The sequence below is a fragment of the Mytilus trossulus genome, chromosome 4, assembly GCF_036588685.1.
Source record: "Mytilus trossulus isolate FHL-02 chromosome 4, PNRI_Mtr1.1.1.hap1, whole genome shotgun sequence".
In the NCBI taxonomy this organism is placed as follows: Eukaryota; Metazoa; Mollusca; class Bivalvia; order Mytilida; family Mytilidae; genus Mytilus; species Mytilus trossulus.
The window spans coordinates 36,685,216-36,737,112 of record NC_086376.1 but is presented as its reverse complement, the minus strand read 5'-3'; the positions used below and the strand labels follow the sequence as shown (position 1 = coordinate 36,737,112).

The window sequence follows — 51,897 nt, the reverse complement described above, 5'->3', positions numbered from 1 at the left end:
GTTTGACAGAAAAGGCAATATGACTGTCCTTTATGGTTTTCACACTTAAATTTCGTTACAGTAACACGTTTTCCTATATCTTTTATATCGGTTACCTGATGATCCTTAGCAATCCTGAAATGAACTCGATCCTTACACTCACTACACATTAAGAGGTTACAGTCTAAACATTTGAATTTTATCTTTTGGCTGTTGCAAAGTTCACATCCGACTGGAATTTGTCCACTTTGTACAGACATAGCAGATGCCATGTTAGCAAAGTAAAGATGTTTGTTGTCTCTACTCCCTTGCACCTTGTATATGTCTCTGCATGCACCCATAGAATCAATCCTTTATTTTCTGTACTATCTCACCGGTAAAATTAATGTCTTCCTTAAAAGTCTTTAATCACATATTGATAAAATAATTTTTCAAGAATATTAATCTGTAAAATCATCCGTTTCAATATCAACAGGCGGCAAAACCAATCGTTCAAAGAAATTTGTCCGTCTTACATGTTTCAAAATCTCAAAGTAAGATTTTACAAGGAAATGTCCAAACTGATAGAGAAGTAATCTGTTCCCAAATATTCTATCGCACGAATTGTATTTATATTTCTTTGTTTTAATTGACCGAATTTGCAATTTTAAATGTAAAAACCAGGCTTCTATACAAATGCAAACATGTATGAATCGCTTATGTTTCCTTGATATTAGTATTTGGTCTATTAGTTAGAAGATACAGATTTTGATCTTCCAAGTTGTGTTTAAGTCCTTTTTATAATGTCCCATACGGCAGTATTTAAAACACTTTTGAAAAATTGGCAGACTATTTTTCATATTTCCTACGTATTAAAAAAAAACTCGTCAACATGTACATACAACCGTTCGACATGAAGAACTCAATAGTATAATATCGCCGTTTTCATTTTAAATCAAATCAGCTGCGGTGCAAAAGTTAAACGTCAAAAGTAGTGATATGAAATTTTCTATCATAGCCCATAAAGCTGGTAAGCTTGATAGATTAAACCATAATTATTTGGAAACGGCAGTATTTTAATCACCTTTATTTCTTGCGCCGTATGTTTCATCTTACTACAACTGCTGAATAAAGGGACTATACTAATTCAGATAAAGTCAATACTCGGCTAATATATTGAAGATCTATCAAATTTTCCAAGAATAACAAACGATTAGACCAAGACTACACTAGGTCAAAGGTACAGTCAATACTTGATATTGTCAAATGTTCTTTTAGGTCAAGACCTGTTTAAATCTTGATTAACCTACTATCACTAGTTCAAACAGTATCAACAATCAGATAATTTGAAGTAAGATTAGAAAAATTCCGTATAATAAAACTCGAAAATATATGACTACAGCAAGGCAACTGTTACATACGACCTATAATTATAAGTCTGTTTTTTTTCATATTTTAGGCCTCCTGTGAATACATAAAGTCAAACTCCTAAGGATCTGTGAGCACGAAAAGAGAACAGAATAGACATTAATACACCGGAACATATAATGTCAATTTATTCATACAAAACATTTTTTTAGAATTACATTTTTCAGTTTTGGATTCTGTTGAAGAAAATGTTTACATCGATAGTAAACATGATTAATTTTTCAAGTTTTTTTTTTCGCCACCTTCAGCTTTATTGGTTATTTTGCGGTGGCCATTTTTATTGGAAGCCTGGAGTGGGTTTCAGAAGAAGAAAAAACTTACGACTAAGATTGATCAATTCAGTATATTTACGACCAATCTTAATCCTAAGTTTTTTCGTGAAACTGACTCCAGAATTCTCAAAAAGAATCACCAATATTCGGCAGAAAAACTGGCTATTGTAACCATTTCTGTAAATGGTCAATCTATTGGTATACGAATGTAGCATAACGGATATAAAATACTAGGACTGTATGATTTCATAAGCAATTACGTACTGGTCGTAATTTTAAAATAGTGTTTGAAACGGGATCGTTTCTTAATTATTGTAAAACAGTCATTAGACATTTTTTAATATGGATCATGCACTTAAGTTGAAATACGATGCACACAGATGAGAGACTTCAGAGATAGATATTTGGTATAAGACTATTTTTTGTTTTGATTTTTTTAAAACGTGTTAGTTGATTCTATTTTTATTATTTTTTATCTGCTAAGGGGGATGCTTGGATCTGGTTGTGTGTTTCAGCTTGAAATGAAACCCTTCATTTAAAGATTTGAACTGTGCATTCTAGCGTCAAGCTTGTAATATGAAAATAGCAAAATCACAAAAATACTGAACTCGAAGGAAAATTCAAAACTGAAAGTTACTAATCAAATGTCAAAATCAAATGATAAAACACATCAAACGAATGGACAACAAATATCATTTTTCCTGACTTGGTATCTTACTTTCATAATTTAGGTATACTAAGCGATTCATAATCTATTTGTTATATATTTGCATACAACTATACTATTATACCACACAGCAAAAACAAATATACATTTTCACATTCATGACTCCCCCCTTTTCAAATGATTAATCAAAGTATAATTGCTGTCTAAATCTCTATATATATTGTTTAAACTTTTAGGGTCAAAACGATGAATGAATTTACGAAGCAATCGAGAAACCTTTGCGTACTTCAGATGATATCACCTTAATAGAATCAGTTTTACAAGTACATTGACTAGACATCAAAAATACTTTTTTTCTCACACGTTCTGTCAATACTATGCTTGTCTGAATGTATGTACAAGTAGTGTAAATTGTGTAACACAGCATTTTTTTAGTCTTGTTCTTTGTCTAGTTGACACATAAAAGGAAAAGCCTGCAACATAATTTTGACACAAAAATATAAATAAAAAATTGTTATTGTATTTGTTTATCACTTAATTTAATGGTTATTTTAAGTAATATAGTTAATTTTGATGGGAAACATGAGTTAATTATTACCACGCTTCCTGAGACTAAAAGTATAAAATGAAAGAGAGTCCATCTTAGAATCACACATCTACAGACATTTACAGAACTGTTGGGTAAGTAATCTTTTTAAAATACAAATTGTCGTGATACCAAACATGCGCATTTCGAATCTATCGGACAACACAAGTTATCTTTAATCTTTCAGTTAAATTAACGTTTAATTATAGATTATCGTCTTAGTTATAAAGTAACTTTCTTCTGAACGGGGCTCGGTTATTGGTTATTCTTTTACAACATTGATTATATACATTTACGCTAATTTTATGCTTTATTTTGTGATTGTCTTAAAACTCGACAAGGCTTACAACATATTTAAAAAAAAGATGAAAAACGAAAACCCGATGTAAAACTTAGTTAAATAGTTAACTGCTTTTAATTTTATTGCATGATAATTCAACTCTCTGTATTATAAATTCTTATTATGTTCTGTGCAAAAATTCACTCGTTTCACCCATACATGATATTGGTTATACTTGTAGGATGAAATACCTCTTTGTCCTCGTGTGTGTGTTCTGTGCAGCTGCTGCCAAAAATTATGGAGGAGGCGGTGGAGGTATGTTTTTTAACTGCCGAAAGAGTTCAGTTTATCTTTTCTATACACTTTTAGGAGTATCATTACATGGTGGGGGCGCGAGATTCCCTCGCTGCCACCTCGTATGGAATCTACTGAACCCAATATATATATATCGTATGGTGTTATTAGTACACTGGGTAATTAATAATATTCCAGGCAAACAATACGACTATTCTTAAACGTTAAATATCATCATTTCCTGGTTTAGACTGATTTTTAAAACAATATATTTGAGTTAATTCTGACTAATTTAACTTTAACATGTGGATATGGCTGTATTATTTTTTAATTTGAAGAGAGTATTTCCAGTGAGAGGTTAAGCTAGGGTTAAAACCAGGTTTCAATCCACCATATTTTACATGAGAAAATGCCGGTACCAGGTCAATAATATGACAGTTGTTAACCGTGCGTTTGATGTGTTTCAGCTTTTGATTTTGCCATTTGAGTAGGTACCAGGATTATAATCAAGTACGCCAGACCCGCGTTTCGTCTACATGAGACTCATTAGTGACGCTCATATCAAAATATTTATAAAGTCAAACAAATAGAAAGTAGATGACATTGAGGATCCAAAATTCCAAAACGTTGTTCCATATACGCCTTATTTTGTTAATAATATACACGTATTGAATTTTGAAAGCGTCTTTTCAGTTGAAAACTTTTAAAGAATATTTCAAATCCCTGAATAGAAGACGGTTTATATCTATGTATATATATATATATATACAACTCGTCTAAACATCAACCCAACAATGTTAGATCTGTAAATTTGCTTTCGCAAATTTTTGGTTCTTCCCTCGCCGGGATTCGAACCCATGCTACTGTGATATCGTGACACCAAATCGCCTGCACTGCAGCCGTCCCGCTAGACCACACGACCACCTGGGCTCTCTAAAAAAGAGCTTTCGGTGGCCATATGTTACCTTTCCACGTCAGTTTTAATCTAGCGGCGTACTACAGTACATGATATATTAGGCATGAAGATGTTATTGTTACAGATCAGCTAAATTATCTATAGTAAAGGATCCTACAAATTAATGTAAGATACAGTCACAGAAAATATATATATATGATGTTTGTTTGTTCCTTTTGATTTCCGAGAAGAAAAAAAAACATACCAAGGGAAAACATATTTAACCAACAAACCTGTTAGCGCTGTCAAAACAAAATAGGAAATCGGTAAATTAAAAAACACGTTTTTGTTTGTCACTGAATCTATTTTTTTTATAAATAGTACTGTCATTTCAATTTGATTAGGTAGTTATCTTTTTATTAAGTAATTTGTTTGCTTAGGTATAGTATGGGGAGGAAGATCCATTGGAGGAATAGCAGGACTTGGTGGCGGACCTGGTGGAGTGGGAGGCGGATGGATCGGAGGTGGCCGACGAGGTGGAGGAGCAATAATAGGCGGAGGTGGTGGTTGGCCGGGTAGTGGAGGCAACGGTGGTATAGGTGGTATAGGTGGTTGGCCAAGTGGGGGCAACGGTGGTATAGGTGGTGGGCCAATCGGAGGTGGTGGCGGATGGCCAAGCGGAGGAGGTGGATCACTCGGTCCTAGTGTAGGAGGAGGAGGTTGGCCAAGTGGGGGTGGTGGTATTGGTGGTGGTCCAATCGGAGGTGGTGGTATTGGTGGTGGTCCAATCGGCGGTGGAGGTGGATGGCCAAGTGGTGGAGGTGGATTACTCGGACCTAGTGTTGGAGGAGGTGGATGGCCAAGTGGTGGCGGTGGTATCATTGGAGGAGGAGTCATCGGTGGAGGTGCAATCGGCGGTGGTGGATGGCCAAGTGGTGGCGGCGGCGGTATTATTGGAGGTGGAGGCATCATCGGCGGAGGTGGCATAATTGGAGGAGGAGGCGGAAGAAAACGTGAGTTTTGAGTATTGCTCTCATAGAATACAATGTTTCCTTATTTTAGCTAATGGGCACAGTAGGGAAAACACAATATTGTCAATAAAATAATAAACCCAGTAAAACCGAAAGCAGAGAGTAAGACTTGCCTATTTTAAATGCCAAAAAAACACCATTTAAATTGATAATTATCAAATTAAATAAACATGTGTAAAAATTGTATAATAATAAATATATGTTGCATGACTGTCCAACAGAAACCAAATGAAGCAGAATTCAGCAACTATATGTACCGGATAATTTACGACCAACAACAATGAGAAAAAAACAATACGGCACACTTAGAAATACAAGGCTCAGGTGTAACAAAATTTTAAATCCTGACCTTGTAATTCATCCAAAGAATTATGTCAGATAATGTTTCATAATTCTACGTTATGCATATAAACTGTTCAGTAAAATTATTGGTTTTTTTTTCCATCTTCAGGTGGCGGCTACTAATTGTGACGAACAGCTGACTCAGTGAGGAATCCCAAACGATCTGTACAACTTTTAATTTTATGAAATCTCATTATGTTTTTATCAGTGAAATATACTCTTTTGCATTCATTGTGTGTTGCATTTTTATTTAGCTACAAGGTCAATTTGAGTACTAGTACTCACAAGCACATTCCAGTGATAATACTATTTCCACACTTTTCGTATACAAAAGACGAATCAATGACACTCGAAAAAAAACCGTTTAAAAGGCTTAAAAAAAGTCGAAGATCATTGAGGACCAGAAGTTCATACAGGTTTTTCCAAATACAGCGTAGGTAATCTATCTCTGAGGTAGAAACATGAGAAAAGCTTTATTATCGCTATTTTGTGCATTTTTCCTTTGATCTTTTTTTGTGACAATTTTCATATCATGCTTCTCGCTTGAGATGGAAAAATTGTCACTAGAAACTACGGAGGCCACGTGGCGTTGCTAACGAAATTGACATGAAATTCGAAATTGACAACGTCGTCATAGGTAAAATAGCGATATATAGATTATCATTGGTCATCTCAACTCGATTGCTTTTCTCACTTTCGCTGTACCAGCTCAAGCGAGAAAATCAATCTCGTTGAGATGATCAACGATAATCTATAAGTATCTTAAAATTTCAAAGTTTTGTAAAAAAATAATTTATTATTATGAACTTATCAATAATAATTCATGTCAACACATAAGTGCTGACTATACTGAGCTGGTGCTATCATCGGAGACTACAAACTCCACCAGCAGTGGCATCAACCCAGTGGTTGTAAACAAACTCGTCATAGATACCAGGACTAAAATATTGTATTTGTATCCAGTGTGCAACAACTACCTGTTTGATGATAGTTTAAGAGCATAAGTTGTACAAGGGCAGTTTTCTTTTATTCATTCTTGCATGGCTCCTACTGTAGAGAATAATTTTGATATTGCTTAATAACAGCTTGATAATGTTCAGTTGAAGCGAGCACGCAATGGTTGCACCCGGAGTGCAGACATTTCATATTTACCGATAGTATTAAATTTCATGGTAATTATCGTACAAAGAAAACTTTCGTCAAACTTTTCTAGACTCCTATAGAAGGGAATTTTTATGTATTTGGTATGCAAATTCAACATGTCGAGTTGAAGAAATAAAGCGAATTTTACATCCTCTGTATAGTAGTCTTCTTGTTTATCGATGTTTGAAATGTTACAACACTCATTGTGCAAGGGAATTTTACGTCACATTGTTCTTGGCTTTTAATTAAGGCAAAGTATGTATGCAGTTTTTACATGCGCTATGCAGTCCCGTCTTGTTTGACGATTGCTCGAGGTTTAACAACATTAACTTTCAAGGATATTTTTTATCAAAGTTTTCTTGGCTTACAAGAAAAAGGAATGATTACTTTTGGTTCATTATACATCTTATCTCAACTGATTGCATGAAGAGGTCAAAACCTGATATTAGTCTTTCTATTATTCAATTTAACTACAAATATATGATTTCATTTTGTGTCACACTAGGTGTTGTTTATCTATAGTGGTTCCTACAGATACGCATCGTTTTAACAACAATATTCGTTATGTTCTTGTTGCTGTCTTAATCAGGCTGCATATACGTGTTTCTCGTTTCTCGTTTTTTTTTTATATAGATAAGACCGTTGGTTTTCCCGTTTGAATGGTTTTACACTAGTAATTTTGGGGCCCTTTGTAGCTTGCTGTTCAGTGTGAGCCACGGCTCCGTGTTGAAGGCCGTACATTGACCTCTAATGGTTTACTATTTTTTTAAATTGTTATTTGGATGGAGAGTTGTCTCATTGGCACTCACACCTCATCTTCCTATATTCATGCACTGTGTTCCTTGATATAATATACCGGTTTTCTGAGGATTATATTTTATATTAGATATCATATCATCTATCCGAATTGATATTACATCATTACATAACTGTTGCGAAATATTTGTACAAATAGTTTGACGTGCATGCTATTACAATACCGACAAAGCGGTATGAATAAGCGAGGTTTCATTATCGTAGAGCGGTAATAACTATTTTTAATGGTCCTCTCATGATTTGGTTTTTGGAATATGGCCTTTTTTAAGATTACGAATTAGAATCTTGAAATTATTTTTCATTTGCTAAAGTGAATTTAAGATGAGGATACCATCTCCAACAAATTAAGACAACATGGTTGTCACGGGATGACATTAATTTTGTAATACTGATAAAACGAATCATTTTTCAGACTTAATTTGCTCTGAAACCGTTATCCATTCGTTTGAGGTCTTTGAGCTTTAGATTTTACCATTTGATTACGGGCTTTCCGTTCTGAATTTTCCACGGAGTTCGGTATTTTTGTTAATTTTTTTTTAACAATACAAGAAGAAAACATATTAAAGTCAATATTAATATCTAAAAATGAATGCCTACATAAATCCAAACTATTAGAAAATCCGAATTATTACAGAAGAGTTTTTACCATGCACTTGCACTGCACTATTATTAGAATAGTAGAATAGAATGCTATAGCATTTGGATCAAAATTATTTATACATGTAACTGTAATATACAAATAATGATTTAATATATAACAACAAACCAGAGTATACTGATTTGTATCACTACAATATAAATGTGATTACGGTGAGGTTGAATTCCCTGTCATTTATTCATCATCCACACACGAACTTGTCCCAGAAAAAAATATATCTCTGTAAGTTAACCTCACTTTCAGGTATTGAGATGTGATTTTCTTTTAGACAAGTGTGTGTGACCATCCACGAGAACTTGCGGTCATCCGATGTTCAGCTGGTACTTCAGTCTTCTTCTTCTTCTTCCAGTAAGCGGCCACCGTCAACTGGTTGACTATTCTGCCACATTTATGGAGTGCGCGCATGTATAAATTTTTAAAATTTAACAAAAACAAAAACTAGGTGAATTTTATATACCAGTGCAAATAAAAACATGTCAATTTAACTACTGACGGAGCTGAGCCTTGAAAGAATCAGGACTCGGGGCAGAGACCTTACAGTTGGGCAAGGTGTTCCACTTTCTTATTGTTCTAGGATAGAACGACTCCTTTCGAACTGTAGTTTTGCATGATGGAATTCTGAATGCTTTTTCGTTGTTATTCCTGGAAGGACGTTCATTTGGTATCAATTTATTTGATGTATCAATCTTTACATAGTTGTTATTAAGCTTATACATCATTATCAGTCTGCTCTGTTTTCTTCGTTCTTGAAGTGTTGTCCTTTCTAGATGTTCAAGCATGTCACTAACATATGAAGTGTTGGGGTATCTGTTAGTAACATACTTTGCTGCCCTCCTTTGGACCATTTCCAATCTATGAATATCATTTTGTTGGTACGGGTCCCATACTGAACTAGCATATTCAAATGTTGGTCTGACGATTGATATATATGCTTTTTCTTTTATAGACTTGTTGGAGATGTTTAAGTTCCTTTTAAGAAAACTGATGGTATTGTTTGCTTTGGAGCAGATGTTGCTAATGTGTTTACCCCATTTGAGATCTGATGCAATGGTACATCCCAGGTAATTTGCTGCTGTGACATGTTCGAGGATATGGCCATGTAGTGTGTAACTGTATTTAGCTGGTGTTCGCTTTTTGGAGATGGTGAGTACGTTACATTTATTAGGATGAAACTTCATGAGCCATTTCGTTTCCCATTCAGCTAGTTTGTCAAGGTCCTTTTGAAGGTTTGCTGAATCTGCATCTGATGAAATTGTGACATACGCAATTGTGTCATCAGCAAACAGTCGTACAGTTGATTGGATCCCCTGGTATCTACAACAATATATTTTGCATATGTATACCATGAATAAGTACCTATCAAATCTAGAGACTGTGCTAGAGAAAAGGCTTCCTTCAAAAATGGATTAATGTTATTATTATAGTATTATATATAGTCTAGAATAAAACATTCTGTAGGCAATCTCCCTAATTCAACTCTTGCTCCTAAATTGGATGCATTTTTTCTTATTCCTAGAGTAGATTTACAAAATTTAAGATGCATATTTTCAATAGGGGTTGTGTCTGTCAAATCAAGCTGATTAATTTGTTTTCCTGAAGGTAAGACTCTGTTTTTGGCTCTATGAAATAAAATATATGTATCCAAAAATGTTACTTCTGAATTATAGGTCATAATATTGGTTTTACTAAAGAATCAAAAAGATTATTTGCTACTTTTATAGGTAGATAATTGATTTAGTATAGGATTTTATTGCAAAACATATTTTCTTTGCCTTTTTTTGTGAGTTCTATAGTACTTTGTGATAAATTTCGATTACATTTTATTAACATTCCCAAAAATGAATAATCGCATACGGCTCTCTGGTTTTATTCTCATAGTAAATATGTGATGTTTTGACCGACTCCGACTAAAAATCATGCATTTTGATTTGTTTGTATTCAAAGAGAGTTAAATTGCCAATATAATTTAACATTATTCAAAACTGGTTTGAAGACACTCTTTCGATTCTGACAGGATATAAAGGTCATCCGCAAAAAGGAGACATCCCACCTTACTATTTATAAGCTTAAGCTTGAATCATTTCCCGCAATTTTTTTTTACAATATCATTTATAAAGACATTAAATAAAGGTGGGCTCAGTGTGTCTCTTTGTTTTACCCCGCTAGCAATATCAAACTATTCTGATACATAATCTTTATATTTTAAAGATGATTTAGTATTTGAGTATTGTTGTTTTATAACTCTGTAAAAAGACCTGCCAACTACCATTTTGCATCATTTATAAAGTAAAGCAGTTCTCCATACATGTAAATACTTATTAATCAGGAACTTAAAAAAAAAGATGCTATGAGTTGTGCTGTGATTTATCAGAATCTTTTGGTAATATTTGCAATCTACAGGTTTCTTTACGTAAATCTCTGAAACGTTGTTGCTGTGTTCCCTTAACATCTTCACCCTTGGCGGATTGAGATAATATTTCGGAGACACAAGGTAAGGATTTGTATTGGTTGCAGTAGTAACTCGCTGCATCCAATCAAAAAGCGCCTATAACATGACCACGTGTAAATGTAGAAAGTGTTTGTAAACAATTGCCACGTGTTTATTGTGCAACAAGTCTTTACATCACTAAACATACGACTATATTTAGTGACAACTTGAATGTTTTTAATCAACTTATAGAAATTTCTGCGTATGTTTCATGCACAAATGCATGAATGTTGACGTATATTTTCGTTTCCGGCTTTACCAAGTGGATAGAATCTAGACGCTACCGTGTTTTTACCTCCAAATTAAAGAGTTCAAGTGCTACCATTGGTCAAGAATAATGTATTCGGAATGGGCGTGAATCTAATCTTCCGATAGATGGCGCAACATTGATATCACAAATGTTGGCTCAATCTGCCAAGGGTGAAGAGAGCGGGAGTGGATCGTAACCCTTGGCTAGCGAAGATGTCCCTTAAAGGATCATCGTTAAAAATTTATTAATATATTTAAATAAAAGTTAACTTATTCCAAATGTTGAAAGGACTTGAAATTCCGGAATGGAAAGTTTGGCATGCACAAAATTTAATAACAGGAATGTACATATTATATTACACGAAGCAGTCATAGTATGTTGGCCAATATGTAGATTTGATATCCAGTCATAGTATGTTGGCCAATGTGTAGATTTGATATCAATAGCATTGTTATTGACATAAAATCTATGACCAGTTGGTACTGCATTAATTAAATGAGGGTGGTAAAGGGGGGTACTGAACACGGAAACACGTGAAATAAAAATCGCAAAAACGTAGCACGAAAAATCAAAATCGGGAAAAACGAAGCACGAGAAATAAAATCGTAAATATTAAGATAAAAAGTACCAGCAGTTATTACTCAGACATTCTTGGAGATCATGTAGACATTGTTAATGGACATAAAGACCTTGTGGTCACCTTTTAGCGTATGCTACTTACATATGATTTGATTGTTTTTTTTTTTATTATGATGGACTTTATTACATGTATAGCATACATAGAATTATACAATAAAAAGTAGAATGGTAACAATATACATCAATTTCTATTATATTACACAAGTTTCAAAAGGTACTATAACTCACTGACTTTGAGTTAGTTCCAATTTACTTTTTAATCAAATGCGAAACAATACAAGAACGAGAAATTAAAAGCACCGACACGGAACACGGAAAATGAATAAAGGGAAATACGAAGCACGCACATCGAACCAAACACGAGAAAACGAGAAATAAAACACCAAAACACGAAAACACGTGAAATAAAAAGGCCGAAAACGTTGCACGAAAATAACCCTTTACCACCCTCTTAAATTAGTGTCTCATAAAATATAACAGTCCTGAACAATACATATAAACTAAATATTAGTTAAAGATATAGCTATTTTTAGTGTTTGGTACAGGTTGGTGGTAACTATGCACCACAGTTTAAAATATTTACCTCTTTATCAGAAAACTCTGTTAAACATCCAACTATACTACCCTCCCCCTTTTTTTATACTATCCACACTGATATGTATCCACACTGATATGTGTCCACACTTGTTGGCCTGTAGGTCAACGTCAAATAACGTCACAATACACGAACTTTATATTATATAATATTCTTACGCCATACTTTTGTTGATCACTTTATTTCACAAAGCATTTTAAATTTAAATAAAATCGAAACAGGTAGATAATAGGAAAGAAGAAACAGTTCTTTATCTTATGTGTTAATAAATCATAATTAAGTTTCTCCCATGCATTATTTTATTCCTGCGCGAAGAGTAAACGTCTTGTTACGTCATTGAAGGTAACCCTCATTCTGCCACCGGATCTACGAGAACGTGGAAGAACCATAAGAATCGAATCTGATTTCTTAACTTATTGTCGAAAATTGCCGCAGAGGATCTTAGAAAGCTTCACTGTTTTCCATGTAAGTAACACATTTCATTTACGTGTGTTCCTATACGTCATCAGGATTGATATTCAGTCTGTTTACACATGTATAATGTTATTTGTTTGTGTTGCTGACAACAGCCTGAACAGGAGGACCTTTAAAAATTGCTAAACTCAAGGAAACTAATTTAAATATCTTTTATCAGCATCATACAAGTAAAGTAGTTGTAAGGAATCATGGATGAAACGCTTCCCTACGGTACCGACCAGTCACCAACCTTCTCTGCAGTCCAAATATATTATTATTATTTATCATGCTGTCTCCTAGCTGCGGAACCGTATCTCTTATATCTATGGTCCGCAAATAGTCAAAACATAACATAAGGACCTAAGATCTACGGTTCCTTAGCTAGCTGTCTCCATGCTGAGAGTAGTTTTCACTTTTGATTTTAATTTATCCATCATTGAAGGCAGGAAGGCGTCAAAGAAACAAAAGCCAAATTAATATGGACGTCATGGACATGATTATTTGGGCTACTTTCCAGATCAAAATTTTTCACAAAAAGCATTTTAATCTTATTTTGTTTCAGAATGTTTCCTTCTCCAGCCCCAGTGCGCAAATCTTGGAATTCATCACCTGAAAGTGTAGATGACATGACCCTTGCTCAGAAAAAGAGTGAGTAAATTGTCAGTCTAAAGCCTTATCAAATGGTTTGTATTAATCAAACCTTAAATAACAATGTAGTAGGTCAAACAGAAACTGTTAACTTTTTTTGTAACTACACTAGTTACAGTTAGAGTCTATGATGTGACTCGAGGCATAGTTACTTTTTAGATGGATTTTAAATATGCTGAAATGTTATATACAGTGGTTATATATATATCTTATAATACCAATTACATAACTTAAGTACTAGTATATAATGGTAATAAAAACACCCATGTTCTTATAAGCTGTGTAGGTTTCTGTAAAAAATACCTATTGAACATATTTTTCATGTTTCTCAACTTTCATATTTGATGTAGTCAACCAATCACAAGTGTGAGCATCAATTTAAAGAATTTAACAAAACAAAAAAAATAAAGTATAAAAGGAAAGGAGTTTGGATTATATTTGTGTGTTGCAATGAACTGAATAATGGCTTTTGAATTAAATAATGCAAAATGATTTGCAGAAATTTCAGATCAGGGGAGATAATTCTGTACTATTTATGTACAAGACTTTTAATATGTGTTTTTTTTTTATATAATTAGGCTTTGAAATAGCATTTAAAAACAAAACTTTTATTGAAAAGTTTAAAAGATACCAGTAATATAATATATACAATAACATTTTCTGTTTATGATCAGTTTTTTCAATTTGTACAATTCCAGCAAAGGGGAGATAATTCAGTGTTCAATGTAAGGTATTTTAGATGTTTTCTTTTTGATGTTGCATGTTTGTCTTTATTCTCTTACATTTCAATTAACCTTATTCACTTTGTTCTATATTTATGCTACATCTACCTTAATTTTCTTGATGCACTGCACATTTTTCAATGGGTAGTGATAATGTTTCTGTGTCATTTATATAATTTGCTATTATACACCCTTTTTTATATATATAAATAAGTTTTTTTATAAAGTTTAAATGCTATGAAAGAGAAAATATTTCACTAATCTTGCCTAATCTGTTATTTCACATTTTTCTAACATATTGTTACTAACTATATTATATAAATAAGTAAGAAATTAAACTACAGATTTAAAAGAAAACATTCCATCTTTTTTCAATTCTTTGTGTTTGAAATTTGCACTATTTGCTTATTATAATTTTCAATACCTATATATAAAAAATTAAAAGTGTTCACCTTTATAACAGGACTGTATGTTTTTATGATGATACTTTTAAAGTTGTTTATTTCAAAATGCATAATTTTATCATATTTTTAAAGTTTTGTTTGTGAATGAATTAAGTGTACACAGCACTTGTAGAAGCAAAATGAAAATCTGAAGAAAAAAAAAATTTACCTTACAATTTCTTTCATTCTTACAGACACTGCACTTTTAGAAGAAGAAACCCCAAGACAACATGCATAATTTCATCATCTTTTCAAAGTTTTATTGTGAAAAAATTTAAAGATCAAATCTGAAAATAAATGCTTTCATACCTTGCAGTTTTCATTCATTCTTAAATGGGTTTTTTAACAGAGATTATTTTTTCAGGAACTGCATTTTCTACTCCTGGAGCTCTTGATACAACTTCACATGCCCATGAACTCAAGAAGAAGGAAAAAGAGTAAGTGAGGTTTGCGAAAAAAAACTCATAAATATTTCTTGTGTAATGGTACAATGTATAATTTTAAAATTAAAAGGTATCAAACTTTACTTACCAATTAAAATCAATAAGATGTTCCCAAAATTTTGTCTCTTTTTCATTCTGACAGTACATGTATAGGCTGACATTAACCACACTCCAAGCATCAAACTTAAGTCACTGGAAGCTTAAGATTTTTGAGTATGCCTCAGAATAAAATAAAATTTCACACAAACACATGAGTTTCAGGTGTGAAATGAAATGATTTTGTTAATTTATTGAAGATATCTCAAAAATTGAAAATATTAGCTCGCGGGTACAAAATTTAAGCAAAAATTTAAACATTTGTTTTTTTCATAACAATTTTTTTTTATTACACTATTAGTTATAACTTTATGATATGATACAAAAATTAACCAAAATATCGATTCGGTTTGACCCCAGATGACTTTAAAAAAGTTAATATCATTAAAAAGCTCCAAATTATCTCCCCCTTTGGTGCAAAAATTTCTTTTTAGCATTAAAATTGAAATATCTTTTTTTACACATCCGTGACCTATATTTTTTAATAGTGTTTGCAAATAAGCTATACATAATACAGTAATACAGTGGTTGTCGTTTGCTTATGTGTTAAATATTAGTTTTCTTGTTTGAATTGTTTTACATTGTTTTATCGGGGCCTTTTATAGCTGACTATGCGGTATGGGCTTTGCTCATTGTTGAAGGTTGTAGGGTGACCTATAGGTGTTAATGTCTGTGTCATTTTGGTCTTTTGTGTATAGTTGTCTCATTGGCAATCATACCACATCTCATTGTTTATGTAAATTAAATAATTGTAAAATTTAAGCGATTTCTGTAATAAGGTTCTTATTTTATTTAGATATTACCTCTTTTTCTCCTATTAGTTCAACAGAAAAAAAGTACCTTTACAAAAATATATGCTTCTTTCGAAGGCAGATAGTGAGTGTAAATGATCAGTGACCCCTCAATTTTATTTTACTTTTCTATTAGGGGTAAGATACAGTCCATTTATAGAAAAATTAGCGAAACTATATTAAATAAAAAAATTGATTTAGACGCGCGAGCCCCCTTAAAATAAAAAAAAATTGGGGAAATTTCCAAGGTATAATTAGTATGTTGACAGTTGTTGATTAAAAATACTGTTTTATTTTCATTTTATAACTGATTATAATTTCTTTAATTTAATAGATTACTGAATATTTTGAAGAAGCATAAACATGAAGATGCAGATATTGATAAAATCAAAATCGATAAGGAACTAGATGACGCTATAAACGGCCTCCAGGATAACATTGAGAATGATATTGAGAGTTTGAAAGCACACAAAGAAATGAACCTATGTCTGATAAATAAAATCAGAAATGAACACACAGTTCTCAGAGATGAGATGCACTACGTCGAGAAACAGCTGGAATTGGCTAGTTGCAGTGGGCAGAACAAACCCAAGAGCAAAGAGGTCGACCTACTGAACATGGCATATAATAAATTGAATCAGAAGGAGAAAAGCTCAAGAAGGCGCATTGCTATTTTGCAAGCTGAGATTTCCCTCATAATATTAAAGCTAGATGTGTCAAATTCTGAGAAGGAAAAGCCTGATGTTCCTCCTCTTGATCTGTCAAAACTTGGCGAGTGCAAAGTTTTGCCACCATTCAAGAATGCACCAAAAGCACCAAGAAAAGGTATCAACATAAATTCTTTAGCTAAGGAAAACTGTACTGATATCAACATTGGTAACAAGAGGAGAATGAAGGCTCCAGAACCGAAGATGTCCAACACTACACCTATCCTGCAGAATTATGAGTTTGTGAGACCAGCTTCTTCTGTAAGAGATAACAGAAAAATACATCCAAATAAAACTGGTACACTAAATGGTCAAAGGAACCAGTCTGATAAGAGGACTGTCAGACAGGTAAGATAAAATATATTATTTAATTGTTTATACATATCTATAACTTATCAATATTTAATTGTTTGCGACTATCCCAAGTGTCATTGAAAAAATCTTCATATTCCCTTCTAAATGTCATATTAAGGAAATAAAAAAAAATACCAATGGGAGTAAGTGGCATCTAAGCAAACATCTTATTTTATTAAATTACATTAATCTATTTACCATTTTTTCTAGGTTATATACAAGAATAAGCCAGTGATTACAAGGAAAGATGTGGGCACACAATCAGAGGTTCTCAAGCTCCCTGATATTGTTAAAGGATCTCAAAAGATGGATAAATCCAAAATTGTACCAAAGCAATCTTGTGAGTCCAGAAGAACTGCACCAAGGCGTGCAGCTAGGAAACCTACTATCCAGCAGAGACCAACATTTTGTTTTTAAATCCAGTCTACTCCATTTTCTCACACTCAGATCACTAATTTAGAATTATTGAACAATTTTCAGTATAAATGCTGATATTAGTTTGGCCTATATAGAGTGATTTATGTATATAATATATATTTTGGTGACTTTTATGTTTTAATATTTTCAGTATATATTTATATCTCAGGGAATCAAATTCAAAAAATTTATCTATATCCTGCTCTTTTATACATAGCAGTATTTTTATGCTAAGTTGTACTATCTTAGCTTTTGATTTTTTCTTTAAATTAAAATATTTAAAAAAAATAATATTCTGAACACTAATTCTATAAGTCAGATTGGTTAATCTTTTCCTTGATGCCAAACCATTTATTCAACCTTCCATATTGAACTCTAGATTATTGCAAATCAGAAATTTAAAAAAAAATCAAATTTCTCGTTTCAAAATCTCATTACCAGAACTTTTTTTTTTGGTTCAATCTTTTTAGTTTATAGTCATACTAGATCAAGTGTTAATGCTTTGCTTACAAGGATATGACAACACTTGTTCTTTTCTATGTTTTGGTATTATATCATTTATAGCCAATGATTTCTGCCTCCAAATTTTTGAAGGTGTTCAGCATCATAATGACAAACAAAAGGATCATGAAAGGTCTTTAAAACAGAAATTAGAGCAGAGCATTTTCAGATCATTGTATAAAGCAAAGCATGAACATCTGTATTTTAACTATCCTATACACAATCATCTGACAATCTTCTTTTTTTTAGTCTACATTTTGTTAAGTTAAAAATTTTGACATTTTTTGCATGTTACTAGTATAGTTTAAAATGATAAAATCCAACTATGTTTATAGTAGAGTTAGATCTGACACTGTGTATTAAATTATATTTGAATTTGGTCAAGTTGAAAGACTACTGTATTACATCAGTTTATTGAGTCTGATATGTAGGGGCTGCCCTTCTGGCAAAAGTAGGTCACTGAGATCTAACTTTTATTCATGTTTAAATCAGATTAAATTCAATTTAAATCCAAAAATAAGTCTATATCTTTCATATTTTGTTTAGTGGGGGAGAAAAAGGGCTTTCATATTTTTCTCATTTTTTTTAAGATACTGGTGAAAAACTGCATTGCTCTAAAAACTATTCATCAAAAATTAAATTTTACCAAAACAGCACAGAATTAAATTGTGCATCAGTACTACATGATTTGGAGACAGGGTGCGACCTCTTGTTTGCATGATAAAGTCGTAAGTCACTGGCGTGTATGGAATAAGACCGTAAACTTGACCTGCTACAAATCAGATAGTTAACATTTGTTTTTGGCTTCAAAATTTTCTTTGAAATGGTAGGGGTTAGATCTGGTATTTTGGTCTGGGATTCTTAATTTTCTTTTTAAGAGTGAGGGTGTGATCCGGTATTTTGGTCTGGGATTCAAAAAATTTCTATTTGAGATCATTTCAGCAAGAGCAATGTGGTTTATGCATCATTTTGGATTTGTAAATTCAGATTCAAAAATGTTTAAAAACTTTTTTTTTTTAAATTGGACTTTTTAAAAAACAGATCTGTATTTTGTTTTGTCAGATAGAAATTTTGCAAATGAACACTATTTTATGTAATTTTTTTTTCATATTTGATTGAATATTTTTCCTGTTATTAAAACTGTTTAAACTTTTTACTCAGATCTTGAACTTCATTCCATGTTATTTTTTTTCTTTGTTCTGGAGGGAAGTGCAATTATATTCTTTGGTTAATTCATTTTTTTTTCTTACTTTTTTTCAAGGGAATAAACTAATTGTTTATTATATTAAAGGTGTCTTTGATATTGATTAAGCTGAATTTTTAGCAATACAAATCATAATCTGAAATGGATTCTCTCATAATTTTTTCTCATCTTAAACTATTTTTTGTATGTGATAATAATTCTGTATTTCAAAAAAAAAAATATTGACAGCTTACCCATTTTTCTATGTACTTTTCTAGTTTTTTTATACCTCATTTGCTGAATACTCTGTGCCAAAGCACAATTACATTGTAGATATATATGTAAATAATATTGTTGAATAAAATTATGGAAAGAAATATAGTCTTATTTTTATCCAATATAGATATATATATATGTGAGGATATAAAAAAGAAGATGTGGTATGATTGCCAATGAGACAACTATCCACAAAAGGCCAAAATGACACAAACATTAACAACTATAGGTCACCGTACGGCCTTCAACAATGAACAAAGCCCATATCTCATAGTCAGCTATAAAAGGCCCTGATAAGACAATGTAAAACAATTCAAAGGAGAAAACAGCAATTAAATCCAACAGATATGTATAACAGGAATAAATGTCAATGAGACAGACACCATAATACAAATATTATCAAAAGAGATATCAAGCAGAACCTGTCCTGAAGTCTTTAATGATAGGGTTTATGCGAGACATACAAAAACAAACCTAACCACTAAAACTTAACATTGACCAATGAACCATGAAAATAAGGTCATTTATATGATAGATATGATCTTGACAGACATGTACAACTTACAATCATAACATACACACCATGTACATCAAATATAGTTGGCCTATTGCTTAAAGTATCTGAGAAACAGACGACCAGGAAACCTATACTTTGCTTAATGAACGATGAAAATGAAGTCATGGTCAGACAAATTTCCAAATATAGTATACGAGGCTAAGGCTAAACTACGGTAAAATAGAGGCGTAAGATACATAAGGGATAATCCCTCAAAGTCGAAAACGAACTGACAAATAGATGGCGAAAAAAGACAAACAACAGTGAGACGTTACGCACGGTATTGGTGCCACTCAGCGTTACACGACGTTCCTAATAAAAAGGACTAGAGGGTCCAGAGCGCTTTTCTGTGTTTATTTTCATCTGGTCATTACCATAAGAACAACTTTTCTAAAAAATGATTCCACATATATTCATTGTATTTTCAATGAATAATAAATATTGAAGTGTATCTCAGGCATGTGAGAATAGACTATTGAATTGAATCGGTACATCTATACATTTTTGTTCAGAGTCAATCGACATCAATTTGTTGGCCTCTCTAATAGAAGTCCGGTTTATGGCCATATAAAAAGATCCAAACGCCGAGATATTTGACCTGACATGCTGCATTATATGGAAACGTCCAAAACAAATGAACAACACTGCAAATTGAGACCGGAAGATTTATACATGTTATACCAACTGAAACTTCGATTGTCTGATAGAGATGTAAAGACAGTTCTTAGGTCAATATTTTCACAACAACAAAAAAACAAAACTGTACGTTATTATGTATTATTTTTCTAAATTTATTACCGATGTGTACATGTTGCCACATCAATGTTTAAGTAGTTTAAGAGATTAACTATTACTAGTATAAAAAAAAACCAATGAGATGGGGTGTGATTTCAATGGGACGACTGTGCAGTGATGTCAACAATCAATTGGAACTTAAAAATAACCGTCTTGCTTATAACAAAACAATTTCAAAAACAGATATGACAGACATAAACCGACGACAACCACTGGACTACAGACACATAAGATATTTGGCATGTTTTGGCGTGTAACCCTTTAGAACAGTTGTGTAACAGCACAACATAAAAACATAATGCCAATTTATTTTGTATGTTTCACTGCATGTGTAATGTAAAACTATAAATTTGTTGAAAAATATCTAACGAAGTCCAAATTATAATACTCTCAAAACAGTCTTTATATTTTGTCCATTGTTGAAGACTGCTTGTTGCCCTCTTTATGTCCTATATTGGATCCTCATTGACGTAGGGTGCTTATTCACGTATACTGAGTACTCGCATGTAATTTATGTGAATATGAATGAAATTCGTCAACGTAGAACGACCTTACCCCCCTTTCCCTGTCCTTTTCTAGATAAAAATAAGGATGGGGTGGGGATGTACCAATATGAATGAAATTCGTCAACGTAGAACAACCGTACCACCTCCCTGTCCTTTTCTAGCCAACAGTAGTTGGGGTGGGGATCAGTGATATTGTTGACTTTTTCAAAACTACCTCTACCTTTTTTTATTGGGAAAATATGCGTCATTTTTATCAAATTGGGAAATTTGGAATAAACCATGAAGACGTTAGGCTTTAAATAACCTTAATGGACTTCAGTTGATCTCACCCTTAATGTTTGAAACAGTTTTATTAGTGCATTATCTAGATATAAAAACCCATCCTCACACGAACTGTCAATGATATATGCTTGTACAGATGTATGTAGGTGTATTGTAGATTGTGTAATAGATCACTTTTGGTCTTGTTCTCTTTTGTTCTTCGTCTTGTTGACATACAGAAGTAAAAGACTGCAACATGACATTAATACAAAACTATTAGTTTTTGTTTATTACTTAATTTGGAATGGTTATGTTGAGTAATGTGTTAATTTTTATGTAACATGACTTTTTTACGACCACGCTTCCTCAGACTAAAAGTATAAAATGAAGGAGGATCTTCTTGCAATCACTAGTATACACACGTTTACAGAACTGTAAGGTAAGCAATTCTTTCATTAAAATATACAATTTGATGATGAATATTTTAAAATTATTTCGATCATCCAATAATTAATGTTGATGGGAACTAACAGAAAAAAAATCACCTAATACTATTGTTTGAAGATGAAAATTCAACAACTGCATGTAAATAAATTCATGTACTTTAAATCTAGATATGTTATATTTTTGTTTGAAAATATTTTTTTCATGGAAATTAGAATAATATTAAACATTTTAAAGGTTACATTACCTTCAGATAACTAATATACATAAATAATGATTATAATAAGGTGCACTGAAAGCACACTAATGAGATGTGCCCCTCTAGTGTGGGCTACAGATCTAAGACACTACATCCCAGCCGTTATTCTATGTCTTACGGGACGCTTGCGATTTTTTTCTTACAAGATTTATCCATTTTAAAATGAATACTTATTTTGAGACGCATGCTTTTAAAATATAAATTTATTTGTTTGAAATTAGAAGAAAGCAAAATGTTTTTTTTTGGCCCAAGAGCTGATTATTCGATACATTCAAAGAAAAAGAAAAAACAAATATTCATAAAATATCTGTTTACTATACATAGCTACTTACTTGGTCGTTAGTTTTAAAGTTTCTTTCATCAGAACGATGTTAAGATTATGGTTATATTGCGAAACATTCGTAACATGGAAAACATTTCACAACACATACATTTAAATGCGCTGATTTTGTATCTTCTTGTCAATGATTGCTTATTTATGTTTCTGAATCATATGATAAGTACAAGATTCACTCCATTCTTCCAATGCGTGGTTTTTTATTATAATTGTAGGATGAAGTATATTTTTGTCCTCGTGTGTGTGTTCTGTGTTGCTGCTGCTAAAAATTATGGAGGAGGCGGCGGAAGTATGTATTGTATACATTATTAATCATATTCAAAGCAAACAAACTTACTAAATAAAATATCAACCCTTTCCCGTATCTATAGGCCAAATGAACGTCGATTTTACGAGCTGAAAACCAATAGTTGGCATTATATCTGGTTAAAAAGTATTACTAAAGTATTGAACAAAAAGGGAAATCCATAAAAAGTAAAAACGTTATCACAATCAGCGAAATGATTGAAAAACAACTGTCATATCACTAACTTAGTTCAGGCATATTTTTTTCAAAAGAAAATGGTGGATTAAACATATTTTTACAGCTATGTAATCCTCTCACTTGTATTGCAATTTGATGTCAAATGAATCATATCAACACATTTTTTTTTATTTGTCATTACATCTATACATGTTTTCAAAGATTCACCTGTTAATCTAGATTGTTGCCCAGGTGATTCTTTCTGACTAATTATTTGCTTATGTATAGTCTGGGGAGGAAGACCAAATAATGGAGGCAACGGTGGATGGGCTGGTAGCGGAGGCAATGGTGGTTGGCCTAGTGGAGGGGGAGGTATAGGAGGTGGTCCAATTGGAGGTGGTGGTGGATGGCCAAGTGGAGGAGGTGGTATTGGTGGTGGTGGATGGCCAAGTGGAGGAGGTGGTATTGGTGGTGGTCCTATCGGAGGTGGTGGTGGATGGCCAAGTGGAGGAGGTGGCATTGGTGGTGGTCCAATCGGAGGGGGTGGCGGATGGCCAAGCGGTGGAGGTGGATGGCCAAGTGGTGGCGGTATTATTGGAGGTGGAGGTGCCATTGGTGGAGGTGCAATCGGCGGTGGTGGATGGCCAAGTGGTGGTGGCGGCGGTATTATTGGAGGTGGAGGAATTATCGGCGGAGGTGGCATAATTGGAGGAGGAGGGGGGAGAAAAAGTGAGTTTCGTGTATTTTTCTCATATCAAAGGGAATATAATAAAATTATTCCAAGTTACTGGGTTCTAAAAGGACAAGCTAAAAATACCAATGATACATTAAACGAAAAGAGCAAACCATAGGGAAAATTGCACAATCTATATGTACGACATAATACACATGTTTGAATTTATAATTATAAATTACATTTAAAATGTAAATGTTGTATAATTGTCAATGAAACGACTGTCCAGCAGATCAAAATAAAGTCATTAACAATTGGTTACTACACGACCTTTAACAATGATCAAAACGAATACCGGAACTAAACAGTAAGCTATAAAACGTATAGACAATACAAATTTAATATAAAATCGAAGGCCTGATCTGATATCAATTATATGAGTAAAACTAATGCTTCTTTTCTTTCTTTCAGATGGCCGATACTAATTGTGATGAACTTGTGACGACCCAGTGAGGATTCCTAACGATCTGTACAACTTTATCTTTTTTGAAATCTCGTTATGTTTTTTATCAGTGATATATATATATATATTCTTTTGCATTTAATTTATTTTGAATATTCATTTGCATTTACAAACCTCTTCCCCGTCTGACGATAGAGACACTGCTTTAATCTTTACTTTCAAGTCGATGGTCCCTATATATATGCACCAGGAGTACATCTATAAGACTGACGCTTAAACAACTTGTCGGTGGATTATCTTTTTTCATCTTTGTATCTTCACTGATTTTCTACCTCAAGAGTAGATTGCATTAGCTTTATTCCGCCATTCCTATCGAAATTTCGGGTTCTCTAACTCTTAAACGTCTTACTTTATTTGACCGTTTTATTATTTTTATTCGATCGTCAGTGGTTAGTCTTTTGTAGACATGACGCGTTTTGGCATACAGCATTTAAATCCTGGTATCATTGATAAGTTATTGAGATAAATTCATTGTTTGTGTTGTATCAAAACAAAAATGGTTATCGGAAAATTTACCCAAGGTTTAGAAGAAAAAAAACCACAAAACACTTCCACCATTACAAAATGAAAAATGGAAATTGTCCCATTTATATATTTTTTGGCATATTTTCTTTGAATGTGAAAATGAAATAGAATAAAAAGGATGAAGGGCTGTTCAAAGTCCTGTAAAATAAATAAATGCATATTCAGGTCGCGAACATTGTTATTTGATATGAATATGAAACCTGCCGGTACAACACTGGATCATCATGCTTTTTCGTATACTTGTTTCACAGATAGATTTGTTACCCTAGATTGACACAATATTCTGACTTCGAGCCGTCCAGTCTTTGGTCTTACTTATGAATATCGCGTACTTGTCAGATAAACAGCAAGTACTAACTGTCAATTTTTATATTTGACCTGGTCGAAGATAGAATCCACGACTGCTTTTCGGGGGTGAGCATACTACCACTACAGCACGGAGGTGGTGTTATAAAACCCCTGAATTTTATTTTGGCAGTACGGAAAGTGACAGCTTGGACAATTTTTCCATGCTTTTGTCAGACTCGTTTACTTTTCTCAAAATGCCTTTTTGAGATTTTGACTCAAGGAAAAACTCTATGACAGATCCATCCGTTGGAACACCACTGAAGGTGATACACGGCTGAAAACATATATCATATTCAAAATTACACTAACAATCAGCACAACAATTTTAATTACAAAATATGTTGAAGCACATTTTTTATGTTACCTTGCCGGAATTCAAACACATGTTATTGGAATATCACGACTAGACAACCTGCATTGTGTCTTTCCTCGTCATAAGAATCTAGAGTTGTAACACAGTCCATTATATGTTAGACATAGAGATGGAATTGATTACAGATCATTACAGATTAGGTAAAATATCTATAAATAACCGGCATCAATTGTTGGACACCAAACGCGCATTATATCTGTTTAAGACTCATCATTCAAGCTAGAATCAAAACAACAAAAAACAAAATGAAGTACGAAGTTTTAGAGCATGGAAGACTTAAATTTCAAAAAGACTCATCATAGATATTAGGATTAAATTTTGTTTTAAGGGCGTACGATACAGTTACAGGGGAGGTAATGATGTTGCTAACGCAAATTGTTATTTTCGGGACGTCAAACTATAGCTAACCGGGAAAAGAATCAGTTTTCGACTGATTTTTAGCATTAAAACTTATTTAACTTGAAAACGAGTTATGGACCCCTTTTTTTTTAAAAATGCCATTTGGTTTGATTACGAGAGAAGATTATTTGTGCCAACTTTCATGAAAACGTAAATAGTGCAATTTTTTTAATTTTTTTAAATATAGGGCAAAAAATGAACATTTGATTAATATGAGTTATTCTGAATAAAAATGTATAAATTTTTAGGATACTTATAATATACAGAAATTACAAATTATTTAACAAAATTTATTGCTCTCATATCTAAGAAAATAGAATATAGTACAATTTTTCCTAAGCTAATTGGCTAAGCAGAGACAACATAACATTATCAATAAAATATTAAACAAACCAGAAGAACAAAAACAGAGTGAGAGATAACTGCCTATTTGATATGACAAAAATACACATTTAAAATAATAACTATCACATACGATAGAGATACTTAATAAAGTGATATAAAAATTTGAATTTAATTTTTAATTTTCCCATCCTGAATCGTGTAAATGATTCAAAAAATTAATGTCAGATGATGTCTTATAATTCCACCTCTTACATTTTAATTGTTGAGTTCAATTATAGTTTTCTTTCTTCTTTCTTCAGGTGGCGGTTATTTATTGCGACGAAAAGCTGACCCAGTGAGGAATCCTTAACTTTGAATTTTATGAATTCTCATTATGTTTTTATCAGTGAAATATATTATTTTGCATTCATTGTGTATTGCATTTTTATTTTGCTGCAAGTTCAATTTGAGTTCTAGTACTAGAAATCTCATCCAAACAAGTAACTTGGGAGGATATTACAGCCCACAGAAATATTAAAAAGATACATCAAAGTCCAAAGAGTTTAATGTAGAGTTTGTGCCAAATGGAATTAAACAGATATGTAAATTACAGGTACCTGAACTCCTGACAGTCTGCATATGTTGACATTATGATACAACACTTTTCAAAGTAGATTAAAGGATGTTGGCATTGAAATAATAAACCCAGTGAGGATACTATTTCCACCTGTGTCGTAAACGGCAAAAGATTGTGTGTAGTAACCGTTCTATTCTATTCGTTGGTCTAATGAATAAATTGAACATAGATACCAGGATTGACATTCTTTAATTGCATCAGCGACGCTCGAATTAAACAAAGATAAAAACGCCAAATAAAAATCGAAGTTGAAAAGCATTGAGGACCATAACTTCCTCAAAGTTGAACCAAATACAGCTTAAACACTTAAACTCGTAGATTTGAAAACAGTTATTTTACAATTAGACCTCATCAATGATAATTCATGTCAAAGCAGAAGACTTAGTGCTTACTCCTGGGAAGGTGATACCCTCAAGGAAATACAAACTCCACCAGGAGTGGCATCGACCCAGTGGTTGTAAGCTAATTATATATACAAATGTACCAGGATTGACATTTTGTATTTGCGCAGAAAGTCGATAGGTAAACAATTTGTCAAAAGACTTATATTGGAGGGGATATACTTCTTATATCAGTTGTAGCATATAGCAAGTGCTTATATCAAGTTTGCATTTTGCATCTTCCGCGTAGCAGTCTTCTTATTAATCGATAGTTGGAAATTTTTCAACACTCATGTTCAAGGACATTTTTCGTCAGATTGTTCAAGGCTTTTAATCAAAGTTAAGGCTTGATGCAGTTTTTACATGTACCACGCAGTCATGTCTTGTCTTGGCTTACAAAGAAAATAAATGATCAGTTTTGGTCCATTGTACATCTTACCACAATTACTTGTATGTAAAATAGTTCCAGACCTGATATTGGTCTTTTTATTAGTCAATTCAAATACAAATATATGACTTCATTTTTGTGACCTTTTTTTCGTAATCTATATTTTCAATTTAGTGATTCCTACACGTATGCATCGTTTTAACAACAATAATAATTTATGATCTTGTTACTTTCTTAAACAGCGTGCACCGTGTTCCTTCATATATATACCTGGTTTGTTTTTGGACTATCCTATATTAACTATCCTTTATCCGCATTGATGTAACATCATTACATAACTGTGGCGAAATATATATCTGCATATGTACGAAACGATTGACGTGCATGCTACAACAAAACCAAGAAAGCGGTATGAATAAGCGAGGCTTTATTATCGTAGAACGGAAATAATAGCTTGAACAACTATTTTTAATGGTCCTTTAATAATACTATATTTTGAATATGGCCCTTTTAATGATAACGAATAAGAATCTTGAAAATATTTTTCATTGCTAAAGCGAATTTTAGATGAAGATGCAATTTTCCTTTGATAATAAATTAAGACAAGCTCGTCATTCATTTTGTAACACTGATCAAACAAACTTTTCACACGAACATACGACTACATTTACTCCGAACACGAATGGATATTCGTTTGAGGTCTTTGAGCTTTAGATTTTGACATTTGATTTTTTTTACTTTTTTGAAACAAAACTCTAGACAAAGGATCTTTTTATACACAGAAGAATCTTTCGAGGTACAATAAACATTGTGAACGAATAAGAAGCATGCAATTTATATTAGTCATTGTTTTCTTGATTTGTAAACATTTTAGCCTTGAGCATCACTGAAGAGACTTTTATTGCCCGAAACGTGTATAAGGTTCATGAGACAAAATGGTACCGTTAATGGTTTTGCAACCGTAAGATCTTTCGAAATGCAGTTATATTGATTACTATTGTTTCTAAATCAAATACAAATATATTTGCACATGATTTCCATTTACCTAGCCATATCTAAGGGACATTTAATTAATCCCTCGATTTTAGTCTGTAACCCGGATTTTTTTCTTCTCTAAATCGATTTATGACTTTCAAACAGCGGTTTACTACTGTCGCCTTTATTGACTTACCCCTTATAGTTCCCGTTCAAAATACTAATACATGAAAATTAAGCAAAAGTTTCAAAAAAGTTTGGGAGGAGGGATATATGGAATTCAGATTAGCCAAAGTAGATACAACAACTGCATCCCAAATATCATTGACCTAACACTAGGGGTTCTCCATGAACTTGACTCAAACAAAACATATACATTGTTGGCGTCGCCATCGTAAAAAAAACACGCCTAAGCTTTTTCGACTTCGTCTTCTTGAGACATAGATTATTTCAAAAAAATGTAACAGTATTATACCGGTGTTCAAAAGTCATAAATCGAGTGAGAGAAAACAAATGCGGTTTACAAACTAAACCCAAAGGAAACACATCATCTATTAGAGTAAAACAAAGAAACAATATGAACACTGAAGTGCAACAAATACACATGCCAATGGTAATGGAAACGATGTATTTGATAACAAATGCCATATTCACGACTTGGTACTGGACATTTCACGAAAACATGAAACGGTGAACCAGGTTTGATGACAAGCTAAAACCCACGCTATATGAAAATGTTAAACAATACCGCTAAAAAGTCAATACAACGTGACAGAAATACAACACAAACACACGCAAGACCATTCATCACAGAGAAACTTGATTATATAATACTAGTAGATCACACAATATACAGACCGCAGAACAATAACTGATGATATATTGACAGACAGGCCATGTTAGAGACGAGATAAGAAGATCAATGTAGGATAAAAAAAAACTTAAATCAAATATTTTGGGGGTGGGGGTCAAAATTGCTGCGACTTTGTCCAGAATCAATTTTAAATATATCCATATTGGTCAATCAATTTTTTTCAAATAAAGTTAAGGGGTTGTGATTGGGGGGGCGGTGAAAAAACTATGTGAATGATATAAAGTTTGTTATCCTACATTGTAATGTCGTCCCTTATTGTCAAGACAGTAAAAAAAAGAATGTTTACTTAACATCTTAGAAAATGTCAGAAATTTTCTAATCGATCATCTATATGGTCTTACTCATGTTTTTAAGGTTTATGTAGACGAAAATATCAAATGAAATGGATATTCGACCTGGAAGTCGAAAACAAACACCATGGCAAAAAAATAAGTGACGAAAAGACAAAAAACAGTAGACAAAAACATCATAAAAAACTGTTAAACTATCAATGTAAACCTAACGGGTGATCCTGCTATACTAGGAACACCTGGTGTGTTGCTTTAAGTTGTTGAATCTTCAAAACCTTATCCTACGCTATTACAATTACATTTGTCATCCAGTATTTACATTTTTCTTTCGTTATGACTTCTGAAACCATTTTCGGCCTTGACTATGGTAAGGGGGGAATGTATTTCACCTGGTACCATGTATTAGAAGTCACAAATGATCGGAAACCACGTTATATGACTAAGTCTCTTGACACACTTCAGTTTTTATTCTAAACAGTGAGTCAAAACCCGAAAAAAGAAGTCTGCAACAAAAAGATATCTATTTATCTACTAGTAACTTAAAGATCTTGAGATGAATTTAAGAAACTTTAAGAGTAAGTGGTAAATATCTATCATCCAATATCATACAATTGAGAATGAAAATTGGGAATATGTCAAAGGTATAATAACCTGACCGAAGATCAGAAAATAGCCGAAGGTCACCAATTGGTTTTCAACAAAGCGAGAAAATCCCGCACCAGAGGCGTGCTTCAGATGGCCCCTAAACAAAAATGTGTACTGATTCAGTGATATTAAACGTCGCACTAAACTCCGATATATATACATGAACTTAAATTAAAAATCATACAAGATTAACATGGACAAGATGGTCCGGACATGGGCCATGCTACAACAAATCATCGTGGTTAAAACAAGTCTTGACAGATTTCAACCTTCTACCTATATATCTTTAGCCAATGTAGAAAAAAACAGAAATACGAACAACAAAACTCAGTTGAAAAGAAATCCGAGTTCATCATGCATATTAACCAGCAATCATTTTAGTAAATAGCTTTTACAGTTACATTTACGCTGTATAAGGAATCCTTAAAAAATAAACAAATATATATATGCAAACTTTTCCAGTTGTTTGTTAAGAATAAACTGCCGTTCGTTCATGTTTATCTGTACGTACGTTGGGTCCATTAAAAGAAAAAAAAAATTCTAAAAACAGATCAGAATGGGAAAACTTTGTTTCAGAAAAAAAGGGTAAACAAAATAATTGCTGGTTAACATTTAAGATAAGGGACGAGAAAGAAGAAGGAAAAAAACATAAAAGAATATTTAACATGAATACGTTTCTGCTGCCAAGTTTTTGTCACAAGTATTGTAGTAGCAGAAACAGTTCCAGTTCCAGTCTTTATAACTGCAACTTTTTTTTTTTATCAATAACAAAAATATATTCTTTTTTCTTCAGCTTGCCTGGTAATTTTCACTTCATTGTTCGAGCAACAATAAAACGTTACTTTTGAATGCTTTCTGAATTTCTTTCTTAGAAACTTCCCAGAATATAATCAAAAACAAAACATAATCTATTACATTTTTTCTCTATATTTCTATCTGTACATCAATCTATTTGATTCTATAGATAGTATATCTTGAGAACTGTTCTGTTCTCATTTATAAACCTTTAAAGTTAACAATTGCTCGGAAACACAGTAGGACTTATAAGAACAAAAAACCTAAGGCATTGTTAGCTTCCTATGTTGTCAAACTTCAAAACTTTTGAAATACAGATATTATTTTTTCTCTTCAATTCAAATTGAGCATACCCTCAAAACATTAATAACAATATAATCCGTAAACCTGCAAGTTTTGTGTGGTCTAATTTAGATTATTTATACTTCACAGAATCAAGTCACGATGTTTTAATTCTGATTCTCACAAATTATGTTTAAGACGTATCGATTTGTAATCCTGAAACTATGAAAAGTTTCTGAAAACTGGCAAAAGTCTCTAAAAATTATATTCGCTTCCATCAAGTTTACCTTATCCGTATTTAGCACAACTCTTTGGTATTTTGGGTACTCAATGGTCTACAACTTTGTACTTGTTCTTAGTATATAACTATTTTGATTTGAGTGTCACTGATGAGTCTTATGTAGACGAAACGCGCGTCTGACGTATAAAATTATAACCCTGGTACCTTTAATTACTATTAAGAAACATGTCATATTCTAACTTATTAATGAGTGCATCATTCCGATTTATATTCATTCGTCTTAATTTTGGATTTCATTTCATCTGTATAGCAAGTAGTTACACCCCTTAACGACAGTCTTTAAAATGTTAAATATCATAATTAATTACATAAATCTAAGCATCTATTTGAAAAGCTTAAATACAATCTATTTTAAAACGGAACAAATATAAAAAAAAAGAAGATGTGATATAATTGCAAATGAGACAACTATTCACAAAAGACCAAAATGACACAGACATTAACAACTATAGGTCACCGTACGGCCTTCAACAATAAGCAAAACCCATACCGCATAGCCAGCCAAAAAAATGCCCCAATAAGACAATGTAAAGCAATTCAAACGAGAAAATAACGGCCTTGTTTATGTAAAAAATGAACGAAAAACAAATATGTAACACATAAACAAACGACAACCACTGAATTACAGGCTCCTGCCTTGGGACAGACACACACATAAATAATGTTGCGGGGTTAAAAATATTAGCGAGATCCCAACCCTTCCCTTAAACCCTGTTTGAAATGTCCCTTTTATATAATCGAAGAATTCCTCAAAATCTACTTGCAATAAAACCCTTCTTTATTATGTTTCCTCTTGATAGTGCATTAAATCGTATAGATGTCTAGTATTACATGCTATGAACCTCCCTTCCGTTAAGCGCGGATCACTATTAAGAGCAAACAGTAATTTTTAGCTCTACTAGCAAGAACTGCATATGCTATTTCCAAATGTTTATTGATTAAGCTGATTGGTCGCTAACTACCCATCTAGAGCCTTTCTTTCCCTTCCTAGGGAATACATATAATAAAACTTTGGTACATAAAATTCTTAGAAATGACCAAACTCATACCAATATTGCAGAGCTGAAAACAAAAGGACCAAAATCATTCGAGAAAAGATTTTAAAAAATCCACTGTTGATCCGTTAGATCCGTGAGACATTCCATATTGCAGTGTGTAAGAGCGTACACACGTTTCATAAAAGGAAAGTTCACCTCACAAAGTATTTCTTGTTTTTCACTGAGTTGTATGTCCTGATTGAAAAACTTATTGTCATTTACATTAAATGACTCTCTGTATACAGTGACCTATACAAATATTTCTGTTAATACAATGTTATATTAAAATTATGTTTCCTTGGTCATCAATGAGTTCAGTCATGGTTTTCCTTAGGATGGCTTAACTTTCTTTCTCATAAAAGTAGTTGGTGGATCTTTCTCAATTATCACGCCAATTTGAACGAGATATCACGGATAATATGATTTCCCAGGGTCACCCTTAGGTCTAGCTACTATTCTCAAAGGTCACGCTTCCTTTTCATTGAGTGACGTAACATTAACTTTGCAAAGTTATCCAAAGACATGATTCCTAACTCACGTCTTCTGAAAATCTCATTTCCTTCCCTTGAGGTGGAAAGACTTAGAATCTTAATTTTTAGAACCTCTGAAAATAGCTGATTACTACTTGATATCAAAAATGAGAAAATATTTAAAATTACACCTGAGAAAAACCCGGAATCAGTATCTCTGATGCAAATTTTAACTAATTCTTGTGATCTTTCTTGTAAACAAGAATAATTATAAGTGATTCTTCCAACGTAAAAAGGTCCTCAAAATAAATATGATAATTTAGACGGCTTTGTTCAATTGGAGATGCTTGACTCCTTGTAACCATTAAGAAGTACTTAGTCTTTAAGTCAGCATCATCTAAATTAATAGTACTGTTGCAGACTCATAGATTAATGCAGAATTGTTGCTGATGTAGAAAATAGATTTTAAAGTCGGATGATTTTTAAAATTCAACCAAAAAAAAAATGAAAATGTGTTTTAAAATTTAATAGCAAAAATGATGACTTACAGGGGTCACAACGTTCAATGAATTCCATGTACGATGCAACCAAGACGTTACGCTTTCAATAATCTTTACGCTCTTCAGATGATCTCATTTTTAATCTTGAAACAATTTATTAGTGCATTCTCTAGATATAAAAAAAACATCATCACACGAACTGTCAATGATATATGATTGTAAAAGATGAATGTAGGTGTATTGTACATTGTGTAATAGGGCACTTTTGGTCTTGTTATCTTTTGTTCTTCGTCTTGTTGACACATAAAAGGAAAAGACTGCAACATGACATTGATACAAAACTATTAGTTTTTGTTTATTACTTAATTTGGAATGGTTATGTTGAGTAATGCGTTAATTTTTATGTAACATGATTTTTTTACGACCACGCTTCCTCAGACTAAAAGTATAAAATGAAGGAGGATCTTCTTGCAATCACTAGTATACATACGTCTACAGAACTGTAAGGTAAGCAATTCTTTCATTAAAATATACAATTTGATGATGGATATTTCAAAATTGTTTCGATCTTCCAATAATTAATGTTGATGGGAACTAACCGGAAAAAATCACCTAATAATATTGTTTAAAGATGAAAAATTAAACAACTGCATATTAATAAATTCATGTACTCTAATATCTAGATATGTTAAATTTTGGTTGTAAAATATTTTTCAAAAGGAAATTAGAATAATATTAAACATTTGAAAGGTTATTTTACCTTAGATAACTAGTTTACATAAACAATGATTACAATAAGGTGCACTGAAAGCACAATTATGAAATGTGCCCCTCTAGTTTGGACTACAGATCTAAGACACTACATCACAGCCGTTATTCTTAGTCTTTTTTTATTGCGATTTTTTTCTTACAAGATTTATCTATTTTAAAACCAAAACGTATTTCGAGATGCATGCTTTTAAAATATAAATTTATTTGTTTCAAATTAGAAGAAGACAAAAGGTTTTTTTTCCCCCATGAGCTAATTATACGATACATTCAAAGAAAAAGGAAAACAAATATTCATAAAATATCTGTTTACTATATATAGCTACTTACTTGGTCGTTAGTTTTAAAGTTTCTTTCCTCAGAACGAGGATAAGATTATGGTTATATTAAATATTGCGACACATTCGTAACATGGACATATATCACAACACGTACATTTAAATGAGCTGATTTTTTTTTATCTTCTTGTCAATGATTGCTTATTTAAATACAAGTTTCTGTATCATATGATAAGTACAGGATTCACTCAATTCTTCCAATGCATGAATTTTTTTTAATAATTGTAGGATGAAGTATCTTTTTGTCCTCGTGTGTGTGTTCTGTGTTGCTGCTGCTAACAATTATGGAGGAGGCGGCGGCGGAAGTATGTATTGTAGACATTATAAATCATATTCAAAGCAAACAAATTGACTAAATAAATCTCAATCCTTTCCCGTTGCTATAGGCCAATTGAACGTCGATTTGACGAGCTAAAACCAATAGTTGGCGTAAGATCTGGTTAAAAAGTATATATAAAGTATTAAACTCCAGGTAGATTTAAATAGTGAAATCCATCAAAACTAAATCACAATCAGCGAAATGATTTAAAACAATTGTCATAGTTCAGACAGTTTTTTAAAAAGAAAATGATGAATTAAACATATTTTTACAGCTATGTAATCCTCTCATTTGTATTGCAATTTAATGTCAAATGAATCATATCAACACAATTTTTGTTATTCTGGATGGATAAATACGTTGCCTCTGTCATTACCACTTAATTTTAGTCGACTCTGTAATTAAAGTAATTTACCAGCTCAAATTGAACAGCGCTATTTGCCAAGGGTGTATGTCTTAAGTAGCAGTCTCAGTTTTTATAACTTGACTTTAATCTTATGTGAAATTTTAGAGCTATACCATATCAATTAGTTATTCTTTTGGGATGAATTAATAAACAGCGTCTGTTTTAATAACATCACCTGTGTCAACTTTGAAATTTTAGAGTGTTCTGTTTTTAATTTGTATAACAAAATTTAACCAACAAACAAATTAGAGAAAATCGAACAAAAAGTACACGTTTGTTTTTATTTGTTATTACATCAATACGTGTTTTCAAAGATTCACCTGTTAATCTAGATTGTTGACCAGGTAATTATTTCTGACTAATTCTTTGCTTATGTAAAGTCTGGGGAGGAAGACCAAATATTGGAGGCAACGGTGGATGGGCGGGTAGCGGAGGCAATGGTGGTTGGCCAAGTGGAGGGGGAGGTATAGGAGGTGGTCCCATCGGAGGTGGTGGTGGATGGCCAAGTGGAGGAGGTGGCATTGGTGGTGGTCCAATCGGAGGTGGTGGCGGATGGCCAAGCGGTGGAGGTGGATGGCCAAGTGGTGGCGGCGGTATAATTGGAGGTGGAGGTGCCATTGGTGGGGGTGCAATCGGCGGTGGTGGATGGCCAAGTGGTGGTGGCGGCGGTATTATTGGAGGTGGAGGAATCATCGGCGGAGGTGGCATAATTGGAGGAGGAGGTGGAAGAAAAAGTGAGTTTCGTGTATTTTTCTCATATCAATGGGTCCAAAGGGGACAAGCTAAAAATACCAATGAAACATTAAACGGAAAGAGCAAACCATAGGGAAAATTGCATAATCTATTATGTATGACAACAATACACATGTTTGAATTTATAATAATAAATGACGTTCAAAATGTAGATGTTGTATAATTGCCAATGAAACAACTGTACAGCAGATAAAAAAACCCAGTGGAAGTCAATAACAATTGGTTACTATACGACCTTTAACAATGATCAAACCGAATACCGGTACTAAACAGTAAGCTATAAAACGCATAGACGATACAAATTTAATCTAAAATTGAAGGCCTGATCTGAAATCATTTATATGAGTAAAACTAATGCTTCTTTTCTTTCTTTCAGATGGCCGATACTAATTGTGATGAACATGTGACGACCCAGTGAGGATTCCTAACGATCTGTACAACTTTAACTTTTTTTGAAATCTCGTTATGTTTTTATCAGTGAAATATATATTCTTTTGCATTTAATTTATTTAGAATATTCATTTGCATTTACAAACCTCTTCCCCGTTTGACGATAGAGACACTGTTTTAATCTTTACTTTCAAGTCGATGGTCCCTATAAATATGCACCAGGAGTACATCTGTAAGACTGACGCTAAATAAATTTGTCTATGGATTATCTTATTTCATCTTTGTATCCTCATTGATTTTCTACCTCAAGAGTGGAATGCATTAGCTTTATTCCGCCATCCCTATCGAAATCTCGGGTTCTCTAAGTTTTAAACTTTTTAATTTATTTGACCGTTTTATTATTTTTATTTGATCGTCAGTGGTTAGTCTTTTGTAGACATGACGCGCTTTTGGCATACAACATTTTAATCCTGGTATCATTGATAAGTTATTGATATAACATCATTGTGTGTGTTGCATCAAAACAAAAACAAAAGGTTATCGGAAAATTTACCCAAGGTTTAGAGAAAAAAACAACAGAAAACACTTCCACCATTACAAAAAGAAAAATGGAAATTGTCCTATTTATATATTTTTTCGGCATATTTTCTTTTATTGTGAACATGAAATAGAATAAAAATGATGTTTGACTGTTCAAAGTGCTGTAAAAAAATAAATACATATTCAGGTCGCGAACATTATTACTTTTAGTATTTGATATGAACATGAAACCTGCTGGTACAACATTCGATCATCATGCTTTTTCGTATACTTGTTTCACAGAAAGATTTGTCACCCTAGATGGACACAATATTCTGACTTCGAGCCGCCCAGTCTTTGGTCTTACTAATAGATATCGCGTACTTGTCAGATAAACAGCAAGTACTTACTAACTGTCAATTTTTTTTATTTGGTCGAAGATAGAATTCACGATTGTTTTTCGCGGGTGAGCATGCTACCACTACAGCACCGAGATGGTATTATAAAACCCCTAAATTTTATTTTGGCAGAACGGAAATGACACCTTGGAAATTTTTTCCATGGTTTTGTCAGACTCGTATACTTTTCTCATAATGCTTTTTTGACTCAAGTAAAATCTCTATGACAGATCCATTCAATGGATCACTACTGAAGGTGATACACGGCTGAAAACATACATGATATTCAAAATTTCACTAACAATCAGCACAACAATATTAACTGCAAAATATGTTGAAGCACATTTTTTATGTTACCATGCCGGAATTCGAACACATGTTATTGGAATATCGCAACAACACCACCTGCATTGTGTCTTTCCTCGTCATCAGAATCTAGAGTTGTAACACAGTACATGATATATTAGCAATGAAGATGGATTTGATTACAGATTAGGTAAAATATCTATAAATAACCGGCATCAATTGTTGAACTCAAAAGAAGCATAATATCTGCTTAAGATTCACACTTCTAACTAGAATCAAATCAGCGCAAAACAAAATGAAGTACGATGTTTTAGATCATGGAAGACTTAAATTTCAAATAAACTCATCATAGATATTAGAATTAAAATTTGCTTTAAGGGCATACGATACAGTTTTGATCCTGTATTTACAAGTTCGTGAAAATTTGCATATACGCTATTTTTTACCTGATTAAATCAAATTTTCAATAAAAAAATATACCTTCATGTGTTACTTTTTGAGTAAAATGAGGTCGAAATTTTGTATATTTGTTCAAAATTCAGATTTGTGGCCGTAATTTCTCTTTCGAGAGAAAGACATAACTTTTTTGTTATAAAAGATAAACACAAATTGTTTTTTGTTAAATTATCGGTAATTTTTTTTAGTATAATAAAAAATTATGCATTTTTAAAATCAGAAATAACTCATATTTATCAAATGTTCATGAATGGACGAAAATACGTATTTTTTTGCTGCATGCTTATCAAATTAAAAAAAAATCCTCTATTTACAGTTTTGTAAAATTTTGGTCACATAATCTCCCTGCGAAATGAAACAAATTCCTCTTTTGAAAAATAGGGGTTCATGAACTCGTTTTCAAATTAAATCAGTTTGAATGATAAAAATCAGTCGAAAAATGCATCTTTTCCCGATATGTCACGGTTTGACGTCGCGAAAATTACATTGCTAACTAATTACCTCACCTGTAAGTTACAGTGGAGGTAATGACGTTGCTAACGAAAATTGTTATTTTCGCGACGTCAAACTATTCACAAAATTTTGAATTAATGAAATACTAAGGCTTTTCTACCTCAGGCATATATAATCTTAGCTGTATTTGGCAAAACTTTTAAGAATTTTGGTCCCCAATGCTCTTCAACTTCGTACTTTATTTGGCCTTTTTAACTTTTTTGGATTTGAGCGTCACTGCTGAGTCTTTTGTAAACGAAACGCGCGTCTGGCGTATATACACAATTAAGTTCTGGTATCTATGATGAGTTTATCTATAACTAATCGGAAAAAGATTCAGTTTTCGACTTATTTTTATCATTCTAACTTATTTAAATTGAAAGCGAGTGCATGGACCCCTTTTTTAAATGCCATTTGGTTTCAATACGCGAGAAGATTATTTGTGCCAACTTTCATAAAAACGTAAATAGTGCAAATTTTGTAAGTTTTATAAATATAGGGCAAAAAATGACGTTTTTCTACATTCATGAACATTTAATTAATATGAGTAATTCGAATAAAAAATGTATAAATTTTAAGGATATTTATAAAATACAGAAATTACAAACTATTTAACAAAAACAATTTGTGTTTATCTTTTTAAACAAAAAAAAAGTTATGTCTTTCGAAATGAAAGGTATTTTTTTTATTACATATTTCATTTAATCAGGTAAAAAATAGTCCATATGGAAATTGTTACTAAAATGTAAATACGGGATCAAAACTGTATCGTATTCCCTTAACGCTAGACAATCGTTTCGTCTACAAAAGACTCATCAATGATGCTCGAATTCAAAAAAATTTCAAAGGCCAAATATAGTACGATGTTGAAGAGCATTGAGGACCAAAATTAATAAAAGTTTTGCTAAATTTAGCTAAGGTAATCTATTCCTAAGGTAGAAAGTCTTATTATTTCAAAAATTCAAACGTTTTGTGAACAGTTAATTTATAATTATGACCATTTCAATGATAATTCCTGTCAGCACAGAAGTGCTGACTAATCGGCGTCTGAAACCCTCGATCGGGGAATTAAAACTCCATCAGCAGTGGCATCTACCCAAGTTTAGTTAAATACACCATAGTTAATCAATTTATCAGACAGGAATTTCTAAGCATTTTGAAAAATCTCACAGATGTTTTTCAAATGCATAAAAGGAGAAGCGATATAATTGCCAATGAGACAACTCTTGACAAGAGACTAAATGACACATAAATTAACAACTTTAAGTCACCGTAAGGCTTATTTGTCCTGAAACTCCGTTTCAATAACTTTTAAAGTCATAAGAAACGAGTGACCGGTGAAAAATGATGTTCTTCCAATTATTGAACTAATGCATACAAACATAATAAACTTAGTCTTCTGTGCACGAATTTATCATTTTTTTCGTGTAAATTTCGTATAATCGTCATTTTTGTTTTCAATCGGTCAGTGTTGTTGTGAAAATATGGCAGGTAATTAAAGTTCGTGTTTTGAAGCCGAAGTTTAACGATGGTCACCTGTTTGTCAACAATCGACAAAAAATAAACAAAAAAGCATGGAAAGAGAGCACGTGTTTAACATGTAAATTCAGATAATAGTTTATTTTAAGGACATCCATGCGTATTGTGATCACCGGATTTTTACGAGATGGGTCACACTGAGGTCACTTTGCATACGGAAAATATGTCGGGGGAATAGCTTGCTGGAAGGAAGCAATTAAAATAAAGTAAACTTCTTCTAAATATGAATAAATCAAAGAATTTTCTTCAGAAAAAAGTATATGTACATAAGTTTTATAATGAAAGCTATCCATTGAGTTATAAAAACATATGCATTATTTTTTTTTATTTGAGGTTTCTTATGACTTTAAGAGAAAAAAGGTTTCTTTTCTAACCTTGTATAGCTAAATAGAAACAAAAACGTTCCGTAAAGCAAAATTGACTGACTAAGTATTGAAACATAAAATTAAAACGTTTACTATGTTTGTTTCAAATTTCATGCAGGAAAGATGTGATCTAAACGTAAATACGTTTTGTAGTATCAAGACCCAACTAAGTTACAACATAAGAACCCAGTATGATTGAGCATACATTTTTCGCAACATTGTGCCAGTGTACCAAAATGAAAAAAAAAAAATTTGAAGTTATTGGTGTTTAAAGCCTATAGATATAGGAAGATGTGATGTGAGTGCCAATGAGACAACTCTCCATCCAAATAACAATTTATAAAAGTAAACCATAATAGGTCAATGTACAGCCTTAAACACGGAGCCTTGGCTAACACCGAACATTAAGCTATAAAGGACCCCACAATTACTAGTGTAAATCCATTCAAACGGGAAAACCAACGGTCTAATCTAGATAAAAAAACTAGCATGTTTACATTCACGTGTACCAACAACTCTCTATAATAGAAATAGACTTTTTATAGTGTAAGTGTTTTTCTCTCTCGCAAAACCGTGTAAACAAAGTAAACTAGAGCGGTCATATGATAGGAGTTATAAGTTTACAGTAATGCTCATGTAACCGTTCTGATTTGTGCGTACACCAATGCGAAAGGTTCCAACTTCACTACAAATGCCCCAAATCAAAGTGGTAAACTTTTTGAATAGTGCTGTTTATGGATTACTGTGTCAATATACAATTCAAATATTTCGATTACATTGCAACTGGCGAGTCATATGAATGAGACGAAACGCACGTCTGGCTACTTATTTATAAGCCTGCTATCCTTTATTAGCTTTAAACAATAACCGTTTTGTCCCAATTATTGTCACAAACCAAGTAGTCATTACTTTGACATGTTAATTTACATTAATAAGAAATAAGAAGATGTGGCATGAGCGCCAATAATCTAAATCAGAATGTGTAAATAGTAAACAAATATAATAATAGTAGGTCAAAATGCGGCCTTTTACAAGGAGTTCACACCGAACATCAAGCTATATAGAGTTTCTAAAGGATTAGTGTATAACAATTCTAGCAAGCAAACCAACGCTTTAATCTTTTCAAAAACAAACAACAACCATTGGATATACATTTCTCAACTTATTTGATATTCAAGAGTTAGATTGATGAATATTCTTCTATATGCTTCACAAATATTACACGATGGTCTAGAAGTATTTATTCTGGGTACTTTTAATATCTTTATAACGTGTGATAAAATTGAGAATGGAAATGGGGAATGTGTCAAAGAGACAACAACCCGACCAAATAAAAAACAACAGCAGAAGGTCACCAATAGGTCTTCTTTTCTTTGTTTTTATGCATAGTACTTCCTTTTTTGTTTAGTCTGTTTGGTGATATTCATTTGACTTGGCTCTGTATTTATGCATCCCGTCATTGTGTTATTGTTTTATGGTAAAACAAAATGTATTCGTGTCTTTTATTTTTGCTAATGTGCCTTGTCTATATGTCATTTATGTTTCTTTGTTACATGCCGTGGCTCTAAACTTATACACCATGTCATTGTGTTATTGTACTACGTTAATTTTTTGTATCCTTGTCTTTCATTTTTGCTAATGTGTTTTGCCTATATTCCTTTTTGTGCTTTTTTGTTACACATCGTTTGTATTTTTGTATGTACCCCTATACATTAAATTTAGTATGTTTGTTTGTGTTGGTCATACATAGTTTTCAATATAATGGATTCGACTGTCATACAAGTGACAGGTTTTGCTAGCTATAAAACCAGGTTTATTCCACCATTTTCTACTTAATAAAATGGCTGTACCAAGTCAGAAATATAACAGTTATTATCCATTCTTATCATGTGTTTAAACTTTTCATTTTTCCATTTGATTAGGATCTTTCCATATTGAGTTTTCCTCGGAGTACATTTGTTTAAATTATTTTACTTTCAATGTTAACAATAGGCTCCTGACTTCGAACAGATGCAAATAAATGGAGCGGGTTTGAACGTTTTACAAAAAGGACAGATTCAGAAGTGTAATATTACAACATAGAAAGACACACTATAAAATATCGATTCAAATGGCTAAACTCAATCAAAAGACATATTTCTTTGTTGTAATGTTACACTTCTATTTTAGTAATAAATGTGAAAAACATGCACAGATTACGTAGTTGGGTATATATGCATACACAAGTTCCATAATTTCCATAATATTATGAATACAAGAAAATTGTTAAATGTAGAAGTTTTGTCACTTTTAATTGGAAACTGGTGAGTTGTCAGTACTCCTTTGTGTGAATTTTCAGAAAGAAAGAAAGAATATTGAGTATCTATTAATGACACACAATCAAGTACATGCACAGAAAAAACACAAAAAGCAAAGGAACATCGCATTGTTCACTGATTTGATTAGAGCTTCACAAATTTTACATTTATGTTAGGCAAACACTTTCAAAATATGTTTATTTTAAGATCATATCTTTAATATTGAAAGTCATATGAAACAAGTGTACTATTTTTTTGTAATTTTATGGGCTAAGTCATGGCTCATATCATACCTCCCCTTTTACCTATGGTTCCCTATTCTCTCTTATTACATTTAAAAAAACACGACTGTTACTGCACAGTGGCGGATCCAGAAATTTTCATAAGTGGGGGCCCACTGACTGACCTAAGAGGGAACCCGCTCCAGTCACGCTTCAGTGATTCCCTATATAAGCAACCAATTTTTTTGTCAAAAAAGGGCCCCCCCCCTAAATCCGCCTCTGCTGCATCTATAGCAAGAGATTCCCAGCATGTCGACTCAATCGGTTCTGCTCCGTTTGAAATTTAAGCGAACGAACGATTCCCTCCAGATTCTTCAATATCCTGTTTTTATAATTAGTATTGATTAAACAGTTATGAACAACGGTAAACTAATGTTGCAACTCAATATTTATTGACATTGTAGTTGAAAATGATGACACTAGTTTTGAATTGTCGAAAACCCTACCTTAACCTATGGTGGCTTATATAATTGTCTTTAGTTCGTTGGTAGAAAGTGGTCTCATTCCCAATCATTCTAGATTGTATTTATATAACTATCATCTTCGTATCTATATATATTGAATTTGGAAATTGTCTGCGTTTGTATGTAATATCAAGTTCTTATTTCTATTACTCTTTTATTGCTTGGTCTCACATATGATCCAGTTTAAGTTTTAATTCAAATCTGTTACATGGGGCATGTTTGAGAAAGAAAGAAAAAAAACTTTCCAAAGTTAACATTGCCTAACGGATATAATAAGAAATTTAGACATACACATGTCGTAGAACCCAAATTAAAATATAATGCTATTTGATTGTTGTCTCGCATAATAATAGTAGCTATACATCACTGGGGTAAAGCTGATGACCGTAACTGCATTCACGGTCATCCCAAGATGTCGGACGAAAAATTAGGTCAGTATTTTTATCGTCTGTTAAGGTGTTTCCACATCATTTTGTTTACAAATCATACATTGGTACGATGTAAATTTATAAAAGATTCACACAGAAGTCACAAATCTCTACCGAGGAATATGTATAAAACGGGAAATTGGATTTGAAAAATTCGCTAAGATGACCGTAAATTATCTTTAAAATATTTTCAAGATGACCGTAACATATAATAAGGATGCCCGTGATTGGTAAAATGATGACCGTAATTTCGAAAGGATGACCGTAATTTATAAAGGATGACCGTACCTTTCATAGTATAACCGTAAATTTCTAAGAAATATCCGTATTTGTATTACCTTTGTTATATCAAATAACTAATCGTGTTGGTGTAAGACGTATTTATAAGACAACATTAGTTTAAACAGTATTTATTCAGATCATTCATCATGATACGATATTATACCAAGGAAATAATATTCAGGATTCAGAAACAAGCAATTTGCTTTTACAAATCTGTCTCATTTACAAAAATAATACACTTATTGAACAATACATAAATATAAATACTGGCATGCTGTGTAATAAATATTTGAATATGAAAAAGGTGAAAGAAGGAGAAGAAAAAATGTAATGATAAAAAAAAAAAAAAAAACATGGATAGTTGTAATGAAATGCTTTGGTTCCTATTGAGTGATGAAGCACTAACATCAAGGGTTAAAACGTTTACTTTTAATAATATATTTCTGCACCAAACTAAATATATGACTATTTTGCTCATCTGAGAGTACCGTTGATCCAAAAAGCAAAGTGTTTGTGTTAACTTGGACAGGAAGAACTGAAACAGAATACAATAGTTCTTGTCTTAAATTAGTATATATATAGGACAAGATAACAGGAAGTGAGAATTTGTTTCTACATCACCACAACGACAATTTGAAGAGTCTACTAAGTTACGAAGGAAAAGGTGATGTCCTATATAATAATACGCTGGGATCTTACTATTTTGGGTACTAATTTGTTTTTTGAATAATAATAAAGATTCTCGTTTTCTTATGTTTAAGTTAAGAGTGTTCCATAGTTTTGTTGTTGCAGGGATGAAATATTCAGAATATAAACGGGTCCGTGTGTTGACTTGTAAAATATTATTTCTCTGTCTTGTATTATGATCATGCATACTGCCTACTGAATCATGCAATAAGTCTCTTATTCTGTGATTGCGTCGTCTTTCAGATATTTTTTCCCATCGAGTTTCAACATATAAATTGTTTAAACTGGTAAGTATAGTACCCCCCGTGACGATACGCGCTGCGTCAAGCTGAATACTTTCAAGTTTAGCAATTCAATTCTGATTTTGAGAGTCCCAAACGACATCGGCATATTCAAGAATTAGGCAAACAAATGATATGTAAATTTTTTCAAGTCAAAATCTATCTAGAACATTTTTCCTTTTTCTCATTATATTTATTCTTTTGTAAGATTTAGAAACTATATATTCAATATGGTCGTTCCAGGATCCGTTGTTAGAAAAAAAAGACACCTAGATGTTTGTGTTTACTTACTGTTTGTAGCTCTTTGGTGTTCATATTAAATGGAGGGTGAAAGGGTTTATAATTTTTTTGAAATTATCATACTTTCAGTTTTCTGGGCATTAAAATTAACAAGCCATTTTTTGTTTACCAATTATAAATCTTATCTAGATCGTCACTTAAAATTTTAGCTGTTTCTATTGGATTGTAAACCATAATATATAATGAAGTGTCATCTGCGAATAGCTTAATTTGAGCTTGAATGTCTTTTACAATATCGTCTATAAATATAATGTATCAAAAAAAGGAGAGGGCCTGGAATAGACCCTTGTGGGACGCCTGCATTTATAGGTAACCATTCGTAACTTGAACCGTTAATAACCACCCGCTGAACTCTATTTGTAAGACAATTTTCAAACCATCTTAGTAAAGAACCCGGTATGCCCGCTTGTCGAAGTTTAAATAGCAGTCCCTTATGCCAGACTCGATCAAACGTTTACTTATATCACAGAATACTACCCTGATTTCTTTACCGCCATCTAAAGCCTTCCCAAAATCATTCGAAATGTTAATTAATTGAGGTTTATGTACCCTTCTGTAACCATTTTTGTACGAACTTTTCAAACTTCAATTGTATCAAAACAATATATACAATGATATAATGAATAATAGAGATAGACCATTTTGTACATATTCCAAGGGGAAACTTGATGCAAAGAATTATTTTTTACTGTTTCGTTGCATTTAATAGAAAAAGAGGACTTTGTGGCAATATTTGACTGGGAAGAAAAAAATCGATTAAATTCATTTGCCTTTTCGATTTCATCAAATATTAAGTTGTTATTAACCATTACTGGGGGTACACTTGCGTCGTTTGTTTTTATTCCGGATATTTGTTTAACCGTTTTCCACCAGTTAGTAGTGGACGGGTTACTGTTCATGATTTTTTCAAATTAAATTGTTGTTATCATCCTTCGATTTTCTTATTAAATTAGTAACTTCATTTCGTATTTTCTTAATTTTTGACCACTGTGATGGGTTATCATATTTTTTTGCCTTTTTGTGGTTTCTATTGTTTTTTCCTTCTTTTTTTTTAACATCATTTGACTTGTTAGTCATGGAGGTTCATTTTTGCGAACAGTTATTCTTTTATTTGGAATACATTTTTCAGCAGCTTCTATGATAGTTTTTGTTATTTCGGTTGTAAATTGTTCAACGTTATTTAAGCTAATTACGGAATCCGAATTTCTTTCAGATAAAATGTTACGATATCTGTCATAGTCTCCTCGATCATATAGCCAAATTTTCCGCTTAAAAGTTTTTTGACGACACTTTGGAAATTTCAAAAGACTAATTATAGGACAGTGAGAACGTATTTGGTCTAATAAAGGTGGCCCGACAGTAATTTATTATGTGAGCATCATTTGTTATAAAAAAAGGTCTAACAATGATGACGACGATTCAGTAAAATGAGTAGGTTCATCTATCATTTGAGTAAGACTAAATTGGCTTAATAAAGGTGTAATTTTTGAAGACAACATTATCTTGAAGGTAGACAAAAATAAGACGTGCTTAGAATACATGGTTCGTCATATGTAGCATCCAACTACAAACCAAATAGTTAAAAAGAACTAACCGAGCCCCTATTGCGACAAACTCAACAAAAAACAATGCATACAAATATGGATATTTCTTTCAATTGACGGTCATCCTTTTAAATTTAGTAATTCTTTATAAATTACGGTCATCCTTAACAATTTACGGTCATCTTTTAACCAATTACGGTCAGCCTTGTTATGAATCGCTAATCCTGTTACGGTCATCTCGATTACGATTTACGGTCATCCTCGCGTATTTTTCAAATCCAAATTCCCGTTTTCTACACGTTCCTCGGAAGAGATTTGTGACTTCCGTGTGAATCTTTTATATATTTACATCGTATCAAAGTATGCTTTGTTAAGAAAATGATGTAGAAACACCTTAACAGACAATAAAAAAACTGACCTAATTTTTCATCCGACATCTTGGGATGACCGTGAATGCAGTTACGGTCATCAGCTTTACCCCAGTGATACATGTTGGAACTAACAGAGTTGATAGACTCTTTAACTAAAAGACTGCATTCAAGTTAGCGTTCTTATACGTCCAATGAGGGATTATCATGAATTTTATTTTAGTACATTTCAGTTTATAAAATGAAAATAATATTCATTTATATCAGCCATGGTTATAATTTTATACGAGTATCAACGATACCGTTTATTAATTGTTGTAGTAACATTTGATTTTCACTTATAAATATTGAACTTTTTTTTAAATTTATTTTGGACTTTAAGAAAAGGAAAATAATAAATAACCTATGTGCCTGTCCCAAGTCAGGAGCCTGTAATTCAGTGGTTGTCGTTTGTTTATGTGTTACATATTTGTTTTTCGTTCATTTTTCTTTACATAAATAAGGCCGTTAGTTTTCTCGCTTGAATTGTTTTACATTGTCTTATCGGGGCCTTTTATAGCTGACTATGCGGTATTGGCATTGCTCATTGTTGAAGGCCGTACGCTGACCTATAGTTGTTTGTGTCATTTTGGTATTTTGTGGTTAGTTGTCTCATTGGCAATCATACCACATCTTTTTTTTTTATATATTTGCCGTTACAATCGAGTTTTTTATTTGAAAAAGGAGTAGTCGAAAAAGAAACAAGTTGTTTGCTTTCTTAGTTATTTTATTGTGTATAGCCCGTCAACAAACGTTTTTTTATGAAGTTAAACATGACAGAAACATATGAGATCACCTTTTTCAGAAATAAATACTTTCTCTTATAGATACACAAATTTGACAATGTAATGTTCGACGGTCATGTAACACATAAATTTAACATAAGTCAATTGTTATATTTTGTGCAACCACTATAGTTTTAATGGCCATTGCTAATTATAACATGTAACAAATAGCGGAAAACACCGAGAAAAATATGTTACATTTCCTTAATAAACATGTATATATGGTTTCGACTCTTATGTCTACGGTCACTGACTTGTCCAATCATATATAAGGTAAGATGTTTGCATTTAAACTTTATGAATGTCATAAATATTTGAATAAATAAACCAAAAAACTTATTACACGAGCGAGTGAGTAACTTTTACAATAATAATCAGAATAATAACGATCACGTTCCTGTAACGGAATTTCTGATTTAGTTTGGATTATAATGTGAATATAAAACTTTTTTATACGTTTTTGATTTTTTTGGAAAAAAAGGAATATTGTGACTGGTGTATGTCATGTCATCTTTCAATTGGTCCAGTATTGTTTTGGTAATTCTACTATCCATTTCATTATTAACTTTATCTTAAAATGAAAAAATAAAATGATATATCTAAAATGCATGTCATATTCCAACACTATTAGTCCAGTCAAACAAAGATTAAACCTAAAACTAATTGCAACAGAAAATGTTTTAGTTCTAATCTACAACATTACGCATTTAATATATACAGCAAAAAGTCCCACAAAATCTAACTTGAAGAAAACCCAAAATCAGCATTGTTTATTTCCTATGGAAATTAACATTAGAAGTTGAAATAACTGCACAAAACTGAGTCTTTTTGGTCAGTTTTTGGTTGATTTTCTTGAACTTTATGTAAGGTATGATTCTTTGATGGGGTTTGACTAAATTATAAAATCTTCTGCTAATGAAATGTACAAAACTGAAGTGTTATGGGTAGTTTATTTTTTTTGTGAAATTTTCATTTAAAAAATTGCAAATTTTAAGCTTTGTGACCATTTTGAAAAAAATAATGTGAACATTTGGTATTATTTTATTTGTATATTATATTTTTTCAGCATCTTACTTGTCTAAAGAAACTTTAGAAAACAAAAAGATGAAAATACATGCTTATTTTTTTTTTATTCAATTTGAGATTCTTTACTTGACATGTTGAAAAATTTAATAAATGGTCGACGAATGAACTTCGAAATCAATCTAGATTATAGCTTGACAAAAGATATGAAAACAACTTTAGAGTTGTTTTTTATACTCTAAAGACCGCTAAAAAATCAAGAATCACAACATTCTGATGAATAGAAGCGGTAAAGTTATAATTTTGTATCAATTTCAAGAGTTATCTCCCATTTCAATGCAAATCTTCATAGCAATTTAAAATGATGATTTTTTTAGTCTTCCTCAAGTAAGATTTGATGGGACTTTTTTTCTGTGTATATTTGGGGTATAATGCTAAAGATTAAAACTTAAAAATCTTCTGCAATTACTTTCGGGTTAGGGTCAAATTTATGCTAGATTGACTGGACTATATTATATAAGAAATAAATAGCTCAGGTTGTTCTTATTGTGCACTTTTGTAATAACCTGTTAGATTTCAATGAAACTCATGCCGTACACACAAAGTGAAATAACAAACAGACCGAACTTCGAGGGAAATTCAAAACAAAAAATTACTAATAAAAAAAAAGCAAAAAAGCAAATACACATAAACTGAACGAATAGATAACAACTGTTATATTCCTGAATGGATACTACCATTTTCTTGTAAAAACGGTAGAGTAACCCTGGTTTTATAGCTATCTAATCTTCTCACTTATTTGATAATCGCATTAAGTTCCATTTTAATTGTGAAAAAAACCCCAAAAGACATAATAGGTATAATTGTCAAAAATAAAAATAATAATATCAAGAATTTTTGTAATTGTAATTGTATCATAACAGAAGTTGTGAAGTTATCCTTTTCATTTTTACATTTTGTTATTTTTCTATAAATGCATATGTGTACATAATTTTGACACTTTAAAGGGCAAACGCTAATTGGGATTTCACTGTCATGTAATAAACATTATAAAATAGATATTCAACCTTATTTTAAAGAACACTTTACCGGCAGTTTAAGGCAAAATTTGATATGAGCCCATTTTTACCAAAATAATAATAAAAATAATGGACATCTTTGTTTATGTCAACTTATTTGCCAAATGTTTTTTTAGGCAAGTTGTTGGCTACTGCCTAAAATAAATGACCAATTTAAATAGTGAGACTTTTCTGTAAGTCTTGCAGTCGTGAATGCACTAAAGGAAAGGCTTTCAAAGCCCAAAAACTAATATTTTGACACAATTAAAAAGGAAAAATGATATTGATTACTTACCGAATAATTTCTTGCAAAATTTTAATGAACTTTTTGATAGATACATAATCATATTGGCATTTCGATTTCAAGTGGACAAAATATGGCCTTGTTATAACGTATGTGTCAACTCACACCAGTCTAGCGTGAATTTGTTGCCTTAGTGTATACATAAGAAAAACAACTATCAGACCAATTTGGATATAAGATATTATATCTCATAATTGTTCCCATAGCGTAACGATATCCTCAAGAAATTGGTTAAATAAGACTAAAAAATGTATGTATTAAATTTGTTACAAATACCCCAATAACATGCTCAGTATGAAGTAAATTATATATTAACTAACAAACGTTATTAAGGTCTTTCCTTTTTCTATAAGGAAAGACCTTACTGTATTTCTTCTGATTATTATTATTATTATTATTATTATTCTTTCCGCCAAACTTTAACGAAATTTCCCAAAAAAAGTACGCGACATGTTGAAATGATATTAGGTATTTAGTATCGGTTGACCAAAAGCTATCTTGTGGTGAGGGCACGACCCCGTAACATTTCTTTTATAGGAGTTATCTCCCCTAACACCAAAAACCTTGTTATCATTCTAACTCCATAACCATAATAGGTAGAAAAAAAACATAGGGTGGAATTTGTTCAGGAACAGACCCTTGTGCTTCGCTTCATTTAAATCGAAAAGATTCAACGACTCATTGGTAGGGTTATGCCCCTTTGAAAATTAACAAATTTCGGTTGGCCACTGAAACTCAGAAACTGTAAATTGTAGCCACCTAGGATCATCACCAATGATCATTAATTGACATGGACATGAAAATTGACCTAAGGTCAAAGGTCAAGGTCATGACCTAGATTTTGACCTTAGCTTGTTATCGGATTTCCTAAATAACCGTAAAAGATGGCTGATAAAATGTAACGGAGGAAATGTGTGTCTTGTTGAGATCTACATTTGTTATGTTGGGTTTAAAATCATTGGACCAAC

The 51,897-nt window shown here is 32.3% G+C and overlaps 2 protein-coding genes and 1 long non-coding RNA gene across 3 annotated transcripts; all 3 read left to right on the top strand.

The window, feature by feature from the left end:
* Positions 1-2,882: 2,882 nt before the first annotated feature.
* LOC134713890 (acanthoscurrin-2-like) lies at positions 2,883-5,984 on the top strand. The gene is made up of 4 exons (XM_063575173.1): positions 2,883-3,006; positions 3,433-3,506; positions 4,821-5,393; positions 5,863-5,984. Exons 2-4 carry the CDS (start codon positions 3,434-3,436, stop codon positions 5,874-5,876), a joined length of 660 nt encoding a protein of 219 aa, XP_063431243.1. The 5' UTR covers positions 2,883-3,006; position 3,433; the 3' UTR covers positions 5,877-5,984.
* Positions 5,985-12,679: 6,695 nt separating this feature from the next.
* On the top strand, positions 12,680-19,294 carry LOC134715229 (uncharacterized). Its single transcript, XM_063577275.1, has 5 exons — positions 12,680-12,807; positions 13,361-13,446; positions 14,976-15,048; positions 16,276-16,996; positions 17,213-19,294. The coding sequence occupies exons 2-5, from the start codon at positions 13,362-13,364 to the stop codon at positions 17,417-17,419; spliced, it is 1,086 nt and encodes a 361-aa protein (XP_063433345.1). The 5' UTR covers positions 12,680-12,807; position 13,361; the 3' UTR covers positions 17,420-19,294.
* A 14,934-nt stretch (positions 19,295-34,228) lies between these two features.
* Positions 34,229-36,043, top strand: LOC134713889 (uncharacterized). Its single transcript, XR_010106409.1, has 3 exons — positions 34,229-34,246; positions 35,074-35,150; positions 35,951-36,043. It is a non-coding gene; the product is annotated as an uncharacterized LOC134713889 (long non-coding RNA).
* The last annotated feature ends 15,854 nt before the right edge of the window (positions 36,044-51,897 follow it).

Excerpts from the sequence above, each read along its gene's own strand:
- LOC134713890 (XM_063575173.1), top strand. The coding sequence starts at position 3,434 with ATGAAATACCTCTTTGTCCTCGTGTGTGTGTTCTGTGCAGCTGCTGCC. Across the intron at positions 3,507-4,820 it reads TTATGGAGGAGGCGGTGGAG|GTATAGTATGGGGAGGAAGA; the intron begins GTATGTTTTTTA and ends TTGTTTGCTTAG.
- LOC134715229 (XM_063577275.1), top strand. The coding sequence starts at position 13,362 with ATGTTTCCTTCTCCAGCCCCAGTGCGCAAATCTTGGAATTCATCACCT. Across the intron at positions 13,447-14,975 it reads GACCCTTGCTCAGAAAAAGA|GAACTGCATTTTCTACTCCT; the intron begins GTGAGTAAATTG and ends TTATTTTTTCAG. Across the intron at positions 16,997-17,212 it reads ATAAGAGGACTGTCAGACAG|GTTATATACAAGAATAAGCC; the intron begins GTAAGATAAAAT and ends CATTTTTTCTAG.